Source organism: Sesamum indicum, linkage group LG5 (assembly GCF_026168435.1).
Source record: "Sesamum indicum cultivar Baizhima isolate 11 linkage group LG5, ASM2616843v1, whole genome shotgun sequence".
NCBI lineage: Eukaryota > Viridiplantae > Streptophyta > Magnoliopsida > Lamiales > Pedaliaceae > Sesamum > Sesamum indicum.
Window position 1 is genome coordinate 12,298,827 of NC_142661.1, and position 72,089 is coordinate 12,370,915.

The window sequence follows — 72,089 nt, forward strand, 5'->3', positions numbered from 1 at the left end:
TATATATATATTATATATGAAAATGTATTTATTTATATATGAAATACTTTATTGACTCAATAAACATATAGATAATATTTTTTTGCTAGTAAAAAAAAATTGATTCGAACAATCAAATAAACTACTACGTACAATCATAACATATCCATCATTACTTTTCCAATACTTCATGAAAGAAATATTTTGAATTAATAAAAATAATTAAATATTATCACCATACATACACAATTATTTCACAATACTAGACACAAGAAGTACTTAAATTTAATAATAATTAAAACTAAATATTAAATTAATACAAAAAAAAAAGATAGGATAACTTGAACTCCATCGTGTTGGACGAAGGGAAAAGCTAACCCCTCATCTAAGGGAATAAGTATTCGCAAACTTTTAACATACCAATCATAGATGTAGGAATGGATTTGGGAATGTTCATTCCGTTCCTGCTCCGTTCCTACATTCCAATTGCTCCCTAAGGGTCGGATTTGGGTGGGAAAGGAATGAATTTAGGGACGGAATTCAGGTAAAAGGAGTGATTTTATTACATCATTTTTATGTTTGGTATACCAAAAGAGTAAAATAGGAATTGAGATTTTCCAAATGATTCAATTTCATATGTTTGGTAAATAATAATGCAACTGATAAATTTAAAAAGAAAAAGAAAAGTTATACACAATTCCCATTAGGTAATTGAATAGTAGGAAATTATAGTGGAAAATGGAATTTAGATTGGTATTTTACACCACGCTCTCTTGAAATTTGTCATAATTAGAAGTATCTTTCGTTGTTTGGAAAATTATAAATACTCTCCCGAAGTTAATGACCGTTTACCAAATACCCTTGCCGACAGCCCATTTTAAGGAATATTTGTTAGACGATCTTTATTTTAATGAATTATTTGTAATTTTTCAAATAACGAATTTTTTTTTATAATTATGATAAACTTCAAGAGAGCCCTATGTAATTTATCCAATTTAAAAATGAGAGTAAAGATCTTTCAGAGGTCGCCAAATGCAAAAGATAAGAGTGTGAGTAAAAGTTACTCTTTAGGCAAAAGACCTAAAAATTGTTGTAAACTAGTACTAATCTGCCGTCTAACGTCATGCATGATACTTAAGAGAAGTCATCGCTTGCATAACTGCAACTTATTCACCTCCGTAGAATTCCTATGATGAGGAAGAGTAGGAAACTGTACTGCAATATGGAGCTTCTTCTACACTTATATCATACAAGGGAAAAATGCAAGCAACCCTCTTGTGATATCGTAAATGAAAGCAACCCCTTATGATATCGTAAATGAAAGCAACCCCTTATGATATCGCAAATGAGCAAATTACCCACTCATGAAAAAAAATAGCGATTTACCTCCTTATATGTTTTAAAATATAACAATTTATCCCCCTATAATTTTTAAAATGAAGCAATTTACCTCCCTGCATAAGGAGGTAAATCGCTTCATTTGAAAAAGTACAAAGGAGTAAATTGCTATATTTTTTTAATAGGGGGTAATGTGCTCATGTTCAATATCACAAAGAATAAATTGCTATTCACCCTATCATGCAATTACACGATAATTGTATTATACTTTTCGTATAATTGATTCAGGTTCAATCAAGCGACTTTTCCACCATGGAGTTACCAACCTAGAGATTTCATAGGCGTGGGCAACATAAGATTCCCCACCATTATCAACACAGCGGTCCATTGAAGAACCACAAAACAACTATTTTAGGTAGCTCCGGCAGCAAATTTACTCTTATTTACGCCTATTTTTGACTGAAAACTGAAAAGGAAAACACAAACAAACAGGGCAGTCAATGCAAGAAACAAAGAATGAGCACTTCGCTGAAAACAGAATTACAATGTCATGGAAGTATAGTTCCCCAAACAAGAGTGAGGTAACTGGTTAAAGACATTGATTTGCCTATTCACCTACGCAATTGCAGAGAAACCAAATGACAAGAAAACAAAGCAGCAGTCTCGACATGTTTGAACACATGGAGGTCATCAAGGAAAACAGCACAGAAACTATCAAACACTTAACTTTATCATGGATGCCAAAAAACTTAAAGCCAGAAACAGAAGATAATCAAGAAATTGAAAAAATCTGCAAGAACCCCAGAAGCTAAAAGCACAAAACAGCCCACAAAGAGACCGAAACTTAGACCAAGAAAGACAAAGTAAAGAGAGAGAGAGAGAGAGAGGACATACCAGGAGCAATCTGAGAAAGGGATTGAGGAGGGGCACAATGACAAACACATGGAGCACAAGAAGCAGAAACACCTTTCAATTTCAAACCTTTCTTCAACTTAAAATACAATGCCGGTCCAGATACGCATAGTGCAGAAACCACTGCAAAAATCACCAAGCAGCACCGTAAGCAAGTCCCTGGTCTCCAGTTCATCTCACCCTCTGCCCCCCCTCTCTCTTTCTCTCTCTCTATATATATGTGTATATGTATATACACACACTCAGACAGACACTCTTCTGGGTTTGCGTGTGTAAGAACAATGAGATCTGACAGTGGTTTTTATCAAATTAATACAGTACTTAGGGATCTATCCTCACTCTTACTAGCGAGTGTGTTCCAAATTCCTCGTGCTGTAAAATCTACAAATGTTCTCAGTTAAGCACTTCCTCTTTCCGCGATTCTTTTGTCAACTTCTTGTCTTTACTACTTTTACTCGTTTTCTCAATTTTTTTTTTTTGGATGTTTCGTACAAAATTTTTACCCGTTCAAATTTGATTTAAACAAATTATTATAAATGTAATTGATTATTTTTTCTAAATTGTACACCAATTATATGATAAATGTATTACATTTATTATATAATTATTTAGATTCGATCAAATTCGATTTGAGTTTTAACTTTTCGTATTCCGCTAAGTTTATTAAAATATTTTAAGCTCAAATATATGTTATAAGATATTTTTAGAATTAATAATGTTAAAAACAAATTCTTAGATTGTTTAAATAAAATAAGATTTATGGAGCTTGATGATACATTTCTTTGACCGTCCCAAACCATACCTATCAGTCTAATTGATCTCCAAATTGGTTGGCCTATGAGTAGGTAGATAAGGCCCACAAAGTCTTTGACTTATTTTTACTAAACTAATAGATCCAAGGAACCCCATTATAAGCCCGACACGTCATTAAACAACTAGGCGGACACATTATACAAATTGCCAATATCTTGAAACATATCACTCTAAAATATCTCCAACAGGCTCCTATCCATCCGATGGCAACCTTGTTGATAATCGACACGTAACAGAATATTGAAAAACTCGGACAAATAGGGCAAGACTCAATTAAAAGGCCATAACTCCAAAATAAGTCCAAATTTCGATATTCTTTTTATGTTATTTAGCTTACTCACATAGATATCTAATGCCATTGGATTCAACTAACTACACTCCGGATTAAGCTCTATGAAGGCCTATAAATAGAGGTTCCGTATAATCATTTGGTAACATCTACTCTCATACTTGAACTCTTACCACACACTCAACTCTCTCTCTCGGTGTTTAGCTACTTTTTAGCTCATTTGTTGCACTTTAGACCAATTATATAACTTTTATCATTATATTTCACCATTATCCTCAAATCATTTTGAGTTTTCCCTTCATTTTATTTAGTAAATCAATACTAACTTATGCATCATAATGCTAATCTATGTTCAGCAAGTTATTCTCCATTAATCTTAGGATTTCGCCGAGGATTCTTTAATCTTTGTGGTGCACTAGAAATTCGGTATGCATCATTAGTGCCGTTTGTGGGAAATATTTGAGCTTACTAGAAATGGCATGTTCAGATAAGGGGGTGACAACGGGTATTTTGAGTGAAACACTTCCCTCCCTATTGCAGCGTGTTCCACTATTCCACCTTTAGAGCAAGTCCAAGGGAGACTTAATGCCCAGACCTAGCCTTCGATCCCACAGCTACACCTGCTGCCATCAACCCACTTCTCAGTGAGCAGCTCCGATAATTCATAGTGGAGATCACAATGCAACTCTTCGAGGCTCCCAAGTTAGTAGAGTAGGTCAATCATCCCAGCAGGAAAATAGCAGAGCATCGGGTGGGCAAGCAGCTAAGAGCAAGTTCCTATTGGTTTCTAGTAGAAGGGCCTTGTATCCACCAAGCCTACTAGCAAGGAGGTAGTTCCTCAAGGGCCTTCCGAGAGCTGGCACCCCCTTATGAGAAGTATGATGGAATTCCACCAAGGGGTAAGGAAGGAAGTCCCACTCTTAAAAAGTGGCATTCCCTTTAGCACTAACATCATGACAGAGGAGCTCCCTACTCATTTTAGGGCGGTCTATTAAATGTCACGTATTTCTTACTACACTTAGTTTTGCTAGTGAATAATGGTTCAACCAGCTTCCAACTGGATTAATAAGATCTTTCATAGAGTTTAGCTCTCTTTTCCTATACTAGTTCACTAACAGCAAGAACTGCCGAAATTCAGTCATCAACCTCTTTGGAGTGAAACAGAGTGAGAAGGAGACATTGAGGGCATATGTTGAGCACTTTAACAAAGCTATCTCAGAAGTCTCGACCACTCACCCGAAGGTACTAATCAGTGATATCACGCAAAGACTTAGAGGGGGACCTCTATTCGAATCCTTGGCTAGGAAGCTTGTTTCCAACTTCTACGACTAACTAGCTCAGGCGGACAGGTATATAAATTTAGAAGACGACCCGGCTAACAAAAGAGATAATCAACCGATAGAAGAAAGGACAATGAAGGACCCTCATCTCCCAGGAGCAGAGGGGAACCCAGAGGACGATCTAATCCCCTCGACCCCAAGAACAAGCATACACCCTACTCATAACCAGTCTATCATGGATTCTCATGGCTATAGACTGGGTCTATGCTTTGCAATGGCCTGAAGGTTCCTAGGAGGGACCCTAGCTTTCTAAATCTAAATATTTTTGTAGGTATCGCAGGGAGTATGGGCACAAAACCAACAAGAGTCACCAGCTAAGAATGAGATAGGGCGACTTGTTCAAGCCAACAACCTTAAAGATTATGTTGATAAGGAACGACAATGTGAGAAAAGGGGGGAGCACTCCAGCCATCGAGGCTCCTACCGACGTGAGGAGAGGGATGCAGATCCCACCAAGAGGGGGCATAGAAGGGAGAAGGTTTCTGCGAGGAGTAGAGCCCAAAAACACCCTAGCCAAAGGTGTGATCCACATGATAATAGAATGACCTATTGATGGGGACTCCAGGAGAGCTAAACGGGTGCATGCTCGTGCTACCAGAGTAGTCATGGAGATTAATTGCAAAGTAACAGCAGAGGATCCTAGTATCCACTTTGGATTTGCTGACACACAAGGAGTTCACCCCTCATAATGATGCTCTTGTTATTTCTGCTACTTTAACTAATTATATTGTAAAACATATCTTTGTAGATTCTGGAATTTTGGTAGATATCCTATTTTATGAGGTCTGTCGGTAGATATAGCTTAGTGATACCCCGCTGGAGCTGGTAGATACATCTTTATATGGTTTTGTAGGAGAGGTGATATACCCCCTAGTACAGATCCTGCTCCCCCTATACTTAGGGGTAGAGCCCAACAGGAAAACTAAAATGATTTGCTTCCTTATATTGGACATGCCTTCAGCTTACAATATCATCCTAGGGCAACCTATTCCGAATGCCTTCCAGGTGGTGGTATCCACCTATCACATGAAAATAAAGTTTTCTATTAGAATTAGAGTGAGGTAAGTAAAGGCAATTAATACACAACATGATAATGCTATGTCGAATCTATGAATGGAAGCTCATATATGAAAGTAGACCTTCCCCAGCTCAATCGGAAGAAAGATATGAAAAAGAGACCACCCCCGACCCAATGGGACGAGTAAGGAAAGGAAGTTCCTGTCTGTGTGTAGCCTATAAAAGAGCTGCTGAGTATTTGATTGGTCCCAAGAGAGCTAGACAAAACTACCAGGATCGGCTCCTAGCTCAGCCCTGACTTAGCAAGGCAACTAACCACTTTCTTGTAGTAAAATGTGGATGTTTTTGGGTGGTCAAGTGTTGACTTAGTTGGAATTGATCCTAGTGTTATGTTGCGTAGCTTGAATTTAGATCTATATTTCCCTCATGAGAGATATTTTGGTCCAGAAAAGGAATTGCTGGGCACATTAAGGAGATTCAATTTTCCTAGTGGTTATCAATGTTGGAATAGGTCACCAAAAACCAATTAGATTGTGGTTTTTAAGAACCATTCAAGTAATCTTTATTTAAGCAATATTATCTCGACGAATATGGTAAGTATTCATTTTTAGCACATGTGTCTATTGTGCTTACCAAATTACATTAAGCATTGCTTTGACGTCACAACAGACGCCCACAGACCACTTAATAACCCATGTAGTCGGGTTGCGCATTAAATGGCGGCTATGAAACAAACTTCTGAGGGTTGGTCTGAAATATTCCAAAACGAGGACCTCGAGACTGGCTATCAAGAGTTTTACTAAGATTTGCACTAAGTATTACATACACTGGATGAGTGTTGCGTTTCACCGGCGATAGATGTTGGACGTCTATGCAATTTCAGGGGTTAGTTGACAAGGTGGTCAATTGATTGAACTGACTCGTGGGGATCATCATATGGAAGCCTTTGAGGCTGATCGGTATGACTAAGTCCCCTACTTCGATAGTACGGGAGTAGTCCTTAGACTTGAAGAATCACGACAGTCATGTGCATACGATGACTGTATCTAGGATCTATAAGAGAGGTGATTGTGTCACAAACATGATCATCATAAGCCTTGTCAAGTGCAGTCGGAGTATGTAGCTAGGCGGTGAGTTCCAAGAAGAGGATTCGTCCCTGTCAGTATGTGACAGAGGTATCTCCTATGCACTTAGAGATACGTTCACGCTTTATGAATCTGTGGCCATAGTTGTTGATCGAATAGAAAAATGAAGTTCCTATGTTGAGAAACTTGGCGTAACGCGATCTTAAGTATTAAGCATAGATGCCTAATCTAGGATGAAAACGGACACCTAATTCCATGCCCTAGACTATGGTCGGGAGACGGTAGACGTTAGATGGAAGGAAAATACCAGTATGGACTCGAGAGCCTAAATATTTACAGGGTAATTCACATAGTCCCTAGTGCCATAGAGCGTTGCTAGATGACCACCCATTGTGACGGGCTTTCTTGATTAAAGGTCAATCAAGAATTATTAATTAAATTGAATTTAGTTAGTAATAGTGTTTGATACTAACCCAAGTCTAGTTGAAAGGTGAACCTAAAGAGTTACACAAAAATCACCAGAAAGGAATAACGATTTAATTTGGAATTAATTTCACAAGTGATTGAATTACTTACAAAGAGAGATCCATTGGATGGAAAGGGCCCAAGAATAAATTAATAATATTAATTTATATTGGGCTTGTCCTTATAATTTAATAAGTTGGATCTTATTAAATAATAAGATTAATTTGCACTTATGTATTTAATTAGATTAAATACAAGTTGAGCTCAATAAATTAGATTTTTATTAAATTGAATCTAAATTAAAATTCATTGGACTTGTATTTTTAATGGTAAAAATAGACCAAGCTCATTATTTTGAGCCCATGAAAAATTCCATGAAGGAAATAAATAGCTAGCAAATTATAATTTTGGAAAGTGCAATTCTAGCCATTTTGGGGATCTCTTTGTTTAATAAAGAGAAATATGCCTTGTAGATAATAGAATGAATTTAGAAACATTCTTAATTATAAAAAAGGTATATATATATGAAATATAATTATAATCATTATTACACTAAAAACAAAATCCCCTCTTCTCTGAAGCTCTTGCACTCGGCCACCCCTTCTCTCTCTAGCACTAGGTGCATTTTTCTCTTCTTCTCTTCTTCTCTTCTAGCAAAGAGGACTTAGAGAACCCGACTCCGATGTGGTGTGGACGAATTAGAGGGTTGCTACATTGGGGCCTCAAGTAAAGAGCATTTCAAGCGAACTTGAAAAATGAAGGTATTGTTTTTCCCTTTGTGTTTTTCGATTTTAGTGATATTACATCAGCCCCATGTTTATTTTTTTTAGTACATCGAACTCCCAGGAACTTCAACGGTACACCCGTTGGATTTGTTTAATTTTGGCGTTTAATTTTTGTTATTATACTTTTTTATTTGTTGCTTCTGCTAGCACGTTCCCAGACCGTACCACATGATCCCTTCAATCAAATGTTGTGCTTATCCCCTGTTTAGGTAAAAGATGGTGCATGTGTGTGGATTTTAGAGATGTTAATAAGGCAACCCTAAGGACTTCTACCCTCTCCCCCGCTAGTGAAGGATCACGTGGTACAGCCCGAGAATGCGCAAGGGGAAGCGGTAAGAGAAATGCATAAATTAAAATTAAAGCGTAAAGTAACAGATCCAAGGGGTGTAATCTTGGAGTTCCAAAGTGTTCGATATGTAAATAGATAAAATAAACATACATGAGGCTGAGGTGAAACTACATAAATCAAAAATTAAAGAAAGTAGAAATATGATATCTTCATTTTTCTAGAGTTCGGCTGAAACGCTATTCACTTGAGGCTCCAATGCAGGAACCCTCTAATTTGTCTACACCATACTGGAATCGGTCAATGCTCTCTTTGCTAGAAGAGAACAAGAGAAAAAATTTGCTCTAAGAGCAAGAGAGAGAGGGGGTGGCCGAGAGGTGCAAGTGAGGAAGAGGAAATTTTGTTTTGTATATTGTGTAATAATAATCTTTCCTTGATAAATTATGGACAATATAAAATATATACCTTGTATAGATGTAAATGAATGTGTATAGATACAATTTGTCTATATGACATGTCTTCTTAATCCCAAATCAAAAAGATGGCTAAAATTACAGTTTCCAAAATTGCAATTTGCTAGTTTATTTCCTTCCATAAAATTTTTTCATGAGCTCAAAAAATATCATGTTAGCCAATTTTAATCAAATAAAAATACAAGTCCGATGAATTTTTATTTAAATTTAATTTTAATAAAAATCCATCCAATTGAGCCCAATACATAAGCCCTCATTGTCTTTATTAATTGATAAGGTCCAACTTCTTAAATAACAAAGACAAGCCCACTATAAATTAATTCTATTAATTTATCCTTGGGCTTTCCATCAAATGGAACTCTCATTTGTAAGTAATCTAGTTACTTGTGGAATTTATTCCAAATTAATTCCATGTTCCTTCCCAGTGATTTGTGTGTGACTCTTTAGGTTTACCTTTCAGCTAGACTTGTGTTAGTATTTAACACTATTATTAATTAAATCTAATTTAGTTAATAATTCTTGATTAACCCTTAATTGAGAAAGCCTGTCGCCATGGGTGGTCATCTAGCGATGGTCCATAGCACTAGAGATTAGGTGAATTTCTGTTTGAACATTTAGGCTCTCAAGTCCATACAGGTATGGTCCTTTCATTTACCGTCTCATGACCTTAGTTTAAGGCATTGAATTAGGTATCGGTTTCCATCCTGGACTAGGTGTCTATGCTTAGTTTCTAAAGGTAACAAAAAATGCAAGTGGATTGGCCTAAAAATGCGCAAGCGGAAGTGGTAATATAAAATTCATAAATTAAAACCAAAATATAATAAAAACATAATTTCAAGGAGTGTACCCTTGGAATTCCTGGGCGTTCGATGTAGTTAACAATAACAACAATAAAACTAAAACAGGGCTTATGGCAAAATAAAAAAAATGAGAGGTGTTAGAAACACAAATCGAGGATTACCTTTTTCTTGATTTGTTTCGAACTTATTTTTGTTGATCCGTTCATGCGAGACTTTAACGTAGAAGCCTCTAAAGACACGTCCACACTACACCGGAATATGGGATCCCTTAATTTAATTTGCTAGGAAAGAACAAGGGAGAAAAACACACCAAGTGTGTAGAGAGGAGACTGGCTGAATTTTTTTCGAGTGTCTAGGGCAGAAAATTATTTTTTTGTGTTATGTTTTCATGAATTATTCCAAATAACTAATATACATAAACATACCTTGTACGGATGTACTAGAATGTGTTTAGGTTCATTCTACAATCCGTAAGGTAATAAATCCTTTATTCCAAATAAAGGATGACTAACATAGCACTTTCCTAAAGTGAAATTGTTAGTCAATATTTTCATTTCCTAGATTTTTCCAACAACTTAAGTAGAGTGCAATGGTCGATTTTATTAAAAATAAAATACAAGGCTCAATTAATTTTAATTAAATTTATTTTAATTAAAATTCACCTAATTAAGCCCATCATTTATTTAATCCAATAAAATACTTGAGCCCAATAAGCCTTCATTAATTAATAAGTCCAACTTATTAAATAATTAGGGCAAACTCAATATAAATTAATCCTATTAATTTATTCTTGGGCTCCTCCATCCAATGGATCCATCTCATTTATAAGTAATCCGATTACTCATGGAATTAATTCCCTATTAATTCCTCGTTCATTCTCGGTGATTTATGTGTGACTCTTTAGTTTCACCTATCAGCTAGATTTGGGCTATGTCAAACACTATTATTAATTAAATATAATATAATTAATAATTCTCGATCAATCCTTCGATCAAGAAAGCTTATTACCATGGGTGACCATCTAGCAATGGTCCATGGCATTAGAGACTAGGCGAATATCCATGTGAACTTTTAGGCTCTCGAGTGCATACGGGTATGATCCTTCTGTCTACCATCTCCCGACCTTAGTCTAGGGCATGGAATTGGGTGTTGGCTCCCGTCCTGGACTAGGCGTCTATGCTTAATACTTGAGATCACGTTGCGCCAAATTGCTCGACATAGGAACCTCCTTTTCCTATTCGACCAATGATTGGCCACAGGTTTATAGAGTGCATACGCATGTCCAAGTGCATTTAGAGATACCTCTGTCACGTTTTGAAAGGGCACAGATTCTCTTCTTGGAACTCACCGTCATCTCTACATGTTTTGACTGCACTGGACAAGGCTTATGATAACCATTCCTGATACACGATCACCTCTTGCACAAATTCAAGATACAATCATCGCATGCACATGACTGTCGTTATTCCTCAACTCTGAGGACTACTTCCATACTATCAGAGCTGAGGATTCGAGTCATACCGACTAAGACTGCAAGGCTTCTATATGACAATCTCCGCGAGCCAGTTCAGTCGATTCGACACCTAGCCAATCGACCACTAAGATCCATAGATGTCCCACGTCTGTCGCCGATAAAACACGACACTCATCAAATGAATGCGACTCGTAATGCAAGTTTTCATAAGACACTCGATGCCTATTCTTAAGGTCCTCAACTTGGAACATTTCAGACCAACCCTTAGAAGTTGGTTTTATAACCACCATCCAATGCGCAGCCCAACTACATGGGTTGTAAAATGGTTTGTGGGCATCTGTTGTGACATCAAAGCAGTGCTTAACGTAATTTGGTAAGCACAATAGATACGTGTGCCAAAGACGAATACTTACCATATTCGACGGGACAATATTGCTTAAATAAAGATTGCTTCCGTAATTCTCAAAATCTCTAATCCAATTGGCTTTTGGTCACCTATTCCAACAGTTTCTTGATATAGGAACCTCTTTTCCCTATTCGATCAACTACTGTGGCCACTGGATCATAAAGCGTGAACGCTAAGTGCATAGGAGATACCTTTGTCACATACTGACAGGGGACGGATCCTCTTCTTAGAACTCGCCGTCCTCACTACATATTCCGACTGTACTGGACAAGACTTTGATGATCATGTCTGTGACACAATTATCTCTTGTGCAGATCCAAGATACAGTCATCGTATGCACGTGACTGCCGTGATTCCTCAAGTTTGAAGACTTATTCCATACTATTGAATCCAGGGATCCGAGTCATAGTAAGCAAGCCTCCATGACTTCCATATGACGATCCCCGCGAGTTAGTTCAGTTGATTTGAGATGTCCCGTGTCTATCACCAATGAAACACGATACTCACTAATTGAATGCGACTCTTAGTGAAAGTCTCATAGGACTCTCAATGCCCATTCTCGAGGTCCTCGACTTCGAATGTTTTAGACCCAACCTTTTGGCAATTAGTTTAATGACCACCATCCAATGCACGGCCCAACTGCATGGTTGTCAATTGATCTATGAGCTTTGTTATGATGTTAAAAAAAAATGTAGACATATAGAATGAGCACAATAAAGTAAATGCGAATTATAAAAAATTACATAATACCAATTAATTGTCAGAATAAAGTACATTCGGGCCAATCTTATTGGCTTTTTTGTCATCTATCCTAACACATAGATCTACTAGTAGATTCCACCTCTGGTCATGAATTATTAAGCTTAATAGATGCCTTGTTGGGTTACCATCAAATTATGCTTAACCCCGATGACCAGAAGCGAGTTAGCCTCATCATGTCAGGTGGGAATATTGCTATATTGTTATGCACTTCCGGCTTAAAAGTGCAGAAGCTACCTACCATCAGCTGGTGGACCGCATCTTTTAAGAGCAACTAGGGCATAACAAGGAAGTATACATCGATGGCATGCTGGTGAAGAGTAGACAATCCAAAAAACACATTATAGACTAGGCTGAAACCTTTGGCACGATAAGGAAGTATTGCATCAAATTTATGTCTAGCTAAATGGAATTTGGAGTCCAGAGTGGCTGATTCCTTGATTATATGGTCACAGGAAAAAGCAACAAAGTCAATCTAGACAAAGTACAAGAAATACAGGAGATGAAAACCCCTTACCAACCTAAAAAATGTCCAGAAATTAGCTGGTTGCGTAGTAGCCCTCAACAAGTTCATATCCCGCTTAGCGTAACGCAACCTACCCTTCTTCAAAGCTCTAAGAAAGGTTAAAGACTTTGCTTAGGAAAAGGCATGCCAACAAGCTTTCCTGAACCTGAAAACCTACCTGGCCAAGCTACCCTTACTCACTATACATTTACATTGTTGTAGGGCAGAACGCAATGAGTATGACATCTCATAAAATTCTAGAACAACCATTAAGGCCCAAGCACTTGTTGAATTCATGTCTAAAGCCACACCATTTGAGGATGATGAAGGAAAATAATTATTGTACGTAGATGGCTCCTTAATCTATTATGGCAATGGAGTAGGACTCGTGCTAAACAGCCTGAAAGGGGACGAATTGGAGTTTGCTATGAGATTTAACTTCAAAGTCTCAAACACGAGGCTGAATATGAGGCCCTAATAGCAGGTTCCAAAATAGCTCTTGGTGCGGGAGCAAGGAATCTAATTGCTTACTCTGATCCAACTGGTAACCAAGCAGGTGGATGGCACATATGATGTAAAGGAAGACAAAACGAAGAAGTACCTCCAAAAACTCAACGAACTTAAGAGCAGGCTTAAAAACTTCTAGCTTCATCAAATCCCTCGCATTGAGAACACCGAGACGAAGTACCTTGCTCGGCTAACTAGCTCTCTAGTTGACTACAACACTCGTACTATCCCTGTAAGAACACTTACTAAAACTTCTAATGATTTTAATATGAATATTTTTTGCAGATCAATATGGATTGGAAGACACCCCTCTTAGATTACTTACAGGATGGAACTCTTCCTATTGACAAAAATGAGGTAACCGACCTTAAAAGCAAGGCAGCGTTATTTACCTTGCTAGGAGGAATTATGTACAAGCGCAACGTCTCTCAGCCATACCTCTGATTTTTGTCAGCAAAAGAGGGAAAACTCGTGCTACAGGAGTTACATGAGGGATCTTGTGGATTTCATATAGGTGGGATGGTTCTTGCAGAAAAGATCTTATGAGCTAGATATTTGTGGCTTACTCTAAAGAAGGAAGTGGTGGATTGGGTAAGAAAATGCGATTAATGTTAGAAGCACGCTCCACTCATCTATGTGCCTGGTGGGTGTCGAGATCACAAAAAATAATTCATATAATACTTGTGAAAGTGGGAGTAGGGTCGATTCCACAGGGATTGATATAAGTTGATTTCTTTAAGAAAAAGAAAATAATGGGGGGAGATTTGACGATAAAAAGAAATAATTAAAAATTAAATAAACTAGAGAACAATTGAAATTACCTGACGAAGATACGAGAGAGAGATTTTCCAGTTAAGGCTGGGATCATGCTTGATTCTTGTGAGTTGATCATTGATGCAAGAATAACACATGTATAAACAAATAAATCAGTTATAGTGTTCGTATGACCTAACACCTTACCTTTTCGTCAGCCAAGGTACGACAGTTGGCTAGATCCCTAATTAACAGACAATCCTAGGAATGTACACAAGATTTAATCTATTAACAACATTAAGAATTAGAAAGGCCTGATTCTAATCAACAAACACCTACGAGGATAATTCGTTTAAACTAGATCATGCATTCCCCATAACATAACTAATTACTATGACATAATTAATCATGTTATGTTGCTACTAAGCATTAAACTAAATAAATAATTATATGGATTAATAAAGTCCAATTAGCTAAGAAAACCTTCTTGATAATGAACAACCGGCCGAATCATTCATAAATCAGACGTTTGTAATTAAAGCGCAGAGAATAGTATGAATATTCATTTAACAAGTGTAAAGAGCAGATTAAATCTCACAGCATATTACGAATCAAACAATTACCATACCTTAACCAAAAAATAAGGAATTTAACCGGACATGTTAATAGAAGAATACACTAAAAAGTGGAATTCCATTAACTCCGGTTATAAATTAAAACTAAAAGAGAGAGGGTGAAATAAGCTAATGAAAATTAAAGTATCCTATTGAGTTCCAAAGAATAACGAATCCCGTTCAAATGAAGAGACCCCCCCTTATTTATAATAAAAGTCTCCTACGAATCTAGACGGGGAGGGGGGATAAGTACATAATTAATTCTAAAAAGGTAAATAAATCACAAAGAACTTATTTTTAGGAATCCTTTCCAAATCTAAGCACATCATTTCTTTTTCTCTTGCGAAAATCACTCTTTTCCTTTCTTCATCCGTGTTGACCACTCCACTAAGCGTGGACACGTTTAGTCAATCCTGCAGAAATTGCCTTGTAATCTCCTATTTCCTTTTTGATGCCTTCAAGGTTTTAGCTTGATTTTTGCCATCTTTATCTCATATCTTCCCCTTTTGGCTGAATATGCAATAAAATCACATGATTGGGAATGTTTTGGCTTAAAAAGGGAGATTAAAATCACTATAAAATCATGACAATTTGCGGAGTTATCAGTGCCTATTTAACCTTTCAAAGTCGTTTCAACACTTTGCCTATTCGCTAAATAGGGAATGAACATAGTAGGTATTTTCCCAATTGGACAAGAATAGTGCGAATTCCTACTGGTATCAACGGACAACTTCAGCTAGTGGGTAGAGATTGATCCCCTTGCCAAGATCACAGAGTTTCCTTTAGAAAATAGAGTTTGTAGGTATGGTTTACCTTGGGAAATTATCTCTGACAATTGTTGTCACGTTCAGGGATGAGAAATGTAGCATTGGTGCGCCGACGTAGGCATCCAACAACAGTTTATCTCGATAGCCTACCCCTAAATTAACGGGCAAGTGGAGGTCAAGAATAGATATTGGTGCAAGGCATCAAAATCAAGCTTGAGTGAGCAGGTGAACAGTGGGTTGATACCCTGCCTAGCGTGTTGTGGTCCTACAGAACCACTCCCAAATCCACCACAGGAGAAACTCTTTTCAATCCTAGTGTATAGCTTAGAAATCATCATCCTTGCTTCACTTTTAGAGTCCAACACTATGAATATTAGAGTAACAATATCTTGCTGCATACTAACTTGGTTATAATCTTAGGAAGTCGTACTTTTGAAACCCTACTCTTGCTTATGATTTGGTTGCTTTATTAGCTAAGCACTTTATTGCTAGAATAGGAATTGTTCTCAATCTCTTTACTATATTCAATGCTGGTAACAAGTTAATAACCCTGGTAGTCTAATAAGTCGCCCTCAGCTGGAGCACACATACTTGCTAGCTTCAAGCCCTAATAAGCCGCCCTCAGCTGGTGCACACATACTTGCTAGCTTCGAGCCCTAATAAGCCGCCCTCAGCTGGTGACACTTACTCGCCGATTTCAAGTCCTAATAAGCCGCCCTCAGCTGGCGAACTCTCACTCTCACTCATCTTTTTAGATCGATTTGTGGTTCTAATAAGTCGCCCTTAGCTGGCGCGTTCTTGCTCATTTCATAGGCCATGAGATGTAATAAGAATGCCTTTAGGATGCATATTTACTTGGTTTACCATTTTATAGTTTGTGTACACTCACTTGTTATATGGATTACTCTCTTATCTCCCAATATCCCATGCTTGCTTATTTCTTCGTGCAATGGTGTATCTTTGCTAGACATGGACAATTGATTATGCTTTCATAATAGGGGGAAGGTTCTGGCCAACCTGCCCTATTAGCAGGAAGGAACATATCAAGCTACCACCGTACGAGTTAAAAAATTACTCATTCTTTACTTAGGAAGATATTATATTTACCTAAGCAGGTAAAACAAGTACCATTTAAACTTGCTCTTGTAGCAAGATTCAGAGTTTACCCCTCCATTTTTATCACTAACCACCTACATGGAAGCGATTATGCAAGTATATATAAAACGCAGGGATATTCTAAACATTCTATTTGACCTGTAGTGAAAGCACACATTTTCGTGCAAATATCTTTAATAGTTTACATGAAAAAAGTATGTCAAAACCCAATAGTAATTAATCAAAAGAAAAGCATATTATAAATCATTAACGACAATAAGGAAGGGAAAAAAAAAAAGAAAATCCAAGGCATTTAGTGCCAACAAAAACCAACAGTATTCAAGCCCACTCTCAGGCATTTCCAAAACCTCATATAGGAGGTACCCAAAAGTTAAATTGTTTGTTTGTGCAAAACAAACAATTACATACCAGGAGGAGCGGAGACACTCTCATCACCACTAGCTGGGGGCTCACACCTGAGAGAAAAGGCATCCTCCATCTCTTGATCATTTAGAGCCTTTGGAAATCCTTCATCTTGCCCAGCATGCTGAAGGACCTTCTTTTCCGGCTCAGGGGCATCAGCTAGCCTAACATGTATATCCACGAAGAAGCATGAGTACCTAGAGGAGGGTAGCCCACATCCACAAATTGATGGGAGTAGGACTGAAACTCATGGTAATAATACTTCAAAGCACTGTCAGTTAGCAAGTTTCCAAAAATCTAAGGACTTTTTAAATTTCTCCAGCTTGTTGGTCCACATGTCTCTCTGAGACTTTTTTCCTCTCCTTGTAATAGTGGGTTAGTTTGCAATATAGTCGATTGACTGAATTGATTTGCGAGAATTGTCATATAAAAGCCTTGAGGGATTTATCGGTATGATTGGAATGCTTGGTTCTGATAGTATAGGATTAGTCCCTAGACTTGAGGAATCATGGCATTCGTGTGCATGTGAAGACTGTATCATTGAATCTGATGAGCGGTGATTGTGTCGTGAGATATGGTCATTATAAGCATTTTCTAGTGTAGTTGGAGTATGTAGTGTGGATGATGAATTCCAAAAAAGAATGTATCCCCTATCAGTGTTGTGACAACGAGATCTCTTATGCGCTTTGAGATGGTTAAGACTCTTTAAGTCTTGGCTACAACCACTGATTGAATGAGATTTTCTACATCGATCAATAGCGTAAAACGCATCTTGAGTACGAAGTATCTGCCTAGTCAAGGATGGGAACCGACGCTCAATTCCATACCCTAGACTAAAGCCAAGAGACAGTTGATAGTAGGACTGTACCTATATGAAATTTGGTTCCTAAATATTCACACTACTATTCACTTAGTCTTAGTGCCATTGATTGTTGGTAGACGACCACCCATGGTAACAGTTTATTTATGATTATTGGTTAATAAAAAAAATTAATTAAATTAAATTTAATTAATTATGTCAGACACAATCCAACAACTCTAGTTGAGAATGAACCCAAAGAGTTATACACAAATTAGTAGGACGTTCTGGAATTAATTCAGGAAGAGCAGAATTAATTAAATTAGATTAAATAAATTCCTGGAAAGTTTATATATTGGATCATTTATGTAGTCATCAATTAGACGAATGATCCAAAATTGAGTTAACTAGATTTATTGAATTTTGGATTTGGTATTTTAATTAATTGGATTAATTTAAAGGAGGCTTGGGTCAATCAATTAAGTAGATTGGAGATGGACTTGTCTAATTAGTGGCTTTGATTCATTAATTAAAAATGAGCTAGAAATAATTACTTGGACTAATTATGTTTGATTGAGCTTAATTAATTAAGTGGATTGAATTCATTTAATTAATTTAGTGCACATTGGCCTGTTAATATTTAATTGGATTAAATATTCAATTGAGATTTTTTAATTAGGTATTTTATTTAACTAGATTAAACAATAAGCCCAACAAAATTAGTTTTGGGCTCAATTTAATTTGTTGGATAAATTAATCGAGCCCGATCCAAAGGCACCGAAACCTAGCCCGTCTAAGTCAACTTACCTTGTACCAAAAGACCAAAAATCAGCTGCTAAGGTTAGGAGAAGGCAGATTTTCGAATTTGAATGGATGAGGAGAGTTTATGAAAAGTTGGTGGAGATAGGGAAGTTATCAGTTGATTAAGTCTTCTACCCTTTGCTCCCAACTCTTCCACACTCAATTCTCTCTAACCCTAGCCGATTTCTCTCTCTCTCTCTCAAGGTTTGAAATCATCCATCTCTCTCTCTCCATCTCTAATCCTCTTCTTAATTATACCAAATTAAGAACTAGGTAGATCAAAAAAATACACTAAGCAATTGTGTAGCTTTTTCAATTCCTCTTTTCAAATATGTTTATTGCTAGCACGAGGACAAATTCCATACTCTCGGTGTGGTGTGGATAGTATTAGAAGACTCCTACATTGGAGTTCTGCGTGCACGTACTTCAGAAAGGAGTACAACCAGTGTAGCCGATCAAAAGGAGAAACTGGTAAAGGTATCTCTACTATTATGCTTTCAGTTTTTTCTTTTCATTTTTCATAATCCAGATTGTAGATCTAGTGTTTTCTTTTTTTATCTCTATAATTTATACACTGATAGTCCTAGAATATTCAAGGGTATACATCTTGAATGTCGTTTATCCTTTTATTTTTACATTTTTCTATGCTTCAACCGCATTCCCATGTCGATCCACTTTCTTTCAGTGGTATCGGAGCACGGTTCTGCGTATAAAGCTATGGAATAATATATTTTTATGTGTTGATGCATGTTTTACATGTTTTAATCGGCTTTTATGGCATGATTTTTGGCTTTATCTTCACAATTTTATGTTTTGAAAAAGCTTGTTTGATTTTGCTCTAATTATTAGATATTAGGTATTTTTGAAAATTAAATATTTTTTGAAAATAGTGATTTTTTGCGTTATTTTAGTTGAAATATGCAGCAAAAAAATAGTTCTTTTTAGTAAAGTCATACAGCAGCAACTGACCGCACATAAGTGGGTGTGGGCGTCCGCCTGCGCGTGCACACGCGTGTAGAGTGTGAGTGTTGCGTGTTGTTGTTGTTCAAGGGACCCATGGCGCCGACACTTCTTCTTTTGCACGCGCATGCAACTATCTTGGGCATGGCTAGCCGATGTGCTCGAATGGCTGGGCCGTTTTTTCTGATTTATTCAAAAAAATATTTTTTTGATTTTTCTGCATATTTCTGAAATGGTTACTTTTACTTGAACTTAATTTTGATTGATATTGGATATTTTTTAAACTAAATTGCTAAAACTAGTTTGGAATGGGTTTCCAAACCAAAATCAATTTTTGCATGGGTTGAACTAATATCCAATTATTATACAATTTTAGCATATCATTATGTTTTAATATGGTATTGGTTATTACATACTTTAAACCATATTTGTGATACATACCGAACTTCAGCCGTACCATGAGGGTCGAAGGATCTTTAGAAAAATCTTAAAATCAATAGGGGATTACCTTGTAAAACAAAGGTTAGCACTTTGAAGTTTAAGTTAGTAACAGTTTGTTGAAGAAATGAAAGGAAGACTTGAGTCCAAACGAGAATAATGGTAAAATATGAAGATAAACTAACATATTTTTGTATGGAGTGAAAAATACAAGCTTATATTAGCCTGAAAATGAGAGAGAGTTGAGAGAATAAGTGAGAATTTAAGAGTGAGGATTGATGTTGCCAAATGATTGCACAAGACCTTTATTTATAGGTGTATTAGAATAGGATACGAGAGTTTGTTATAGAGAGCCCTATGTGGGATCCAGAAGCATTGAGCTCATAAAGATTTACTTGCAATGCCATATCCCCTATGTGGGATCCACATGCTCTTTCATGTATCTCTTGCAATATGGATTTGCCTTCCTCTAGCGACAAGCATCGGAGGTAGGGCTAGGAAAAACTGCGGTTGTAGAGGATCTGCCTAGCAGAACAAATCTAGTTGCTCTATTTCTCGGGTGGGATTCCGTCAGCAGGAAAAATTCCTTCCTTTAAGTAGTCTAGGAGGGGTTTCTTCCAAATCCATGCTAATATGCAAGACGGTCATGTCAGTATCAGAAGGGCTTTTAATAAGAGTTGTTATAGTAATAGCTTCGGCACTACAATCAGCTAGAGAGTTGGCCAATTGGGCTAGGTAATCAGCCTTGGTGTTCTTCGTGCATGGAATTTGATGGGGCTAGAAGTTATTCAGCTAGCTTGTGAGCTCACTTATCTCTTGGAGGTATTATTTCATCCGATCCTCCTTGACATCATACATGTCTCCTACCTGGTCACCAACTGGGAATCAAAGTAGGCAGGTTCTTAGCTCCTACATCAAGCGTTTTCCTGATACATGCTATGAGATCCGTACTCGGCCTGGTTGTTTGAGGCCTTGAAGTTGATACTTACGGCATATTCCAACTCGTCTCTGCCTTCGAGCTGGTGAGGACAATTCCGGTTCTACTACCAACAAGGGTTGAAGAGCCATCAACATGTAGAAGCCATTTTCCTTCGTCCTCCTCAATAGGTATGGCCTCGTTCACAAACTTAGCTCATACATAGGCTTTGTGGATCATTCTAAGTTGGTAGGAAATTTCGTACTCGTTGAGCTCGATGGCCCACTTAATCATCCTACCTGAAATTTTAGTTTTCCGCAATGTTGCTCACAAGAGAGCAGCCGTATGCACAATAATGGAATGTGATAAAAACTGAGGACATAGCTTACGTGTTGTAATTAATAAAGCGAAGGCTAGTTTCTCTACCTTGGGGTAGCATTGTGTGGCCCATTAATAGCTTGCTTACGTAGTTGATGGGTTTTTGGATTCACTTATCCTTTTTTATGAGTATAAAACCTATTGCGTGCTATGTCACAACTAGATATAGATGCAGTGTCCGCCTGGTGCCGGCTTGGTGAGTAAGGGTAACTCAGCCAGGGAGACCTTCAAATCTTAGAAGGTCTGCTGGCAAGCCTCATCCTAAGGGAAGCTCTTGGTCTTTCTGACAGCTTCGAAGAATGGAAAATTGCGCTTTGCTTAGCGTGATATAAACTGGCTAAGGGTTGTTGTGCGACCAACTAATTTCTAGACCTCATTGAGGTTGGTAGGAGCTTTCATTTCCTCTATTGCTAATATTTTTTCAGATTGACTTTGATGTCTTTTTCTGTGACCATTTGCCCGGATTTAGCTTCATATGGTACTCACTTAGTACGTTGCATGTCTCAGCTACGTTAGTGATGTGCTGGTTTACCTGCCAACTCTTCACCCACATGCGATCAACATACACCTCTGTATTACGTCCTAGTTGTTCTTGAAACATGTAGTCCAGCAGATGTTGGTAGACAGCACCTGCATTTTTCAACCCAAAGGGCATAATAATGTAACACTAGGTTCCTCTAACATGATGAAGCTAACTCGCATCTAATCATCGGAATTAAGCATAATTTTGTTAGAATAGGTGACTAGAAAACCAACCGGATTGGGCTTTTGTAAACCATTTCCGACAAATTTGATGCAATATAATATTTATGATTTTGAATAAAAGTAATATTCAATAATTGGTCTTGTACTTTATTGTGTTTACTTATTTTGTTAATATTCTTAACTACACAATAAAACCCACAGACCAAACGGATAAATCCAAGAGGTTGGGCTACGCATTGGTTGGCGGCCATGAAACCAACCCCTATGGAATGGTCTGAGAAATTTCAAGTCGATAAACTCGAGGGTCCTATAGAGACTCGAACTAAGTAGCAACCGTGTTTCATTTGTAGGAGATGTAGGTCGTTTATGCAGTTTTAGTGTGTTGCTTGTCAAGATAGTCGACTAACTTAACTGACTCATGAGAATCATCATATGAAGCCTTCTAAGGTTTGGTTAGTATGATTAGGATTCCTGGTTCCAAAAGTACGAGATTAGTTCTCAGATTTGATGAACCATGGCATTCATAGGCATATGATGATTGTAGCTTAGATCTGGAGAGCAATGTCCGTGTCGAAAGATACGGACATTATAAGCCTTATCTATTGCAATGAAACTGTGTAGTTTGAACAGTATGTTCCAAAAAAGAACTCATCCCCTTTCAGTATGATGACAGTGGCATCTATTATACGCTCTAAGATACATTTCCCTAAAAATATGTGCCCATAGTGACTAAATAACTGAGATAGGTTTTCCCGTGATAATTCAGTTGTGTAAATGGGTGGTCTCAAGTTATTGAGTGTAGATGTCTAGTCCAGAATGGGAACCAACGTCAATTCCATGCCCTAGACTAAAATTGAGAGACGGTTGGTGGAAGGACCTTACTCGTATGAATTCGGTTCCCTAAATGTTCATCTATATTCACCGAGTCTCTAATGCCATGGACTATTTCTAGACGGCCACCCATGGTAACGGGTTATTTCTGATTATGAGATAGAAATAGTTAATTGAATTAGATTTAACAAATTATGTTGGGAACACACCCAAATTTAGTTGATGGTGAACTTAAAGAGTCATACCCTACCACTAGAATGGGGTGGAATTAATTTAAAATTAATTTCAGGAGAGTCGAATTAATTTAATTGGATCAAATTAATTATTGGACGGAGTAAATGGTTGGATCATTTATTTAGGCCCATCCATTGGATGGATGACTTGAAATTTAATTCATTGGATTAATTAGAATTTTAAGTTAGCCATTAAAATTAATTGAATTAATTTTATTGTGCTTGGTTCAATTTACTAATTGGATTCATAAATTTATAGAGAGATGAAAAGAGGCTTGGATCTCTTAATTAGATTAAGGGATTTTAATTTTAACGTTAGGCTAGCAATTAAACTAGGTTCAATTGAAGTCCATAAGACATGGGCTTGATTTAATTTTGATTAATCAAGCCTGGTCCATTAAAATATAAGTCCAAGACCGTGGCTAGACCTTGACTAGACCTTGACTAGATTAAAGAAGAACCAAACACTCCTTAGAAGTGTGTTTGGCTGAATTGGTGCCTTAGGTTCACCAAACTCGGCTACAAGGTAGCTTTGTAGTTAGGGTTGGTTGTTGGAGTCTTTCTAGGTCACGACTCTTGCTATATTTAAAGCTTGAAAAACCCTCATAGCCATCCACTTGAAGCAGCATCACACAAACATCTCATTTTTCATTCTCTTCTCCTCTCCAAAAGTCTCTCAAGATCTTAGAGATCAAAAGAGAATTCAAGAATCAAATGTTAATCAATAATGTTTCTTTTCTTGTGCTTCAGTGGTGTTTTTTCTAGCACAAAATCTCCAAATTCTTTTAGTGGTGGTGTGTTAGTCTTTAGAGGATCTCCAGATTGAGATGTTGGACTAAGAAGATGAACAAATTGAATGATCATAGCCGAACGACAAAATCAACAAGGGTAAATATCTTCTTTAGATTTTCAACTTTCCTTTTGTCTTCTCGTGTTTCTATGGCCTTTATATTTTATTTTTACACTAAACGCCCAAGAAAAGATTAAGGGTATAGCCCTTGATCGAGAATTAATTTGCTTTATTGCTCGATTTTTCATTTTTTCGCACTTCCGCCGTGCTTCTTGGGTCGATCCACTTCCTTCTAATGGTATAAAAGCCCGACTTGGTGTATAGGCATAGGATCGAATGTGCTTAATGTGGATCTGCATTTTAACATGGTTTTATCCGCTTTGCAAGCATGATTTTAATATTCTAATTGCATATCTAGATCTAGGGTTTTGTATATTTTAATTTTGCATTTAATTTTGGGCATGAGGTTTTTCTAAATGTGGAATTTTTTTATCTAATTATTTTATTGTTGTTTTAAAAATTACAAAAAAAATGAAAAAAATAAAAAAATTGTGCTGACGTGCTATAAAAATAAGATCGCATAGACGTCCCACATCTATTGCCGATGATACAGGCACTTATCAAATGAATGCGACTCTTAAATGCAAGTCTGCATAGGACACTCGATGCCCATTCTCGAGGTCCTCGACTTGAAACATTTCAGACCCAATCCTTGGCAGTTGATTTCATGACCGCATCGAATGTGCAGTCCTACTGTTGCACAATTATTAAAGTGGTCTGCAAGCTTTGTTGTGATGCTTAAAAGAAATGTAAACATATATAATAAGCACAACAAAGGAAATTCCAGTAGCGAATACTCATTTTATTTACTAAATAATATTACATGGAATCGAGTTATTTTCATAATGTCTTACAAGTATGTCAATCTAATTGTCTTTCAGGTCACTTATTTTAATAATCTCCCACTTGACCTAAAGCCAATCACTTATTGACCTCAAACTCATCTTATCCAGATGAGTATGGGTAATTTGCAACATCGGCTTGGTAAGTGGATCTGCTGTGTTTTCTGCTAAGTTGGCTCGGTCCATCCTGACGTCACCTCTGCTCACTATCGCTCTAAGCAGATGGTAGCATCTAAGAATTTGTTTGGAATGGTGATGAGATCTCGGTTCTATCGCCCTGTTGTTATCGCAGAAGATAACTACGAGCTCAGCAATGCTAGGCATCACACCATAACTCTTGGATGTAGTTTTTCATCCAAAGTACTTCCTTAGTTACTTCTGAAGCTGCTATATATTCAGCTTCAGTTGTGGAACCCATTGTGGTATTCTGCTTGGAACATTTCCAAGCAGCCACACCACCATTTAGCTTGAATACAAAACTTGATTGAAACTTAGCATCATTATCGTCCGACTGAAAGCTAGCATCGCCATAGCCTTGCAATATCAATTACCACCGTAAACCAAGAACATATCATTAGTCCTCTTCAGGTACTTAAGTATAGTCTTGACTGGGCTCCAGTTTACCTCCCCGGCGCATGGTTGATATCTGTTTGTCATGCTCAAAACATATGCGATATCGAGCCTGGTGCACTGGACAATATACAGAATGCTTCCTACAGCTAAAGCATAGGGGATGTTCGACATCCTTTTAAGTTCCTCATGATTCTTGGGGGACTGCTTCTCAGACATCTTAATCCCATGCCTCATTGGAAGGAATCCTCATTTTGAGTTCTCCATCTTGCATCTCTTCAAGACTTTCTCAATAAACGAGGATTAGTTCAATCCTAACATCCTTCTAGACTATCCCTATAGATCTTGATACTAAGGATGTAAAAGGCCTCACCTATATCCTTCATGAAAAATTGTGTGGATAACCATACTTTAATATCACCCAACATCTTGACATCATTCCCAATGAGCAAGATGTCGTTTACATAAGCACAAGATATGCAACCGTGCTCCCACTAATCTTCTTGTATACACAAGGATCGAATTCATTTTTCATTAAATCACAACCATGTATAACTCATCAAAACGCTTATTCTAGCTTCGGGAAGCTTGTTTGAGGCATAGATGGACCTTTGGAGATGATAGACCTTCTGTTCTTCTCCAACGGAAATGAAACCCTCGGCTGATCCCTGTAGATCTCTTCCTCAACAAAATCATTGAGAAAAGCCATTTTCTTCACGTGCATCCACCATATCTCATAGTCATACCATGTTGTTATGGCAAGCAGAATCCGAATGGACTTGCCCATGGCAACAAATAGGTTTCCTCAAAATCAACCCCAGGTCGTTGAGTGTATTATTTTGCCACGAGCCTAGCCTTAAAGGTTGTAACCTCACCGTTAGCTCCAAGCTTACCTTTGTAGACCCATTTGCATCCAAAATGTTTAACACCTTTTAGGTGGGTCTAGGGGGTCCAAACTTGTTTTGAACCCATCGAGTCCATTTTGGATCTCATGGCCTCAAGCCACTTATCCGAATCGATGTCTAACATCACTTCTCCGTATGTCTTTGGATCATTTTCGATTGAATAGTCAGTCCTAAGAATCTGTACCTATCAGGCGGTCGTGATTCCCTTGTCGACCTACGGAGGACTGGAACACTATCAGTGGGAACTATAGGTTTAAATGATGCTCCTTCATTCTGCTGACGTGCCTCACTTGTTTCCTCAAGGGGCAATTCATCGCGTCGGCTATCCGTAGGAAAACCTTTTTCCAAGAACATTGCGATTCTTGAGACAAAAACCTTTTGCTCAGACGGATCATAGAAGTAGTATCCTGTAGTTTCTTTTAGATATCCTACAAACCTGCACAAACTAGACCTTGAGTCTAGTTTATCTCCCACTAGCCTTTTGACGTATGCGGGACTACCCCACACTCTCAAGTACTTGTAGGATGCAGGCTTGCCATATCTCATATGGCGTATGGGGCTTCGTTTTGGATGGCGCCATGTTAAGTAATTTGGCCGCCGTTTCAAAGGCATGACCCCAGAAGGAAGGGGGCAATTTCATAAAACACATGATGGATCGAACCATGTCCAATAGGGTTCGATTCCTCCTTTCAGCCACGCCATTAAGTTGTGGTATTCCACGGGGAGTCCATTGAGAGAGAATTTCATTCTCTTTTTAGTAATCAATGAATTCACCACTAAAAAATACTCTGCCTTAGTCTGATCGAAGAGTTTTAATTTTATGGCCAGTTGATTCTCGACTTCATGTTTGTACTCCTTGAACCTTCCAAATTCCTCAGACTTGTACCTTATTAGGTAAACATAACCATACCGTGAGTGATCATTCGTGAAGGTTATGAAGTATGAGTATCCTCCTCTAGCCAGAGTATTTAATGGTCCACATACGTCAGCATGGATCAAATCTAAAAGACCGCTGACAAGCGCACTTTTCAACAAAAGCTTCTTGGTCATTTTCTCTTTCAGACAAGATATGCAGTTGGTAGGTTGTCCAAATCGTCTACCTCTAGACTTTTTGTGTTTACCAACTTTCTCATTCTATCTTTTGAGATATGGCCTAGCCTTGCATGTCATAACTGTGCGTTCTCATGATTATTCAATTTTCGTTTGTGTTGGACAGTCATAATCCAATTGGACTATTGGAGAATATAAAGACCATTGTGTAATGTACCAAGCATATAAGAGTTATTATCAATCATCAAATAAAAAATATTTTTATTGATCACAAATTTATAACCATCATTGTTTAAAACAAGAATAAAAATAATATTCTGGATCATGCTAGATACATAATAAAAATCTTTTAATTCTATTCGAATATGATCACTAATAACTAAGTTGAGAGATCCCACTACTTCCGCAGCAACGGCCTTCCCATCCCCTAGCCTTAGAATCATCTCGTCCTTACTTAATCTTCTACTTCTTTCCAGGACCTGTAAGTTATTGCAGATGTTAGATCCATAGCTAATATCTAATACCCAAGAAAAAAAATTAGTTATAATATTTACTTCAATAAAAAACATACCTGGGTTGGAGAGGAGTTGTGGGCACTCTCTTCCATTGCCCCTATCTTTGGCAATGCATGCAAACATCATTTGCCTTCGACCACTGAGAACTGCTAACCTTCCCTTTCCCTTTGCCCATTCCCACAGGAGCAGTAGGGGAGCTCGAAGCGCTAGTAGTGGTTGTTGCGACTTTTCCCTTGCCCTTCTTGTGCTTCCAGCGTCCGGCCCTCTTGCCTTTCGCTTTGGAGGTTGAAGCCTCTCCTACCAATAACACCAACGCAGACTTGTGGGTCCTCGCCTCGCATTGGATCAGCATATTAATTAACTCATGAATAAACTTCTAAAGTTTGTTCATATTGTAGTTAATAATAAACGGGTCGTAGGCCGGAGGAAGTGATTAAAGGATCACGTCAATGTACATGTCATTGTCAAACCTAGCTATGAGGTCTTCGAGCTTCTCCACTAGGGATAGCATCTGAACCTCATGAATTTATATAGATGATCCTTCAGCCATCTTTGTACAGATGATCCGTCAGGAGCGGCTTGTCCAAGATATAGCCTTGGTTCTCGAAATCTAAGACAATCCTCAAATTTTGCAGTCAGTCGTTATAGTTCATGCCATTGAATTTTCTAGTCTCCATAATCATGGTTAAAGGATTCTAAGACATTTTCTAGAAGATAGAAAATAAATAGAAATCAGGAAATGATTGTAATATTATGAATTAAGTTTAAAAATTTGGTCTTTAAGTCTTTAACTCTCCAACTATTTATATGAAAGCCCACCACTCTCAAGTGGGTTTCGAGAATAATGTTTTCTAGCGGGCTTGGGATCCACAAGCGAATTTTTCATGCCCCACTTTTACGATTCACATGGCAAAAGTCTCGTGGGAGGTATCCACTACCATTCTTATTCCATTAGATTCCCAAGATCTTTTACCTCACCTCTTCACATGATTTCGAGGACTCCAAGTGAATCATATTACTTGGTGTTAGGCCAGACCCAACAACCAAATCACATTTCATTTGTCGCCCCCCACGACTCGTGAGATAAGGAACGATGAACATGTTCCTTTGTTCACAACAATGGTGCAACTTTCCTCTATCCCAAATATGCCACGACTATTGAAACCAAACTTGAGTATTGGTAGCTTCCTCACCACATTTTTGTGGGTGGAAGGCTTCAACGGATCAAAATCATTTCGATCCAAGTCGTCATGGGCTTAATATTTAACTTGGTGCAACCTAGTGAGAGTTAATATTGAGTTTTAAACCGAGACCTCATCACATAATATCATTGCATGCATAAATATCAAATATTCAAAGCATTAAGTAAACGCATCGCATGAAATGTAACCTAACTTACCCCTATTGGATGATCACGAGCCCAACCTATGCGACCCACTGAGATCACACTGAGTCTAAGGACTGTCTAAGATGGTCCTATGCTATTATAATAGTGATTTATCCATCAACATAGAAATGGACCTCCAAACTCCTTCCTTCTTCACGGGCCTTTATCTCTAAGGGCTTGCTTTTACATAGAAATTGTATAACCTCACCAAAAAACCTATGCTACTCTAATTACAGTTAAAATAAAAAACTCCGATCAGAAGTTGGGGGGAGTACATAGTGGGAGGAGAGCAAACCTTATTATTCCAAGGCATAAAATGAGAGAGAGATGAGAAAAATAAATGACAAGGGCACACGGGCCCACTAAACAAAATTAAAAGACGTACATACAGTCTAGGGCTCAGTGATCATCCATCCACATTCAACTAGCACATAATAACAATTAATCATGCTAGATAAGAAAATGAACATCCTAAGAAAAACAACGTGATATCCAATATCATGACATACAATTATATGTAGAAAACAACAAGTTTAAAATTTACAATTTAAAAGAATGACAAAGTTTCATGCATCTAATACACACAAACCAACCAAATTAATTAAAGCAATTTAATTCTACAAAAAATCCAATTTTATACAAAATTAAATCAGCAAAATATCTTACAGAAAATGTGTAGAAATTAGAAATTTTAATTTTCTAAAAAAGAAACGGCAAAAAACGGCCCAGCCATCCGCCGTCAATGATAGCAGCATACCAGCACCGCACAGCTAGCCCTGCGCGTGCGCTGGCTCTCTACCACCATGCATGTGCAGCTGCACTACCTGCTCGCAGGATCTGCGCATCGTGCGCACACGCCCGTGCACGCGGTGGCAAAAATGCGAGTGGATCGGTCTGAGAACACACAAGTAGAAGTGGTAAATTAAAAATTCATAAATTAAAAACCGAATTTAATAAACCATGATTCGAAAAGTGTACCCTTGAAGTTCCTGGGCGTTCGATGTAGTTAATAATAAACGATAAAAACTAAACCGGGTTTTATAGTGAAATTAAAACAAGGAGTGCAAGAAACATAAATCAAGGATTACCTTTTTGTTTGATTTACTTCGAACCTTCTTTTGTTGATTTGTTCATGTGAGACTTCAATGTAGAAGTCCTCTAAAGACACGCCCACTCCACACTGGAATATGGAATCCCTTAATACCCTTTGGTAGAAGAGAATAAGGGAGAAAAACATACTAAGTGTTTTGAGAGAGGGGGTGGCTAAATTGGGGGTTCTAGCGGAGGTATAATTTTTTGTGCTGTGTAATCTTATTAGTTATTCTATCTAACTAATATATATATGTATGGATATACTAGAACGTATCTAGGTTCATTCCACAATCCATAAGGTAATATATATTTTCTATACCAAATAAATAGTGACTAACATAACACTTTCTAAAAGTGAGAATTGTTAGTCAATTATTTTCTTTCCTAGAATTGTCCAATGAGTTTTAATTAGGGGTGCCTTGGATGATTTTATTGAAATAAAATACATGGCCAGCTAATTTTAATTAAATTCAATTTAATTAAAATCCACTTAATTAAGCCCATTATATATTTAATTTAATTAAATATATGAGCCCACTAAGTCCAACTTATTAAATAATAAGGGCAAGTCTAATATAAATTAATTCTGCTAATTTATCCTTAGGCTCCTCCATCCAATAGATCTCTCTTGTTCGTAAGTAATCCAATTACTTATTGAATTAATTAACAATTAATTCATCGTCCCTTGTCGGTGATTTGTGTATGACTCTTTAGGTTCACCTTTCATCTAGATTTAGGTTAGTAACAAACATTATTATTAATTACATCTAATTTAATTAATAATTCTCGATCAACCCGTGATCAAGAAAGCCCATCAACATGGGTGGCTGTCTAGCAATGGTTTATGGCACTAGAGATAGGCGAATATCCATGTGAACTTCTATGCTCTCGAGTCCATACAGGTACAGTCCTTCCATCTATTGTTTCTTGGCCTTAGTCTAGGGCATGGAAATGGGTGTCGGCTCCCATCATGGATTAGCCATCTATGCTTAATATTTGAGATTGCATTACGCCAAATTGCACGACATAGGAACCTTCTTTTCTATTCGACCAATGACCGTGGTCATAGGTTTATAGAGCGTCAATGCATCTCCAAGTACATAAGAGATACCTCTGTCAGTACTGACAGGGGACAGATCCTCTTCTTAAAGCTTACTATCCTCGCTACATGCTTTGACTGCACTGGACAAGGCTTATGATGACCATGTCTAAAACACGATCACCTCTCACACAAATATAAGATGCAGTCATCGTATGCAAATGACTACCGTGATTCCTCAAGTCTGAGGACTACTCCCATGCTATCAGAGTCATGGATTCTAGTCATACTGGCCAAGCCTCCAAGGCTTCCATATGGCGATCCTCGTGAGTCAGTTCAGTCGATTCGACACCTAGTCAATCGACCCAGTAAGATTGCATAGACGTCCCACGTCTGTCACCGATGAAACACGACACTCATCAAATGAATGCGACTCTTAAATGCAAGTCTCCATATGATACTCGATGCCCATTCTCGAAATCCTCGACTTGGAACATTTCATACCCAACCCTTGGCAGTTGGTTCATGACCACCATGCAATGTTTAGTCTAATTGTTGCATAGTTGTTAAAGTGGTTTGTGGGATTTGTTGTGATGTTTAAAAGAAATGTGAACATTTATAATGAGACAAGTAGTGAATACTCATTTTGTTCACTAAATAATATTGCATGAAATCGAGTTATTGTCAGAACTGATTACAAGTATGGCAATCTAATTAGCTTTCAGGTCACATATTCTAACAATTTGATATTTCCCAAAACTAAATTACTAAAATTAATTTTTGAATGAGTTTTTCAAACATGAATTAATTTTTGCATTGGTTGCACTTGTATCCATATTTAAGTTGCATTATTTCAATTTCCTTAGGTTGGATATGTAACTAGTTTTATGGTATTGTTTATCATATATTAAGCATGAATAGTTGGAGTATTTAGATGCTACTTCTGTTAATTGGATTAGCATGGATGATCACAAAGTCCATTAGACTTTATGGATGGTTTTATTGTTATGTTGGCTTAGGGCCTGTGTGCCTCTTATTTTTCCTTATCTACTAAATTTTAGCCTAAATTGTAAAGGTTTGCTTTCTCCCTATTTATGTATACCCCTCAACTTCTGATTGGGATTTTCCTTTAAGTTGTAATAAGAGTAGAATAGGTGCAAAGGATTTACAATTTTTTGTTACATGACAATTGTAGAGACCAAACTCTGATGATGGAATCCCATGGAGGAGGTCATGGGCTTGGCCCACGGAGATTCATGGAGAAAAGGCTCGAAGATGGAGCCCGCGATGGAGATGAAGAAAATAAAGAGGTGTTACAAGGCCCATAACATGTTAATGGGTTAAAAAGCTTGTAATAGTGTAGGCCCATCCTAAGACTGTCCATAGATCCACTGAGGGCTCAGTGGTTCACATAGGTTTTTTTTTTCCTCAAAAAGCCGTCTGTGCCTAGACGGGTGGTTTGGTGGACCCCTACCTATTTATTACTCCAAAAAAATTATAGTGTGTACAATTGAAGAACAGTAAAACAAGGAGTACTTACTCCTTTTATATTCAGAATTCCTAATCTATTTGCAACATTAGTAATCAATACCAAAAACACGGTCTATCCTAGCCAAGAAAACAAAAAAGATCTTAACCTCTTGCCGTGCCCATCCCTCCTTTGCGTTTGTTGGACCTGCTGCTTAGTGCCCCCTGCCAATCTCTCCCCTTATACCCGACCAGAAGAAAATCCCAAAGCGTCACACAAGCTCATTACTGGCGAAGGTACGAAGTGCCAAGTCTGTCAAGTCGGACAATGGCTCATAGTACTCCCGTAATATCCTCCTGATACAAAACCAGAGTCAATTATAGGGAAGCGGCTTCCTTCGCAAAATGACCAACCGCTCCATTTTCTTCCCAAAAAATATATCAAACGTCTAATCCTAATACCTGCTGGAGCTGCACAATGCGCATGATCAAATGTTGCACCTCTCACATCCGAGACGCTCGAGACTGTAATAGTTGGAGAACTATAGTTGCGTCCACCTCAACCATTATGGGAGCCAAACCGTGTGTCAAGGCAAACTCCAAACCACGCGAGATAGCAGTTAGCTCTGAAAGCACACTAGTGGCTGTGCCAAAAGCAAATTGGTATGCAAGTCGCACCTGTCCAATTGCATCCCGAATAATACCTGCTGCTGGTGGCCCGGGGTTCCCGAGCATGGACCCATCCGAGTTAAATTTGATCCAAGCCGGAGAGAAGGTACTCCACCACACCACTTTGGGTGCTCGAGGTACCCTTGGTCTGAAACAGAAGCCCATAGCCAATGCCCGGTGCAAATCACCCTTCCACTGTGTGCTTGTCAAGATCCGTGCTGCATATAGTGTTCGAAGATGATGCTGAACCTCAAATATGATGTTGGTGGCAGTAAATTGTACCCTACGATATTTTGCAGCATGTCGTTGCGTTCATGTAAACCAGAGGATCAGAAATGGTACCAAAGTACAAATATGCAAATCCGAGTGAAACGGGGTGGAGTAATGCCAGAAGTGCACCATACGGAGAAGGTCCCCTGATTCACAAAGCCTAAGCCCAAAGATGTTAGTAAAGTGCTACCACACATCCCGCACTGTTGAACCTTCAACAAATAGATGCAGAATAGTGTTCTCTGTCTCGCAACATTGACATTTATATGGGAAACTAAAGCCCTTCTACTTCATGCGTGCATCCACTGGAATCCAGTCCTAGAATAGCCGCCACAAGAAAATGGACATCGTTGGCCACAAGGAACGGTGCCATATATTTGTAAAAAATTACTGCTGAGGAGAAGCCACTCGAATAGCTTCCCAGGTCGATGCCGTTGAAATAGTGGTTCACATGGGTTTTAGGTTTGTTATCATCCAATAGGGTCATGCTATGCTTTTATTTTTGCATGCGATGCGTTTTTAACTGTTCTAATATTTGGAATATTGAGCATGCAAATAATTAATGTGTGATGAGGTCTCAATCATAATAAAAAGTAATGAACTCTCACTTGGTTGGAGCAAGTTAAATATCAAACCATAATAAATGGAACTTAAGAAATAGTTGTTTTTCCATACCTTCCATCCACAATAATGTAGTGAGGAAGTTAATTTCACACACACGTAGTCTCATGAGTCGTGACACATATGGACTAAAATAAAGCTGCACTATTATTATTAATGAAGTGAATACGTTTCTATTTCCCTGTCACACGAGTTGTGTGGGGTGACAGGTTGCACTATGATTCGATTGATGGGTCAGATCTAACGTCAAGTAACGTGAATCATGTGAAAAAGGCAAGGCAAAATATATTGGGAATCTTGTTGGCAAAATATAAAACCTCATTTATATGAATTTTCTATCAATTTCTCGCTATTATATAAATTAATTAAACAACAATATGTAGAATTGCGTATTTAGTTAATAATTTCAATGGAATTGTATAAATTAGCTAATATTCAAATTTAATAAATTTAATAATCTAATTAACCGACAATATCACTTTTATATTTGATTTGATATTCACTCAACACTATTTTAAATAGCCAAACTCGTAAAATATTCCTGTTAAATTACATCATTCAATATAATCAATATTTAATAAATGAACTAATTAAATAATATAATTATATAAATTAATAAAAATTAAAATTACAATTTCATACCTTTGATTCGGTCGAGAGATAAATTACAATTTTTTACTTGTGTGTGTTGTATATTTGCATGTGTGTAACTGAAAAAGAAAGGAAAGAATGAGAGGTGCTATGGGGATTTTGCTTGTGGACATGAAGAATTTTGCTTGTGGACCTTAAAAGCCCACTAGGATTGTTTTTCAAAACCCCATTTTGAGAGTGATGGGTTTTCATAAAAATAGTGGAGAGTTAATGATTGAGTCCAAGTCCTTAACTTGAATTAAATATTATAGTCTTTTACTGGTTTTCTACTCTTACATTTATGTAATAATGTGTTGAATCCATTGACTATGATACTGGAAAATAATAAATTTAATGGAAAAAATTATAACGACTGGTTGCGTAGTTTGAGGATAGTCCTCGACTATGAGAACCAAGGGAATGTCATGGTTAAGATGCTTCCTCAGACACAGCCGTTGGGTCCATAGACGAGCATATCATGTTTGAAAGATAGCATGCAGACCACCGCAAATTTTGAAGCATCATACTGGTTTTCATGTCTAAAGACATACAAAAGCAATATGATAGGTTAGATGATATGGCCTCAATTATGCAATGCACGAAAGAGGTTTATGTGATTCCAAATAGGCATACGAGGTATGTCGCCACTAACGAGTTTTTTAGGACCAAATGACTAAAGGGTCCTTTGTGCAAGAGCATTGGTTTAAGATGCTATCCCTAGTGGAGAAGCTTGAGGACCTAAAAGCTAGGCTTGACAACGACACATACTTTGACGTGATTCTTCAGTCACTTCCTCCGTCCTTTGGTTCACTTATTGTCAACTTGAATATGAAGGGGATTGAGAAGTCCATCAAAGAGTTGATCAATATGTTGGTGCAATATGAGGTAACGACTAAGAAGTTTGTGCCGTTAGTATTGATAGGGGAAGCTTTCACCTCTAAAATGAAAGATAAGAGGGTCGGAAGCTAGAAGAGGAAGGAGGGTAAGGCGGAGGCGAAGACTATCGTTGCAGCAAAAGATGCTAAGAGCACTCCTATTACTCCATTGTGAATGGGTAAGAGAAAGAGGAAGAAGGTTACTCAACAGTAGCTGAGGGCGGATGATATCTACATCCCCTACTATGAGCAAAGGCATTAGAAGAAAAATTGTCCCAAACCCCCTCCTAAGCAAAGTATGTTTGTTATTGAAGTTAACATGGTTACTAATTCTGATTCATGGGTATTAGATACCATTTGTGGTGCTCACATCTGCAATGACTTGCAGTTGCTGGAAAGAAGCAGAAAGCTAAGAGAGGTGGTCCTTGGGCTTCGCAATGGCAAGGACGTCATAGCTGAAGTTGTAGGAACCTTCAACATAGTTGTTAGCGATTGTTATTTTGTACCTAGCACGATCAAAAACATCATTTCCATTTTGTTGTTAGAAATACTAGTTTTGAGTTTTTGATGAACAAAAATTGTTTTTATTTGATGAAAGATGGTTATTCTCATTTGTTGGGTAAATTAGATATGGTCTTTATATTCTACAAAGGCCGGATTGGATCATGATTGCTCAAAAGAAACATAAATTAGATAATCTTGAGAGTGCACAAATTTGGCATGCAAGGTTAGGTTACATCTCTCAAGATAGGATAAAGAGGTTGGTGGACTCAAAGAGTCTAGAAATAGACAATTTGGCAACCTAACAGCTTGTGATTCCTGTCTTAAAGGGAAGATGACTAGGAAGCTCTTTGTTGAACAAATTACGCTTGCCAATGGTTTAATGGATTTGATCCATATAGACGTCTGTGGGCCACTGAATACTCAGACTAGAGGAGGGTTCTCCTACTTCATAACAGTTATCAATGATCATTCATGGTATGATTATATTTACCTAATGAGGTACAAGTCTAAGGCCTTTGTAAGGTTCAAAGAATTCAGATTTGAAGTTGAAAACCAAACTGCTAGTAAAATTAAAACACTTCGATCAGACCGAGGTGGCGAGAATCTAAGTGGTCAGTTTCTGAATTATCTAAAAGAAAATAGTATACTCTCTCAATGGACACCTCCTGGGAAGCCTCAATTGAACGATTTGGTAGAAAGGAGAGTTAGACATTGTTGGACATGGTTCGATCCATGATGAGTTTTACTGAACTGCCCTTGTCCTTCTAGGGTTATGAGCTTGAGACGGTGGCTAGGTTATTAAATATAGTTCCATTTAAAGCAATAGCCCAGACACCATATCAAATATGGCAACTTGAGACTGTGGGATAGCCCTACAAATGGGAGACAAGCTAGACTAAAGGTCTAGTTTGTGCAAGTTCATCGATTATCCGAAAGTAACTGTAGGGTATTATTTTTATGGCTCCTCTAAGCAAAAGGTATTTGTCTCTAGGAATGCAGTGTTCTTGAAAATAGGTTTTCTAGTGGATACCCAACGCGATGAGTTGTTCCTTGAGGAATCAAGATACCTTAGTCGAATGCAGGGACTTCATCTGTGCCTACTGTTCCCATTAATAATGTTCCAGTCCTCCGCAGTCAGCTAGAGTACCACAACATCCTGAAAGGTATGGTTCTCTAGGTGTCACCGATCAGTTGGATAATGATACGAAGAATTACAAAGAATAGATCTCGGACATCAATTCGGGAAAGGGGCTTGAAGCTATAAAATCCGAAATGGACTCTATGAGCTCGAACCAAGTCTTAGTGGACCAACCTAGGGGTGTTATGCAAGCACTGGGAAAGTGCAAGAGGATGGGCCCGGGAACGCGCAAGCGGAAGCGGTAATATAAGAGTACGTAAATTAAAAATAAAATATAATAAAATCATAGTTCCAAGGGGTGTACCCTTTGAGTTCCCGGGTGTTCGATGTAGTTAATAATAAACGACAATAAAATTAAACGGGGCTATGGTTGAATGAAAAATGAGAGATATATAAATCATAAATTAAGAATTACCTTTTGATTTAGTTTGTTTCGAATCTCATTCGTTTGATCCGTTCACGCAAGGCTTCAACGTAGAAACCCTCTAAAGTTGAGTCAACATCGCATTGAAATTTGGGATCCTTGAATCCTCTTTGTTAGAAAAAAATTAGGGAGAAAAATACACACCAAGTCTGTACATTAGAGGGGGCGGCTGAAAGGTGGAGAGCGGGTGTAGGAAATTATTTTGTTTATTATGTATTCATTCATTAGTTATTCCAAATACTTATGAAATTAATTATGAAATTACTTATGAAATTAATTTCTAATTAATTCCTCATCCCTTCTCGGTGATTTGTATATAACTCTTCAGGTTTACCTTTCAACAAGACTTGGACTAGTATCAAACAGTATTATTAATTAAATCTAATTTAATTAATAATTCTCGATCAACCCTTGATCAAGAAAGCCCGTCACCATGGATGGCCATCTAAAAACGATCCATGATACTAGAGACTAGGCTAATATCCATGTGGAGTTTTAGACTCTCGAGTCCAATAGGGTACGGTCCTTCCATCTACCGTTCTCGACCTTAGTCTAGGGCATGAAATTGGGTGTCGACTCCCATCCTAGACTAGGTGTGTATGCTTAGTACTTGAGATCGTGTTACACCAAATTGCTCTACATATGAACCTCTTTTTTCCTATTCGATCAATGATTATGACCATAGTTTTATAAAGCGTCAACACATCTCCAAGTATATAAGAGATACCTCTATCACGTTTTGACAGGGGATGGATCCTCTTCTTGGAACTCACCATCCTCGCTACATACTCTAACTGCACTGGATAAGCCTGATGATGATCATTTTTGTGACACAGTCACCTCTCGGATAGACCCAAGATTCAATCACTTTATGCACGTGACTGCTGTGATTCCTCAAGTCTGAGGACTATTCTCGTACTATCGGAGCAGGAGATTCGAGTCATACCTATCAAGCCTCCAAGGCTTCCGTATGATGATCCCAATGAGTCAGTCCAGTCGAGACACCTAGCCAATTGATCCACTAAGATCGCATAGACGTCCCACATCTGTCGTCGACGAAATTCAACACTAATCAAATGAATGCGACTCTTAATGCAAGTCCCCATAGGACACTGGATGCCAGTTCTCAAGGTCCTCGACTTGAAACATTTTAGACCCAACCTTTGGTAGTTGATTTCAAGGCTGTCATCCAATGCGCAGTCCAACTATTGGACGGTTGTTAAAGTGGTCTGTGGGCATCTGTTGTAACGTCAAACAGTGCTTGATGTAATTTGGTAAGCACCATAGATACGTGTGCAAAAGACGAATACTTACCATATTCGTTGGAACCAAATTGCTTGAATAGTTCTCATGCCAATCTAGTTGGCTTTTGGTCACCTATTCCAACATGTTTAGGCCGTTGGGTGCAAGTACGTTTTTAAACATAAGATTGGTGCTGATGGGGAGGTGACAACCTTCAAGGCCATGCTTGTGGCAAAAGGATATACTCCGCAACCCAGGGTTGATTTGAGCAAAAGTTTTCGCTCGTAGCCATGGCTAAGTCCATGGATTTTTCTTGCCATAGCAATGGGTATGACTATGAAGTATGGCAGATAGATGTGAAAACAGCTTTCCTTAACGGTTTTTTTAAGGAAAAGATCTATATGGATCAGCCAGAGGGATTTACTGTAGTTGTGAAGAGCATAAGGTATTCCATCTCCAAAGATCATCTATGGTTTGAAACAAGCATCCCAAAGATGGAACATATAAGGATAACCAAAAGGTCCGGCATCTAATTGGCATCGATGACTAACAGATCCAGATACAGTACGAAAGGCATGATGATATTAAGTCGATAATGCTCCACGTGAAAGATACTTATACAGTATTAGACAGGCATATTAGATATGTTGTGACCAAGGCATTCTTCGGTGCTAGAATCATTGAACGGTCGTCTGTAAAAAAGCATGGAGTGGTGATCCTATCCCCTTGTGATGAAACTAAAAGACCTCCATGTTGATCTTAAAAAGAGGAGACGTAAATTGATGTGATCCTTCAGTCTCTTCCTCCCTCATTCTACCCATTTATCGTCAACTAAAACATAAATAGGCTTGACAAAAGTTTTCATGAGTTGATAAATATGTTGGTTCAATACAAGGTAATGGCTGTGAGATGGAGAACACATGAATGAAATATCAATCTTCTTCTTCTTCCTCATTGCTCTGTTTCTTCCGATTTCCCACCTCCTTTCTGGTTAATTCGTTAAATTTGATCTCAAACCATTACATTTGGCCTCAAAGCCACTCAATCGTTGAACCTAAAATCACATAAAGTCACAAAAAAGTGGCAGACGGAACTCGATTAAAGGAAATACAAGAAGCCCAAAAGAAAATCGACATACTATTCATGGATGAAAGGGCAAGGAGGCAAGCAAGTGAAGACGAAAAACATATTTTTTTGGAGTACGGGGCTAATCGTAGACCATATAACCACTCGCTCACCCTACGTCAAAGGCCCATACGTGCCCCATACCCATAAGTCACTCACTCCGCTTCTCCGAGGGTCCCCCTGTGGGGCGGGTACCAATCCGGTCCATGACTCGAACTCACTATTTTTCCTTTATGCGGAGATGGAAAGAAAGAAAAAATATTACCTATCGGTATAGTAAGTGAAACTGAAAGGAGAGCTAAAATAGCAAAGAAGCAAGGGACTGAGTGAGCAGCTAGAAAGCCAACAAGCAATGCCAAGGCCCATCGACGAGTAGGCCAGGAACGAGGTCACTCTACTAGCAATAAAAAGTTACGGTAGGTTCGAAGACGCGAGACCAAAAAGAAAGACAGGAGCGACAGCAGCGAAATCGATAGCAGCAGCCGAAGCTTGGTCTCGAATTGGTAGCAAAAAAATCGCCTTGGCCGAAAGCCTAGAAAGGAAAGAAGGTCAATGGTTTTGTGGACTTCTGAATAGCAAGTTGGACCAGGTTATGGAAGTGCAAGAAGGATTACATGTTTCTGTATTAAATGTAGAACATAGCCTAATAATGGTCCAACAGCAGCTGCAGAGTGTAGTGGAGCAATTGCAACACTATAATATGAACAAGTCCATTCTAGGAGAAGGGTTGACAGCATCCATTGAAAAGGGATCCTCATCACGAGCTGCAGTGCACAACTCATTCAGACAAGAAGCTAGCCATGTTCCTAGGCAGGAAACACAAACTTAAACAAATTCTGGAACTTACAGTGCACTAAACAAGTTGGAGTTCCCCTACTTTGATGGGGAAAATGCAAGAAGCTGGGTTCGAAGGTGCACTAGATACTTCCAGCTAATTCCTATCCCTGAAGACTAGAACGTAGCTATGGCTTCTATCTATATGCAGGGCAAGGCAGAACTTTGGTACCAGGGGTATGTTCAAAGGAAGGAGTTTCACACTCAAGATGAGCTAGTAGTGAGTGTGCTTGAAAGGTTTGAGGATTTGGACAGTGAAAGGGTAATGACAGAGTTCAATAAACTCCACCACGAGACCACTGTCAATGCCTACTTGGAAAGATTTGAAGAACTCAAGGATCAAATGCTCATTTTTAACAAGAACTTGGAAGAGGACTTCTTTGTGATGAAGTTCATCAGTGGGTTGAAGGAAGAGGTAAAATCATTTGTATCTACCTGTGGTCCTACTTCCTTAAATCAAGCAGTGATCCTAGCTAGAAAACAAGAGTACACTATAAATGCTATCTTGAAGAGGGCTCACCAAACTCATAAAATCCAGCACCTAAACTCCCTTTCAGGCCTCAAGCCAGAAATCCACCCCTAAGACCTTGTGTTCTTTGATGATATTCTTATCTATAGTAAGACATGGGAGAAGCATTTGAGCCACATCAGGGATGTTATGGAATTATTGAAAAGAAATCAGCTCTATGCTAAGAGAAGCAAGTGCTCCTTTGCTCAATTGAAAGTGGGGTACTTAGACCACATTATTTCACTAGAAGGTGTTGCTACAAACCCTCAAAAAATAGAGTGTATGGTTAATTGGCCTACCCCTACTAATGTCAAGGTACTTAAGGGATTCTTAGGTCTTACAAGATATTACAGGAAATTCATTAGAGGTTATGGGGTTATCAGTAAGCCCTTAACATCCTTACTGAAAAAAGATGCTTTCAAGTGGTGTGAGGAGGCAGAAATAGCCTTTAATCAACTAAAGGAGGTCATGATAACAACCCCTTTCCTAGCCATGCCAGACTTTTCACAGCCATTTACAATAGAGACTGATGAATGTGGCAATGGAATTGGAGCAGTTCTTATGCAACAACGCTAGCCCATAGCTTATCTCAGCAAAGCTCTAGCACCAAAGAACCTGGGAATGTCAATCTATGAGAAGGAGTTTCTAGCTCTATTGCTAGCTATCACCAAATGGAAGCATTATCTATAGGGAAGTCACTTTATCATTAAAATTGATCAAAAGAGCCTTAAGTATATATTGAACCAGAGGATTGATTCAGTGTTGCAGCAAAAGGGGGTGATAAAATTGCTTGGCCTCAGGTATGAAGTTCAGTATAAGAAAGGGAAGGATAATCATGTTGTTGATGCCTTTTAATGGAGCTTGCTTGGAAGCCATCACTACTCACATTCCCACCTGGATGCAAGAGGTGCAAGGCACCTATGAGGGAAACACCTTATTTCAAACCATCCTCCAAGCCAAGGTGATGGATCCTTCTTCTTGTTCTGATTACAATTATGAAGTTGGAATCCTAAGAAAAGGAAACAGAATCTATATTGGTAGCCATGGGGGAGTAAGGGAGAAGATCATCAAATCCTTACATGATGTTGCATTAGGAGGTCACTCTAGCATTAATGGGACTTATCAAAGGGTTAAGTCCCTTTTCTATTGCCCTACCATAAAGAGTGACATTGAGACATGGGTTAAAATGTGAAATATGTCAAAGAACCAAACATGAACACCTACCTTATCCAAGTTTGCTGTAGCCATTACCTATTCCAAAACATGCATGGTCTCTTGCATTTCCATGGACTTCATTGAAGGGCTTCCAAACTCTGAAGGTAAGGACTCTATCCTTGTGGTTGTTGATAGATTGACTAAGTATTCACACTTCCTAGCCATCAAACACCCCTATACAGCCACTACAATTGCCAAACTTTTCTTTGGTCACATCTATAAACTGCATGGCTTCGTGTAAGCATAGACACAAACAGAGATAGAGTATTCACAAGCAAGTTCTGGAAGGAGCTATTCACTTTATTAGGGATCTCCTTAGACATGTCCTCGACTTATCACCCTCAAAGTGATGGTCAAACTGAGAGGGTGATCAATGTATTATCTAAGGTGCATGTGTCATCAAAAGTCTAAGAAATGGGCTTAGTGGCTAACTCTTGCTAAGTTTTGGTTTAACACCAACTTCCATACTAGCCTAAGGGCAACACCATTTCAAGCGTTATATGGTTACCCTCCACAACAGTCGTCAATTGGACCTTATTTACAAAGCCACCACATTGGGTAAATGGGTTGATGCAAGAAAGAGTTAAAACAGTGCAGCTATTGAACGACAACCTCCATCAAGCTCAACAAAGAATGAAACACTACACTGATAAGAAAAGAACAGAAAGAGAGTTTGAGATGGGGGATGAGGTCTTCTTGAAGCTCCAACCCTATAGACAAACTTCTGTGTCTCTCAGGAAGAAGCTCAAGCTATCTGCTAAATACTATGTCCCCTACAAGGTGGTTGAACGGATTAGAAAGGTTGCTTATAGACTAGAACTTCCCCTGCGTTCAATAATACATCCAGTCTTCAATGTTTCCTTGTTAAAGAAAAAGATAAGGGCTAACTACTTTCCCTCGGTGAACCTGCCAGAACTTGAGGATGAGGTGTTCAAAAGTTACCCTACAGCAATCCTCGCGAGGCGTTTAATCCCTAGAAATAATGCTGGTGTTCCTCAGGTGTTTATCCAGTGGTCTCATTCGTCCCCAAATCAAGCTACCTGGGAGGATTATTATGAAGTTGCAGCCAAGTTCCCTGGTTTTGATCTTTGGGGGCAAGGATCTCCAAAAGGGAAGAGCAATGTCGCATTTGCAGCTGGAAATGCAACTTTGGGAGGAGACCGTTTGATCTAGAGTTTAAATGAGAGTCATGCAATTGAGGGCGGGATTAAATTGGGGAGAAAATGGAATTCCCTTGCATGATACGCTGTTGTTTGGAGGCTGATTAGGGCACATTGCAATTGGGAATTTTTTCGTCTAAAGGTTACGATCATGAGCGAACCAGGGGCTGCCACGTGGACGGCTGGGGAGCATGCCTGCCTAGAGAAGAAAACCAGCTGCTGCCTTTTGTGTCCTTGTGAAGAAGACAGGTGCCAATGACAGATGAGCAGGACAATCTGCCATTCTTTTTTTTCTGCAATTTCTTAAACATATTTCCATCTTTTAATTAAGAATTTTTGTCCCCATTATATGTAAATGCAATGGCCGTGAGATAGAGAACACATGAATGAAATATCAGTCTTCTTCTTCTTCCTCATTGCTATGTTTTTTCTAATTTCCCACCTCCTTTCTGGTTAATTCATTAAATTTGATCTCAAACCATTATAGAGGGTTCAATTAATTCTCGAAGTCCTCTACTGCCAGCAATTTCTCCTCAGAACTTTGATGAAGAAGACGGTATTGCAGACACATAGTCGTTGAGTATGTTATCGTGCTCTTGAGAAGAGGTTTTGGACGGGTTATGAAAAGGGATAAAAATAGGGAGAATGAGGGTTTTTAGTGTGAGTGAGAGAGAGAGAGACAGAGAAAGAGAGAGGGGAATGGGGAGAAGAGAGATTTTCGGACGTGAGTGTGTTTGAAGAGAGAGAGAGAGAGAGAGAGAGAGAGAGAGAGAGAAAGAGGTGGGGGGAAGAGAAGAGGTTTTGAGACGTAGATAAGTGTGGGGGGGGGGGGGAGAGAAAGAGGGAGAGAGAGGGGGAAGCTTGATTTGGAGAAATAATTTAAAAAATGTAAAAAAAAGTTATAGAATTGGAGTGAATTTCAATTTATTATAGACACCGCGCTGACAATTTTTTTTAAAAAAAATTAAATTTCATGATCGCGGTGACACTTTTGTAATTAAAAAAAAACAAAAAAAACTAAGAACCGCGATTTGAACCGTGGTTCTTACAGAAATTAAAAAAAAATGTGGTCAAAGTAGGAGAAATTCAAAGATTTGGATCTTGGTGAATCATTAACGAAAATGAGCAAACTTGATCTCGTTGGAATCTGGATGAGAGGATTCGAAAGGCGGTGGTCTCAGGCCGTGATTCATCCTGACGGCGGAGAAACAATGGCAAACAGCTTTAGTGCGAACGTCCATGGTGGAAAAGCTTCAAATTTTCAAATCTCAACAAATACATGATAAAATTGAACAAGACTGGTCCCGTTGGAATCGTCTGGTAAAGAGTGTTCGAACGGAGTTGGTCTAGACCGTGATTTGTTCTAACGGTAGAGAAATGACGACAAACAGCTTCAGCGAGAATGTTTTCGGCAAAAAAATCTTCAAATTTTCAGATCTCAATAAATACTTGATAAAATTGAGCAAGGCTAGTCTTGTTAGAACCTTTAGGTCGATGCGAGTCTAATGGTGGTGGTCCGCGATAGTGGGTCGCTCGGGTAGCAGCGAATCAACAGCGGGAAGGTGCGTTGGTCGTGTTAAAAGCACATTATCTACAGTTGATAAAATTTGAAATTATTTGAGGGAAAATGTTCGTCTCATCAAGGGGAGTCAAACGGTATGTGTGGCAGCTGACAACGTGCCGTGACGGTGCTGAAATTTTAGAGAGAAGGTGGCGGCAGTTTTGAGGGCGACACAGCAGTTTTTATTTTTTTAATTACAAAAGCATCATTGCGATTATAGATCACAATGACATGAAATTTAAATTTTTTTTTTAATTACAAAAGCATCACTGCGATTATAGATCACGATGATATGAAATTTAATTTTTTTTGAAAAAAAAAATTGTCAGCACCGTATTTTGAGAAAACGGTGTTGCTCACTTCTATAACAAATTAAAATTCACCTCAATTCTGTAATTTTTTTTATACTTTTTAAATTATTTATCCCTTAATCGTTCAACGTGCTCAAGGGTATTTTTGAAAGTTTATTATTTTGGTGTGATAACTGTCAAAATAAATTAACTTTTCAATTTTTATCCTGAATAAATTATTTAACTCGCAATACGTCAATCGAGAGTAAATATAAATTTTTATTCAATTGTTTGGTTAACATCAACAAATTCAATGAATTTTAATTAACGGATGAACTTATTTATTAGATAAAAGCAAACCCCAATGATACTAGATGTAATTTCTCAAATCACAAAGGATCTAGATGTAATTACAACATACCTCAAGGGAGAAGAGTATAATTATTTCTATTTTATTTTATCATTTTCTATCTTATTTTCACTCTTATTTATATAAAATAAATAAAAATTTAAATTATACACACCTCAAACGTGTTTCTACAACTAAACTATTAACTCCAAGAAATTGGGCTGGCATTGGATGGTGGTGTTCCGCGTGGGCCCTATTGTGCAACATATAGACTTTACCTGTTTTCCACTTTGAGGACTGATGGACGAGAATGTGTTTATTGTGTCCCTTTGGTTGTCGGCAAATTTTTGAAATTCCAACTTTAAAAAGATGATGAATTAAAATGAAGTGAAAAATAAAAATGAAGGACTAACAAAGAGATTTGAAATTTCTATGCTTCGTTTTCTTCCCAGCTAATGGACGATTTTATTTTTGTATTGTGAAATTGAAAAGTGGTACGTAAATGGTGATGTGTTTGGAAACGTCGTTGAATATGTTAACCGCGTCATATTATTATTATTTTTTTTTGAAGAAAATGATTGAAAAATGTAATATATATATTTTTTACATCCACGTAATAATTCTAGAAGAAATCTCAAATATATATTTTCGTTAAGAAAATGATTGGCATTTGTACATTTTTTATTTTTTTGTGAAAATAGTTTCAACTTGTGTTAATATTTTGCAATTCTAAGTGATAACATATGGTTTTCGAGTGATGCCCATAATCAAATAAATTTTGTGAGTTCAATCGTCTGAAATTAGTCGAATCATGTTAGTTAAGATGTAGTATACAAAAACAAAACAAACCCTAAAAAGCCCAATACCAAGATGATACGTGAAGTTTCCACAAAGAAAAACACTCGTCACCACGATATGCCTCTAAAATGGACTCATCAAACCACTGTTAGGACACACGGTGCCTAGAGTAAAAAGTTGGGGATCCCAACAAAATAGAAAACCTATTCCAATATAGGCTCGATTGACGCTAATCGAGTGAGTAATTACCTTTTTTTAAAAAAAATATTTTTTTTAGAATTTGACTTAGAGTTTACTCAGTTTTTATTTTTCACTTTTTTATTTATCATATGTTTATTTTCACCCACCACAAGAAAGAATTTCTTCATTGTCAGAGTGACTTAGATTTTTAAATATCATTGAATTGGCCGAATTTTGTATTTCTATTTTCCTCAAAAAAAATATTTTTGTTCTATCATTTGTACAATCAATTACTCAACATCAAATAGTGATTTTTAAAGTGAATATAACTTACTTAAATTGTTCAAAAAGTTACAATTTAATTTAGCTTTCTTAATACAGAATTTCATATAAGTGTGTATAAATTAAATAAATACGAAACAATCATACATAGATTGGTGAAAACGCAAAAAAAAAAAAAAAAACAAAAAAAAAGCTCTCAAAGTAACAAGTAAATAAATCCAAGTTTTGGAACTTAAATTTTTGAAAATTTGACAGCACATTTATTGAGATTAACACATTCATATTTGGCGATCCCTCCAACACAAAGAAATTCCCATCTAAATGGATGGATTAAAATAGAATTTTTCTCATTATTTTGTGGGTCATTCATTCAAGTTTGAGAGATATGAAGACTTCTCAAACTTTTTCAATCAAAGTGGATTTCTCTCTTACTTGGTGTGTATGAAGCACACCATTTCTCTTCTATTTATAGTGGGATTGGTTAAGATTTTCAAGACACTTAAATAATGGGTTAAATTCATTTTGACTTCTTGTGATATATCAAAGTAGTAAAAATTCTTTTATGAAATTTTTAATATAAAAAATCACCCATATGTTATGAATAAATAATCACACCGCCCCCTGGTCAATTTGAACCTATTTTTTTAGAAACAATGACTAAAATACCCCTTCTAACAATCGGTCAAACTAGGCCTATTAATATATAACTATTTTAATTTATAATATATAATTATAATTTATAAAAAAAATTCAAAAGAATAATTATAACCCCCCATCCCCACCCCTCTCGCCTCCAACCCCGCCCTTTCCTCGCCCCACTGCCCATCTGGGCGACCGACGTCGCCTAGAAATGGAGGGCGACGCGGTCGCCCAGCGGTGACGAAGACGCCGCTGCTACTTGTTTTTTTATATATAATTTATTTTTAATTAATTTAATTAAGATAATATTTTATTATATAAATAATTAAATAATTATTTTAAAAATAATATTTTAGTATTAATGAATATATAATATTATATATATTAAATGTGAGAGAAGGGCAAAAATATAAAAAATAAAAGTACTTTCATAGCAAAATCACAATCAAAGTGCGTGTGGCCCAATTTTCATACGGAGGGATTTTTCGAACTTTATTTTATATCATAAGGGGGTATTTGACTCTTTAATTTTCATAGGAGATTTTTTGAACATTCCTATTATCACAAAGGGTGGTCTCTAGATTTTTCTCCTTAAATAATTATTGAAGAGTTCCCAAAATAACTTTTTATCATCCATGCGTGTCTTTTAGACTCCCTCAATTAAGAAGGGATCCAACAACATTAACACTCCGCCACATAATTTATAGGGATAGTTACACTCCCATACCCATAAGGTTTGGTCTATATCTAGCATTTTTTAGATTTATTTTTGCCTAATAAGTAAGTCCCGTCGTTAGTCAAAATTTATCGAATTTGCTGATATTAACAAAAGAGTTAAATGAAAATTGATATTTATCCTCAGTTGACTGATTATTAAAACGCTTGACCTGCAATAAATCAATAAATAGTCAATAGAGGGTAAATATCAATTTTCATTCAAAATTTTTTATTAATATCAATAAAATTGATGAATTTTGACTAACGAGGAACTTATTTATTAGACGAATGCAAATCTCGAATGTGTTAAATTTAATTTACTAAACCATAGAAGGTCTACGTATAATTACCCCAAACCTCAGGAGAGAGGGATGTAATTATTTCTAATTTATAAGGGGCCGTTTACAAGGCCGGATAAAGGTGGATTGGATCTCTAATCTACCCTTATCCATAATTTATTACAAGAAATAGCAGATAACTAATAATTCATCAAACTCTGAATAAAACTTGATGATTTATTTAACTTTAAAGTGTATAATCTGATCCTGCTCCACGTTTTATCAAATCGAATAAGTATTAATTAAAATTATTAAACTTTTATATTCCATATTTTATGCAGGTGATCCATATCAACTATATATTTAACACAAAAATAAACGATCCCTTCTTCATACTGTTTTTTTCTAGTTCATATATTAATTCAAGTATGAAAAATTTTGACCCCTATTTTGCAAGCTGACGTTTATTGAGAAACCCTTAGTTGTGGGTAGTGAGTTGGGGGCTAGTTAATGGCTAAAAGGTTACATTGCGTAAGTTTTGAGAACCCCATCGCGAAGCATCGGATCCATCAATCCGCACTTTTCCCATTTCAAATCATAAACAATAAAGAGTGTACATAATATTATGTATACATATATGTAGACAGAGAGAGAAAAAGAGGGGTATAGCGAGCAATACGATAGATACATAAAACTTTTTTGGTTTTGCTGGGTTTTTGGTCTTTGTTGACCGGATAGGGTAGAGATTGATTTTGTTGTAAGAGAGGAGAATTATCTCATATTTATTGCAAATCTTTTGTTGATTAGAACAGAAAGGAGTAAAAAGAGGGAAAGGGAGGAGAGGATGGTGAAGATCACGGCATTGATGGTGCTGAAATGCACTCCGGAGGGTGCGGACCCGGTTATTTTGGCGAACGCGTCGGATCTAAGCAGTTTCGGGTTCTTTCAACGGCCCAGCGTTAAGGAGTTCATTGTTTTCGTGGGTCGGACCGTAGCTAAACGGACGCCGCCGGGCCAGCGGCAGTCGGTACAGCATGAAGGTCCGATCCGATGTGATTCTTCGAGTTTTCCTATTTTATTTGTTCTTTGGGTTGTGTTTTGTTTGGTTGAATTGGCGTTTCTGGATTTTGATTTCTGTGGGTTAGGGTTTTTCGATAATTATTTGTGGCTTTTCTTTTGTTCTGATTGTTGTTTGCTTTTGCTAATTTTTAATGGATCCTTTGGTTTGTTGGGATTTTTATTGTTGCAGATTTCAGTTGTTGGTGTTTTTGCTATCAATAAATTACTTGGGAATTTTGCTTTTCATGTTCTGGATTATTCTTTTTGCTCTTCAACTAGGCTATCTAGGCAGGAAGTTTTAGCTGTTTTTGATTTGATAATTCTTTTTGTCTCTATTAAATTGAAAGTTTTAGTGGAAATGATTTTTCTTTGTGATTGTTCTGTTTCCACTTGAACTGGGACCAGAAAGAAATCCTATCTGATTTGTTGCGTGTTGGTTTGCTAGGTCTGTTTGTTGTTTGATCGATTTGATATTCTTATTTATAATGTCTAAGGCAAGATTGTTTCGAACGACATTCTTCTCATCAAGATTGTTGAGGTGTAGTACTGTTGGTAGGATGGAAGGATCAATAGTATATGATGTTACATTTAGATAGGGGGATGAGCAACCATTACTCTAGTTGACCAAGAGGAAAGTTGAGGATTACTCAAGGCTCTCTGCTTGTGGCGGTTTTGTGCTGATTTATATTTGGAATTTGGTGTTTTTTGGTTCTGGGAGCAGACACGAAGTTTTACCCTATAACTGTTTAAGTTCATCTATGGTGATTATATTGTCAGATTTAGACAATTTGAGTTACATGAGTAGTGAAATGATGCAGAGTGTTTTCTGGGAACACTTTATTTTGTGTTCCAGTTGTATCGAATAGTTCTGTAAGGTTATTCAATTAATGAGCCAAATTGACATTGTTGTATCATTTGGGAACAGAATACAAGGTTCACTCGTACAACCAAAATGGCTTGTGTGCATTGGGTTTTATGGATGATCACTATCCTGTCCGAAGTGCATTTTCATTGCTCAACCAGGTATGTGGGCTCTATTTGTGTCATAGTATAGTGAGAATTTGTTGTATTTTCACGGTAGGGAAGTTTTCTTTTTAACTGATTGCGACAAACTTTGATTGCTTTGAAGGTCTTGGAGGAATATCAAAAGAATTTTGGTGATTCGTGGAAAACCATCCAAGCTGACAGTTCTCAACAGTGGCCCTATCTAAGTGAGGCACTTACCAAATTTCAGGTATTTAAGTCCCTTTCCATTTGGTTAGGAAAATGGAAGCATGCATGATTGTTGATGAGAATGGTTTGTGGTGCTTTCCCTAGGTAGGCACTCTGTTCTCTCTTGCCATTTATATATATCATAGTTTCTCAACTTCTTATCTTCGGACATTTTAGGACCCTGCTGAGGCTGACAAGCTGTTGAAAATTCAGCGGGAATTGGATGAAACTAAAATTATTCTTGTAAGTACTCTTCTCCAAGTTTGTGGAAAAGCCTTCGACACCCATAGAGCTGTTGCTCATCTTGTTGAACAATTTGCCCGTGCCTGTTAGCTAATGTCTTGTAATTGGCATTCAAAATCAAGTGTTTCTTTTATGAACTATCTGGTTTGGTAAAATATACTGTATATTTTTTAGTTCAAGGAAAGATTAAAAAGTGAAAGTCATAGAAGAGAAATGGAGGACTATAATCTTTTTGAAGTTTGTCCTTTGTGCTACTTTGCTGGTTCTCCCAGCTTATGGAGGTTTCAGGTTATTTCTTATTTATGATTTCATCAGTTTGGTGCAAGGTTGTAAATGTTGTAGGAATAATCATTAAGAAGTTGACATTTCATTTGAGCAGAAGATGATCAGATTATCCTAGTTATAATGCTTGTTCTGGGCATGACAAATGGCTGAATATGTATATTTTCGGCTTGTCAATCACTGACCACTCACAGTTCAACTCTTTGTAAATAAGTTATCGTCTCAGTGAGTCGCTAAGGATTCGTATGAATCTGCATTTCTCTTCAATCATTTTGTGTCATTGATTACAAGTAGAGCCTAGTGGGACCTACTCCTCAAATCAGAAGTATCGATTCTGGCATCAAATAATCACTCACTTAGTCATGGAAAATCTGCGGCCGGAAGGATCCAGGAAGAGACAAAATAATGCAGATATTCTGCATTACATACATATCGATGTATCTCGAGAGGGTTTGCTACAAACTGATGAAGCATGTATTTAGAACCTGGTTGATGGAATAAAGGGATTTCATGGAAATTAAGAACTGGCAGAACTGTGTCAATGCATGTCCTGCAGCTTGAATATTGGTAAGCAGGAAAAACAAGTGTTGGGTTCTATAAAAAAGTAGCTAAACTGCCTCCTGCAGGATAGGCTTTTTTAAATATCTCTAAGTTGTTCAATGGAAATTTGCTAGGAAAAAATAAGCACAGGTTCCCCACTTTATCTTCCAAGATACCACTTTTTGTCAATCAAGTATCTTGATCGCATATTCCCCATTTTATGTGCTATATATAAGTATTTACGAGTATGGAAGACCATATGTGTCAAAGACATTGTAGCTGCTGGGTTGAAATGAATATGGTTGTTTGTGGCTGTGCTTTTTTGCCCCGTTTATATTTGTATAGTGCAGATTTGTTTATGATAAGAGTTGGAGTTCCTAAATATTCAGCCCCTTGGATGTTTTCAGAAGCTTAAGTTAGAAGGTTCCAAATGGTGATGCCCAAGTAGATATATCTTCTGGGATGTCTACTAGCTGATGCAAATTGTATCAGCAACGCCAAGTAGTTACCTAAATCACTATATGTATAAATAAGCTAACAAGTATGTGCTTATGATTTACAGATGCGAAAGAACTGTTTGATTTAAGCAGTGTGCCTAATTGATGCATCAATTCTCACTTGCTTTGTTTCTATTCCTTTTTAACATGTTAGCCATTATATAATATACATTCGGCCTTTATCTCAGCACAAGACCATCGACAGTGTCCTAGCACGAGGTGAGAAGCTGGACAGTTTGGTTGAGAAGAGTTCAGATCTAAGCGCTGCTTCTCAGGTTTGTTCCGTTCTGATTTTATGTGATGTATTTTGAGTGTATCTGCAGAGAAAGCCCATCTGGTTTTTGTGATCAAGATTCACAGACTATAGTTGGCACAGATTTGTTTCAGCTTTGGAGTTTGGATTTCTGGAGCCCTTGAACTTTTTTTAATGATTTGCTAATGAAAATTTTTAGTTCATGGTGTCATAATAGAAATCAGTTGAATTTTATGTCATCTAGGTGCTAGTTGCTAGCTGCTGCTGAGTCTAATTGCGTAAAATTTGTTATTGTGTCTTGGCTCTCGTTCCACTTGGGATACCTCTCTTTTGGTTTTATTTTCTAAGAATTGGAAAGAAATGCTTTATTCCGTACTCATCTTGCAGCCACTCTTCTTGGCAAAACACTAATTTGTTTCTGTTATAAACATTACGCACGCTTGGTAAAATTGGGAACATTGCTAGCACCTGTGCTTCTAGGTTTTTCAGATTTGTCTTTATTTTGAATGGGGAAAATTTTGTGAGTCAAGCTTGAGCTGAAATAGGCTTGATCTCGAGCTAAAGCTTAGTAGGTGGCTTCCCAAGCTTGGGCCTAGAGCTTGTCAGGCTTGACCTTAATCTAGAAAAATCTAATTCATGATTGAGCTGAAAGTGTGAATATTTAGGATCTCAAGCCGAGACAGATTAAGAGTGGCCAACCTAGTTGGAAGTTTGAGTTGTTTGAGTGTGGATGTTGAATGATATTGTTTTAATAACATACAATCTAGAATTTGTTCTCCAAATAAATGCTACTTGTACTTTTGTTCATGACATGCTTAAATTAATTATTCAGAGGTCTTCTGCTACAATTATAGAACAAGACTATTACTTTGATCTGCACTCGAGCTTCCAAACTCAATCTATTGTTCTGACATTACAACTTTCTTGAATTCTGAAACAGATGTTTTACAAGCAGGCGAAGAAAACGAATCAATGTTGTACAATCCTGTAAATGCTTCAGAAGGAGTATTTTGTCTTATAAATATGGCTCAGTTGCCCTATTGTTAAATGCGAAATTTGAAAGAGCTCTGTTTATATCACCACTTATATAATGTTGTGAGGCTGAAATCTTTGGTGCTTCTCTTGTATCCCCCCTTGTTCACCTTGAGAAAAGGTAATTGTGTTGGCAAATTGTTCCTGATTATGTTATAATGTGATTTCAGTGTTCGTTAGCAAGAGCTTTTAATTAGCTTACATGTCCCCTGCTCTTCCGATGGATGTTATACATTGAATTGAGTTACATCTTACTTTCAACTGTTTGTAATCTGCTCAAGTAGCTTCTTTGTTTGGCTTTTTTTTCCTGCACGTCGAAACATTCCTAAACCGCGCTTGTTATTCTTTTAACGCTTTTACTTGCAACCTGAACCTATCATTATCTTGTGCTGAGATGCATTATTTTCCTTGGGCTATTTGTTCTGTTTTTTCCTTTAAAATGTGTATCGCGTTTCCCTGCGACCAACGCCTTGTCTGTATGTTTTTTCCCTTAAAAATGTGTATAGTGTTTTGTGTACTTGTAGAAACAAATGAACTAATTTCCTGACAATTAGGTTCTCGGTTTAGTTCCAGTCCTACCAACCAACCAAACGGGGGTTTTCAGTGTTCTCTCTTCATATGTAAACTTACTTAAAGAAGGAGTTCAGGCTGAGTTTATAATCTCTTTAAAATATCGTATAAGATGTTTGGCAGCTTAAAAGATGTTTTTTGAATTTTTTAATTTTTTTTATAAAATCGAGAAGTAAGATAGATATTAGGAGTTTGTAAGATTTTTTAAATAAAGTTGATAATTTATTTTTAAGATTTTAACACATTTTTTCATCTATATTATAAAGTTGTTACTAGCATTTTATAATTGTAATGAACTTACTTTTAATTAAGGTTTAACAGATGCTATCAGCTATAAGATGTGTGAAGCACCCTTTTATCGAGCAGTGGATGGGAACTGGAAAAACATAAAATTTTCTCTACCGTGGTAGAAGTTTAACCTAATACATTAATTTGGATGGTGGTTTGTTTTTATTTTTATTTTGTAGATATAGGTTATCTTCATGAATGGATTCATATTTTGGAACGTGCAAAGAGGAAATACGACGTTCAATCCATCTAGACTACTTGTAATATTCTAAAGAGAGAATATTTGTTAAGCATGTGTTTCGACATAATTTTTCAACTTCTTATTATTTTTTAGATAAACTAGAACGATCTTTCTTAAAAATTTGGTATAATTATGAATATTCACTATTTGTTTGGAAAATTATTAATGTTCTTTTGATTTTCACTGTCCTTTAACAATTAGCTCAATTTGTTAGGTTTTTATTTAGTTTTTTTAGTAAAATTGATCAAAATGTCTTTGTTGGTTAAGAATTATATTATTTATTTTTTTAATTTTTTTATGGATTAAGTTGATAATTTTTTTATAATCTTAAATTTTTTTCATCATCTCGTTTGATTTTTATACATTTTAAATCTTTTTAACAAAAAATACAGTAAATGCAATGTTGACAATTTTATACGACTATTTAAAAATTACATAATTCATTAAATATTAGGAGGTAGTTGTAATATTTTAAACAATGACGGCATATTTATGATTATATCAAACATCAGGAAAATTTCTTGTAGTTTATTTTTATTTTTTAAATAAAAAAAGTCCCTGAGGAGATTTTATGTCTGGAAATCTTTTAACAGCTTGATATATACGTGTGGTGTGTGTTGGATGGAGTGGATGACGGGACAATGTTTGCAATAAAAATTCATATGATACTTCTGCATTACTATTACCTATACTTATATCTTTCAATCATTAATTTAAATAAATAACAATATATATATATATATATATTCTTCGTATTATATTGATGTTATGAAATGACACTTACAAAAACAGTTGTTATAAATTAATAATAAGTATACTTAATTATTCTTAAACGATACGTTTATTTGGCATTATTGACAATTGAGTGCTATTTTTATTTCAACTTTCTTTTTGAAACAAACAGTGTAGTTTGTATGGATGCTAACGGAAAATGTTACAACTTGAAATGTTATTTTCTCTTTATTTTTTATTTTTATGTGATTATGTTAATATTTCATGATAATTGATTTTATTTCATGACATGAGAAGAAATAAAGAATTATAAGTATATTTGGAAAGTACAAATAATACTTGTGGCGGTGTGAATCGGTAAATAATTTTAAAAAAGTGATTAATTACATGACAAGTATATTATATTTGTTTTGTGATTCGTTTGATTTAGTCAAATTTAATTTGGATAAAAAATTTCCCATTTCATCTGATTCCCTTTGAATTCACCTTTTCCACTTCCCATAAATGTTCAAACTCGGACTTTGATATATCTTTACAATTATAAAACAAAACTATGTTGTTGTACTTTTAAATATTCAAATATACCTTTTAGTTCATCCCTTCTATTTCATAAAATTTGGTCATAATAATTGATGTATTTTAGATTTTTGGCAATACCACAAAGGTAGAAAAACGTTCAATGAAAATTCTAAGATCAATAAGGATTAACCCTGCAAAATAAAAATTAGCACTATGATGCTTAATCAGTGACAATTTTATCAAAAAAAAAATAAAGAGAACTTGAATTAAAATCTGAACAATGGTGTAGAATGGTGATAAGATATTCGTGTGGAGTGCAAAATACATGTTTAAAACAACTTAAAAATCGAGAGAGATATAAGAGAATAAGTGAGAGTTTGAAGTTGAGAATTGATGTTACCAAATAACTGCACAAAGTCTCTATTTATAAGCGTGTATAGAACATGATACTGGAGTTTGTTATAGATAGTTCTATATGAAAGCTCTTTGAATTAGCTAACACACTGAAAAATTCGTGTAAGATTTGCACTTAATTTGATTGAGATATACCACGTTAACTAAATCTTGCTAGGTTTGTCGAGATTTTCGAGAATCTATTACTCGTTGACATCCATCTCATTTGCTATCATTTCGCTTGGAGTCACCTGGAGATCTTATAGTATGACATGACTTAATGATTGACAAGTTATATGACGTGTTCGTCTAGCTATATAATGATGTGTTAGGATGGAATGAACTTGTTTCTTGGGTCTGTCAGTTAAATAAAGTAGAAGGTAAGTCTATGATCCTTACCTTCCTGCTGATGAGGCAGTTGGATTGATGGGCCTTGCTTGTGGGCTCCATCCACGAAAGATTTAGGGGGAATCAATAAGAATTCTAGTTTTTTTTTTTTAATGAATTTACTTAAATGCCTCTTAAATTTTCTCAACTTTTAGCACTTTTATATTTTTGAAGCCACTATCCCAGAATTGATAATCAATTTATCAATAAGAATATCAATTATTTATAATTTTTAAACATTTTTTAAAACACAATTGATAATCAATTTATCAATAAGAATATCAATTATTTATAATTTTTAAACATTTTTACAAACACAAAATATATCGTATACCGCTAGCATATATATATATCTTGTCTTTAGATATATTATGATCCATATTTTATATAATATATTAAGTAAACTATGACATCATAATTCAAAAAAAGACAATTTAATTAGTTCACTGCACAAAAATGGATACAACTCTAACTAAAATTACCAGATTGAGTCAACTATTAAACGGCTTTTAAAATCAACATAGTATTGATAATGTTTTAAATAATAATGAGGTATTTGTAAGTATGACAAATTTCAACTGAGTTCATACAGTTTACCTTAATCTATAATACCACGTGACGACTATAATTACAACAAAAAAACTAGAGTCCAACTCAGGATAGTTTGTTAAATTTACCCTAATCTATAATACCACATAAACGACTATAATTATATAAAAAAAAAACTACAGTCGACAAGCAATCCAAATTGTCATACTATTGTCACAGTTGCCTTTGCAAACTTTAAGAACAAGAAAACTCAAATCTTTAGACAATTGAACGTGTGAATAATCTTCATGAGTCCCTTAATTCTTGAAAATAACACTGATTTTTATTTTGTTTTTGGCCCATCCTGAGATGCGCAAAACACAACCGATGTTTGGGTTGTTCAAAACACACCTTGACTAGGCGTGCTTTAGTTCATTTTTGGCCCGTCTTCGTTTTCTTTTTGGTTTTTTTGCAGTTACTCATAAATCTTAAATCAGCTCCCATCGCCACCCCTTCCGCCTAGAAAAACCCCTTCTAGCAGACGCACGACTCCGCCAGCCGCATTGATGCCGCCCATGTGTTTGGTTTGACGAGTCAGGGCCGCCATCGCCTGCAGCTGCCGTCCGCATGTCAAGAACGCACCACTGTCCGCCGCTCAAGAAAGCACAGCTGTTCTTATGTGAAAGAAATAGCAAGAAAGAAAGCAAAAAGATGCTAAGAGAGCAGAATCCAATTACTTTTGGAGAATCTTCTTTGCATCTTTGTGTTCCACAGAAAATCCAATTACTCTTGGACAATCTTCTTTACATCCTTGTGTTCGCATACGGGCAGCATGACAAATGCAAGAGTTGGTTGTACTGATTGGTTTGTAGGTTTGTGTTGCTGGAATGGAGACTGTCAAAGATTTAGGCTTTTCTGACTGAAGATTGAGAAGTTATTTTTAATAGTAGAAACTGAACTCTGGTGTCATTTCAATGATTTTTTTCTTGATGAATTCTTGTTTGCTTTTCTGGCTTTGGATGGATACGAGTTTTGTTATATGGGAAAAAACTGTATTGTTTTAGCTATTAGTTGATAAATACTCTAAATTTTTATAGTTAAATGAAATATTTTACAATTTTTTAAGATACTTTATAAAATAACATTTATCTAAATTAATTCAAATAGTATAATTGAAATAATCTATTTAAATTTATCCAAATAAAACATCCAAAAAAAATTCTTAATCCGCTACGAATATGCCTAAAGTTATTTATTAAATATATGATTACTATATAAGGAAAAAAAATCTGTACATAATTGTTCAAATAAATATAATTACAATAATATAATACAATTTGATTTACCTACAAACAAAACAATGTATATACATATATATATACAAATATAAATACATATATGATGCGTGTGATTTTAGTACGGATCCAAATTCTTGGATCTTAATGTTGGATTTGGCTAATTGAGGGAAAGCACTTGAGACAGAGGACCTGCAAAACAAAACGTTAGCACTCCTATATTTAAGTTAATTTCGGATTTAGGAATGGATGAATATAAAAATAAATTATGATACAAGTGAGAATTCCGTATGTAAGAGCACAAAATGAGAATAGTAGAGTAGCAACAAAAGGAATTCTCGAGTCTGGAAGAAATGCTTGTCGAGGGGTACCTCCCCGATTTATAGAGGAGGAGTTCCCAGGAGTCCTGCTGAGGGGAATCCGCATGGCCAACAAGAAAGGCGGGATTCGTGGATAAGGTTCCTCCTTATCCGTTTCTTAAGCTTCCGGATGAAGGGGGACTCCTTCGTGTAGACTCCTACCTGGTGAGGAGTTCAACTTCTTGAGGGCCTTCCTTCCTCCAAGCTAGCTCGAAAGGCCTCCAGACTGGGTTTCCTCCTTAGGCCATATTTGACAAAGTAGGTTCCCCTCCTTGACTGGACTTTGGTGTGGAGGATGCCCTATTGGGCTGGGCCTAGTGGGCCTCCCCTTTAGGCTGAATCAAATGGTAGGATGTCCCCTTCTTGGGTCAAGCATGGCGACTTGGGCGAACCGACTCTCTCTTAGGCTGGCGGGCCTATATCTGGGCCTAGCAGTTTTCTTGGATTCATCTCTTTTGGGCCATATCCATCATTCAGTCCTCCCCACTCTAAGTAAGAAGGATGCCCCCTTAATCCTTAGAGTAGGAGATCTTGCTTCATCGGAAGGGAAGACCCATTTTTATTCGTGAGGGAGGAGGGTATCCCCTCATTCTTTCAGGGGAAAGCTTTGGTATCTTTGGGAAGGGAGGACTTTCCTGTCTTAGTCGGGTGTCTATCCATCTGACCATCTGCTGTGGTTTTGTTTCCTTGGGAGATGAGGTACCAGTTTTTGACAGGTTGATCTGACGGTTGTAATGATGGAGAGGAGGGCGCGTTCTTCAGATAACTGTAACTCGAACGTCTGTCAGCCTATTCTCCACGCGCTTGGTAATTGCCCTTTAGTAAGGCGGTTATAAAAAATATGAGTTAAAACCCTTTTCCTCAGCAACCTCTCGAGTCCCTCTTCTTCTCCCTAAAAAAGGTTCTCCTTCTGAGCATCAGGGCCTCCGTCCAGCCTTGGTTCAGCCTTCATTTTTTCTCTATAAGTATTTCTTTTTCTTCTTTAGAGTTTCTTCGTTCTTTCTAAAAAATGTCTTCCTCTAGTGAGTCTATGCGTTTTCTTAGGGAGACCTTCTTGTGCGATGATCCCTTAGAGGCCACCTCTAAGAGGGCAAACACTGTCCCACCCTATTTCGAGAGGAGTCTGAGGAGGAGCTTAAGGCAGGCCATCGTTGGTGCTTGTCGCTTGATTGATGAGGATACTGATGAGGAGGAAGAGGAGAGGAAAAATGAGAGGGTGAGGCCTCCGTCAGAAGAGGCCGAGACATCGCAATCCTCTTCGGCGGATAGATCTTCTGGGTATTCCCCAAGGGAAGGTCCTCCATTAGAGCAGGAGGAAGACGAGAGGGTTCCTCAGTCGCCTTCGGATATGAAGCCTTCCATCTTACGGACCTCCTAAATAAATCAACTCCTCTAAGAGTGTCGTGTCCCACCTGAGTTTATTGTGTATACACCATCCTCTATGAGTTGTCCATTTTTTCTGCCCCTAACTGTTATGCTTTTTCGCTGCCCAGTTGAGGTTAGATCTTCCTTCCCCATCCCTTTATTTTAGTCTAAGGTTGCTCATATTTTTCAAGTTCCCTTGAATCAGCTAGTTTCGAGTTCTTTTAAAATTTTGGCTGGATTCTTTATGGTTCTCCGTTTTCATGGTTACCCAGTGACTGCTCATGTGTTTGCCTCGTGTTATCGCCTTAAGAAGGCTGAGAAGGGGTTCTTATGCTTTGTCCCCCACCCTGGAGTATCCTTCTTCCACCTCCCTCATGTTCCCAAACATTGAAAAGTTAGTTATTTCTTTGTCCTTCCTCCCCATACTTGGTCTTTCCCAAGGCAATGGATCTTTGAGGCCCTTCATTCCGCACATGCGGGATCAAGGATGGTGGCCTTTTCCTCCATGCTAGAAGAGCTGAATGCATCCTCTGTGATTGCCGGTCTTCGATATATGAGAGGTTACTAGGGCATTTCGGGCTAGTTCCCATGACAGAGCCCTTGGGGAATTCCTTGGGTATTTTTTAGTTTTTGCCTGTTGTTGCTCCCGATTTGTTGTTTTCATGGAGTATTGATTCTTATATTGTGGTTTTGTGCAGGAAACATCATATTTTGCAAGCTGATGAGAGATCATGTGATGGAGGGTCGCTCTGGAGGGACCCCTACTCCCAAGTCTTCTAAGGGGGCCCCCGCCTCCAGTGACTCAAAAGGTAAACTCCCCTCTTCCTCTTCTTCCTCCTCTCCCCTGGTCCCATGGCGAGAAACTCCTTAAAAAACCTCGTAGCGGCTCTGTGGGGACACTTCCTTCTCGCACCTCTTTTATGCCACCGCCTGTTCCTCCTTCCAAGGAGGAAGTGGACATCCCCCTGGTCTTCTCATGCACCCTCTGCCTGTCTCCATAGTCGCCACCTGCTGGAACAAGACAAGGGAAATGCGACTCTAGTGGCAGACTTGAGGAGGGGGACCTTGTCATCAGGGGATAAGTAGCTGTTCTCACCTCTTTCTAGGAAAGAGCTAGAGGGAGTGGGGGCCCTCTACCTCTTCAAGGTATCTTCTTACCTATATCTTTCATCATTTTCCTATATACTCCTTTATGATGATTTGTGTTTTTCGTAAGCAGCCTCAATCTATGAAGAACTCTTCTCCAGACTTCAAGGAACCCCTTCTATTCCTTCTAGTGACGCCCAGAAGCGCAAACTAGAGGATAGGTTGGAGCGTTTGGGGAATGCAAATGCTAAGTTGAGGGAGACTAAGAAGGAGGTAGCTGGGCGTTGTCAACAATTGGAGAGGGAAGTAAGGCAGCTAAGGAAGGAGGTGGCTAGCCACGAAGGTGCCCTGAACAAAGCAGTGGAAAAGGCGGTGATGGACTTCCCCCATCCTGAAGAGGGCAAAAATTTCTTGAAGGATTATTGAGAGAGTCGCTTGAAAGAGTTCAAGGAGTCTTTGGATTATTAGTAGGAGGCGGCTAAAATAGCAGGGCCCTTCTTCGAGTACGGCTTCTTGGTCTGCAAGGAGCAGTTTCAAGCTTAAGGGTACTCCCTATAGGAGAGGCACCCTCCTTCCTTGATCTTGCCACCTCTTATACAATGCACCTGATCCCTTTGTCGAACCCTCTGTCCAAGGAGAAGGATCCCTCCCCCCAGACTTAGGTTAGTCTCCTCCTTCTTCTTCAGCTTGTATCTCTTTCTGTCTTAATAGTGATCTTTTGTGATATCTCATAGAAGGAGATTGGACAATTTATTGGGGGAGGCTGAGGCAGAGGTAAGGAGTCCCCCCTATGAAGCCGCAATTGATACCACAATGGGGGATCTCTAGGAAGAAGGTGCCTCCAAAGGGAAGGAGAAAGGACTCCTCAAGCTGGTGATACAGCTCCTCCTATTGCCCCCTCGCCTGCTGTCGATACCCCTCTAGAGAAAGAAGTGGAAGACCCCGCCCGTGGGGAGAAAATTTGATGTAACTTGATTGTTGGTCTAGACGAAAAAATAATTTTATTTCCTTGCTTTACTTGCTATCCCCCATGCGAAATGGGAATGAAACAATATAATTTTTTCTGCTCTTATAGGAATATTTTTAATTCACCCCTGGCCATGTTTTTAGGCTAGGGGCCTGGTAATGCGACTTGACTGGTTTCTGTTTTCATATTTGCTGTTCCTGTTGGGGAATGAGGCTATGTTCTTGGTGTGTTGATATCTGCAGGTTTTGTTATGATGAGGAGTCCACCCTCACTTTTTAGTAGGGAGGTTGCCAACCTCTTTGGGGAGAAAACTCTTCGTACTTTCTCTTTTGTGGAAGGTGCCTCCATGGTGTTGCCTATCTGGAGGTCCCTATCATTCTTCTTGAAAGGTACCTTCTAGGATTTTCAAGCAGGGAGGTGTTCCTTGCCATCTTTGGGTGGGTGTCCCCTTCAATTTTCTTGGTAGGTCGGCTCCTTTCATTCTTTCCTGCGGGATGTGCCTTTAATCCTTTTCATAAGTGAGTGTTCAAAAAGTATATTACAAAATATATATTTTTATAAAAAGTAATGAAGTATAGAGTTAATGAGAACTTAGGATGGAGGGCCTTAGGAGGTCCCTCTAGTGATGGAAACCTGCATGAGTTTTGGCAGGGCTTACTCCTAGACAAGCTTTATACCTCATTTTAAAAAATATAATGCATCATACTTTTTTTGAGAAGGATGTCTGTAGAGGTGGACTTAGTAAAGGGAGTCCTTATGGGAGGCTTGTTGGGGGATGTCCATTGGGAGGATAAATTTTAGAAGGGGCCCTTTTGAAGAGCCTATGGGAGGATGCCCTATAGGAGGACATTTTTCAAAGGGGTCCTTTAGGAGGACGTATTGTAGGATGCCCTGCGGAAGGACATCTTAGGAGGGGTGCTTCAGGAGGACTTATTGTAGGATGCGCTACGGGAGGACATCTTTAGGAGGCGTCTTCTAGGAGGACTTATTGTAGGATGCCCTGCAGGAGGAAATCTTTAGGAGGGGCTCCTCTGGAAGGCTTGTTGTAGGATGTCTGGTGTAGAATGGGGGCAACCTTCTTCATGAGTAATACCTCTTGAGTTTATGAATATCCATGGTCGTGATAATGGACGTCCTTTGAAGTCTTCCAATTCGTAGGCACCTCGTCCTAATACTGCTGTGACTTTGAAGGTCCTTCCCAGGTGGGGTCTAATATCCCTACTGATTTCAATGCATCTACCCTCCGTAACACAAGGTCACCTACTTGAAGGCTTCGTGTCTTCACTCTTCTATTGTGAGCTTTAATTATGGTGCTTTTATACCTATGGGTTCGAATGAAAGCCTTTTCCCTCAATTCCTCGATGAGGTCCAAGTTTTCTTTTAGCAACTCCGTGTTATTTTCTTTTGGGAAATGTAGGATTTTATAAGAGGGTACCTTCGGCTCTGTTGGGATGATTGCTTCAGTCCCATACACTATAGTGAAGGGGCTTTCTCTTGTGGTTCCTTTAGGAGTTGTGCGATATGTCTATAAGATACTGGTTAGCTCTTCCGTCTAATTTCCTCCAACTCGCTCTAAACGTCTTTTAATCCCTTGAATAAGTGTTTGGTTAGTGAACTCTACTTGCTCGTTGGCCTGGGGGTGTGCCACTGACGTAAATCTCTGCTTGATATGCAGACCCTTACACCAGTCTTATATTTTGTGGCCTTGAAATTGTAAATCGTTGTTTGAGATTATTTCTCGAGGGAGTCCAAAGCGGCAAATGATGTTTTTCCATATAAATTTCATCACTTCTATTTTCGTGATGTGGGCGAGTGGCTCAGCTTCCACCCACTTGGTGAAGTAGTCGATAGCTACTAACAGAAATTTTCTTTGGCCGGGTGCCAAGAGGAATAATCCCACAATGTCTATCTTCCAATGTACAACAGGACAGGGTGACAACATGGTTGTAAGGAGCTCTGCAGGTTGGTGTATAAGTGAGGAATGTTTTTGACATTTCTCACATTTGATCACTAGCTGCTTTACGTCTTGCTTCATGGAGGGCCAGAAATACCTTGCCCACAGTGTTTTGTTGGCAAGCATCCAGGTGCCTGAATGTGCTCCACAACAGTCGCTATGTATTTCTTTTAGGACATGGACCCCTTCCAGCTGAGATAGACATCTGAGCAAAAAATGCGTAAAGGATTTCTTGTAGAGGACCCACCTTGCAATAGGAAACGAGAGGCTCAGGCCTTAAGCCTGGCAGCCTCCCACTGTTCGCCCGGGAGGAGTCCTTCCTCCAATCATCGGATGACAGGGGTCCTCCATTGGTCTGAGGAAGAAACAACTTGAATGTAGATTGGGGCCCTCGGTTGAGGGAGGTATTGTATGGTGATACGCCTCCTTCTACAATCCTCTAGAGGCGCTGACTAATTTAGAAAGGCAGTCGGCTTTTATGTTTTCTTCTCTTGGAATCTGAATGATTTGAAAACTCATGAAACCTATCTTGAGTTCTGCTATCTATTGGAGATACTCGATCATGTTCTCCTCCTTAGCTTCATAGGAGCTTTCTATTTGCTTACCATCATCTGGGAGTTCGAATAGGTATCACACGCCTAGCTCCTACTTTATGCGCTATTTTGAGTCCCATCACAAGTGCTTCGTCTTCAACCTCGTTGTAGGCTTTGAATTCGAATTTAACAGCGAACTGCAAGTCTTCTCCTCGAGGTGAGGTGAGGACTATGCCTGCGCCACTGCCTTGAGTGGATGACCCGTCCACGTGTAACAACTATTTCTCGACTTGGGGGGTATCCTCTTCAGACGTTCCTGTAGTCTCAGAGACAAAATCGACCAGGGCTTGAGCCTGATGGTGGTTATGGGTAGATATGAGATATCATATTCGCTTAGTTCCACTGCCCATTTCACCAATCTTCCTAAGGTATCCGGTTTGCCTAGTGTTTGCTTTAAGGGTAAGTTGGTCTTCACTCCGATAGGATGTGAGAGAAAATATGGGCGCAGTCCCCTTACAGGGGTGACCAACGCGAGGGCCATATTTTTTATGAGGGTATACCGTCCTTCTACTCCATTAAGGGTCTTGCTGACGTAATAGATCGGCATTTATTTTTCTCCCTCTTTGCGAATCAGCATGGAGCTGATTGCTTGAGGGGTGGTTGATAGGTAGACATAAAGGGTATCCCCTGGGAAGGTTTCACTAACAAGGGGAGCTCCGCCAGATATTGTTTGAGGTTCTCAAAAGCTTGTTGGCAGGAGTCATCCCACTTGAAATCTTTCGTCTTCCGGAGGATTTTGAAGAAGGGCAGGCTTTTTTCTGCTGATTTAGAGATGAATCAGCTTAGTGCCAATATCCTTCCCGTCAACATTTGCACCTCATTGATGTTGGAGGGTGCCTTCATGTCTAGGATGACCTTGATCTTGAGGGGGTTGGCTTCAATTCCTCTCTTGATAACCATGAATCTCAAGAAGCGCCTCCCCTTCACTCCAAATGTGCATTATCTAGGATTGAGTTTCAATTGATATTTTCTTAAGACAACAAATGTCTCCTCCAGGTCTACCACATGGTCTTGTGTTTCTTTCCTCTTTACGAGCATGTCGTCTATGTATATTTCCATATTTCTTCAAAGCTGTGGGCGGAATATTTTGTCCACCAAGCATTGATAGGTGGCTTCGGCATTCTTCAAGCCAAACAACAAGGTTATGTAGCAAAAGATCCTGGCAGATGTAATGAAGCTGACTCTTTTGCGGTCTTTGGGAGCTAGTATTATTTGATGGTACCCCTTGTGAGGCATCCATCACGCTTAGGAGTCCACATTCGGACATGGAATCTACTAGTTGATCGATTCAAGGAAGAGGATAAAAGTCCTTAGGGCAGGCCTTTTTGAGATCTCTGAAGTCGATGCATATTCGCCATTTCCTTCCATGCTTGGGTACCAACACCACATTGGATAGCCATTTGGGGAATTGTATCTGCTCAATATGGCTAGCTGTTATTAGTTTGTCTACTTCTGCCTGGATAATCTTGTTTTTCTCAGGCCCAAAATGTCTCTTCTTTTGTTTTAGTGGTTTCATGGGGGGATCGATGTTGAGGTGGTGAGTTATGACATTAGGATCGATCCCTTCTAAATATTGGAGAGTCCATGCAAAGATATCTGTGTTACGGTGTAGGGATTCGATTATTTCTTCACATGTGGCACCTTATAGTTGAGAACCAATGCGTGTGAATTTTCTCGAATCTCTGGGTACAATATCGATATTCATTAGTTCTTCCATTGTCTGGACCTTGGCGGGTGTCGTTTCCTTTCACCGTTTTCGGCATCTCCTTTTTTGCATTTACTGGGGGGTGCTCCTTATTGTGCCCGCCCGAGGGTGCCTCCTTGTCCTGCTTGTTGGAGCGTACCTCATTGGGATCCTTATTCCTGCTTTTCTTTTGTGCTTTTCGTACAACTTCCACATAGCATTTACGAGACTGGAGGGGGTCCCATTGTATTTCTCCTACTCCCCCTGTCGTGAAAAATTTGATTTTCATGTGATATGTGGATATCACGGCTTGAAAGACGTTGAGGGTAAGCTTTCCTAGAATGACATTGTAAGCTGAGGGGATATTCACCACTAGGAATTTTAATAGGCACGTTTTTTGAGTAGCGCTAGTGCCAAAGTCAGAAGGAGTGAGACCATGCGTCTTGGGTGGAGTATCTCCCCTGCAAATCCATCAAGGGAGGTGGTCACTGCTTCCAGAGGGGTGTCTCCTAGCTGCATTTGGTCATATGCTTCTCCAAACAATATGTCCTTGAAACTCCCTGAATCTATGAAGATGCGTCCCACTTCGTAATTGGCTAATACGCGGTGATGACTAGAGCATCATTGTGGGGGCTCTTAGGACCCGAATGCTTAGCGCTCCCGAACTGGATGAGGGGGGTATCCTCCATAGCACTGACATCCCACACTTCTTTTATGGTTGTGCTGTGTGCCTCTACGACTTGTGTTTTTCTGGCATGGTGAGAGTCACCTCCAAAAGGTCCCCCTACGATCATCCGTATGACCCCATGCCTAGGGCGGTCGTTGGCTTCAGGTTTTCCTTCAAAGGTATTTTTGCGTTCTTCGTTGAGTGGAGGTTCTGGGAGAGAGACCTTCACTTCTTTCCCTTTGTTTGCTTCTTGCTTGATGTAGGGTCCCATTCTCTGGGCCTTTTCCCAGCAGACGTACTCCAGGAGGTACCCAATTTGGATGAGCCTTTCTGTCTCATTCTTTAAGTGTCGGCATTCTTCAGTCGAATGACCGTAATCATTGTGAAAATGATAAAACTTGTCGAATTTGGGTGCTGAGGCTGCTCTCTCCATGATCAGGGGCGAGTGAGCAGACCTTTTCGTTCGACTACCATAAGGGCCTGGGTGATAGCACCGTGAGAGGGATATAAACAGCATGAATCCTGTGTAAGGGTGTCTTCTTGTCCTCGAACTCAGTGCATTGTTTCTTGAAAGGGGCCTCCTCCCTGACCTCTTTCCTCTTCTCTTCCCGACTTTCCTTTTTGGCAGCTTGGGCATCCCATGTTAATGTACATGGCTGCGAGAACCAAGAGGGCATCGAATTTCGAAACAGGATTCTTGGTCAGGGACTTGAAGAAATCCCCGTCCAAGAGGCCGTGCGAGAAGGCGCTGGCCTTTATTTCTTGCGTGGCAAAGGAAACCTCCAAGGCTGTAGCGTTGACTCTTTGCAGGTACATCCTCAACGGCTCATTATCCCTTTGTCATACGGCGAAGAGGCTGAGCTCCATTTTCCAAAATTTCTGGCTGCTAGCAAACTGGTGCAAGATAATAGGGACCTAAATTCCTGGAAGCTCCCTATCGCTCCAGGGGGCGGTTGGTTAAACCATTGCTGCGCGGCCCTAGCGAAGGTAGTCACGAAGAGTCGACACTAGATTCCGTCCGTATATTTGTGTAGCAGGACTGCGTTCTTAAAATGTGAAAAGTTTCCTGCATGTCAGTCGACCCATCATATTCAACAATAGTGGGGGTACGATAATTCACAGGGAGCTCGTTTGCCATCACAACGTCTGTGAAGGGGATACCTTGGAGTTCTTCTCCTGGAATTCCCGCTATCTAGTGTTGCATGTCTTGGAGGCCTTTTTGAAGACACTCCAAACGAGCCAGCCACTATTGAGGGACCTTTTGTGGATTTGCCGGAGGGAGCCCTTGTACCCCAATAGGGAGGGCCCTTGTCACAACGACGCCTTCTCCTGGGGGAGTTCCTTCCGTTTTTCCTTGAAAGGTGCCTGCTTCCAACGGCGGGGCTGGACAAGCAGGGGTTGGACAAGCAGGGACTAGTATCGCCATCTGCTCTCATATGGCCACTACAACCACTTGTTGGATTGCGCCCAACATGGCTGGAGAAATTTCATCTGATGTAGTGTCGGAGGAAGTGCTTTGCCTTGGAGGACCAACCAGTGGCTCTGTCACTTTGGGAGACAACATCGGAGCCTAGAAGGTTGGGGTGGACACTCCTACTAGTGCTAGGAGAACCCTGCAACAACCTGCAGAGGCTGATTGTTGCTGGTACCTCCGCGGTCTTCTGCTTGTTAGCAGGATTGTGAGGATCTCCATGATATCTCACGCCTTTAACTCAAATTTCCCATAGATGATGCTAATTGATGCGTGCGATTTTATCATGGGTCTAAAGTTCTTGGATCTTGATGTTGGATTTGGGCTAATTGAGTGAAAGCTCTTGAGAAAGAGGACCTACAAAATAAAACGTTAGCACTCCGATGCTTAAGTTAGTTCCGAATTTAAGAATGGATGAATATAAAAATAAATTATGACGAGAAATTATGATAAAAGTGAGAATTCTGTATGTAAGAGCACGAAATGCGAATAGTAGAATAGCAACACGAGGAGTTCTTGAGTTTGGAAGAAATGCTTGGCGAGGGGTACCTCCCCTATCTATAGAGGAGGAGTTCCCCTGTAACAGGAGCTGCTGAGGGGAATCCACATGGCTAGTGAGATAAGGTTCATCTTTATCCATTCGTTAAGTAGCAAATCTCCGGATGAAGGGGAAGTCCTTTGTGCTAACTCCTACCTGGTGAGGAGTCATTTCAAGTTAAAGTGTCCAACTTTTTGAGGGCACCTTTCTTCCTCCGAGCTAGCTCGAAAGGCTTTGGACTGGGCTTCCTCCTTGGGCCATATTTGATAAAATAGGCTTCCCTCCTTGACTGAACTTTAGTGTGGGGGGCACTCTTTTGGGCTGGGTCTAGTGGGTCTCCCCTTTTTACCGAATCAAATGGTAGGATGTGCCCTTCTTTGGTCAAGCATGACGTCTTGGGTGAATTGACTCTCTCTTGGGTTGGCGGGCCTATATCAAGGCCTAGCACTTCTTCTTGGGTCAATCTCCTTTAGGCCATGCCTATCAATATATAAAGAAATATGATTTGATAATGAATGATCAATCAATAATATATAGGTTTAAATGCAAATTGCCCCCCCCCTGTTATATGAAATGATCAAATTATCCCTTGAGAAAAAATACATAGCAAATTACCCCTTGTAAAAAGAAAAATAAAGCAATTACATCCCTCACGGGAGTTCGTGTAATTCAAAAATTTTTTTAATTTTTATTATGAAATTGCATTTTTAACCTTATTTAATAAATATTGGATCTAATTTCAATCTATGGTCCGAATTTTAATTTATTTCAGTCAGCTAATATCAAAATAAATATATAAACTTAAACAATATAAAAAAATATATAAAAATATGTATGACATATAATTAATATATATATATTGAGAGAGAGAGAGAGAGAGAGAGAGAGAGAGAGAGAAACAACGGCAGGAGAGGGGGTGGGAGGAGGAAGAGGAGGAGGAGGAAGGGGATAGGGGAACAGGCACGGCGACTACAACAAGGAGGAGCGAGCGAGCGAGCGACCAGGGAGCTGGGGGGGGCGCCAAACGATGGGGTTAGGTGAGGTCTGGGGTGGCAACGAGTGGGAAAGTGGGAGCAAGCGAGGGGAAGAAGGGGGAATGTGGGCGTGCAGGCGACAAGGAAGGGGGAGCGCTGGGGCGACAACGGGTGGGAGAGGGGGGTGTAGGTGAGGGGAAGAAGAGGGATGGTCGGAGGCGCCAGTGATGTGGAAGAGGGGCACCCGACAGGTTGGGGGGGGGGGGCAATCAAGGGGGGAGGACGAAAGGGGCGGCAAGGGGAAGAGGAAGGGGAGGGGCGGCGGTGGCCCGTTGGGGTGGGGTGGGGTTTTTATTTTTATTTTTAAATAAGAAAATATATTCTTAAAAATATTATATATTTTATATAAAAATTAATATTTTTCTATTTAATAAATATTTATACATATAATAATTATGAATAAATATTTATATATAATATATTATATAAAAATAATATTTATTTAAATCATACCCAGTCTTGATGAGGCCAAATGCACTACACACCTTCCACTAAGAGAGTAAATTACTTCAATTTTAATAACACCAAAGCGATAATTTAATATAAATTACTTCAATTTTGATAACGCCAAATATTATTTAATATATTTTTTTTTTCACGGAGGGTGTTTTGCACTTTGTCCACATCACAGAGGAGTAACATGTATTTTTCCCATAATATATATATAATTCAATCCATCTATAAAGTAAACAATATACATACGTGACGATGTATATAATTATAAATATGTATAGAAGAACAATAATTGTGACAATAAATAATAAATTTTGTCGGCATACAAAACCACATATTTAACACCTATTTTACATTATTTAAAATAAATTCGGACATACACATTATTTCGAAGACATATTTATTTCTCTCTATTTTTTTTTCTCTATCTCCACAAAATGTAACAAAAACACCCCAAAATAAAACCAAACGATAAGGTCAAAGTATGTATAACCATATAACTGAACACAACAGATATAACATTTACATTATCCACCTCACGAGAAAGAAGAAAGTCTCGACAAACCAACTCTTACAAACTCTTAATCCATACAGCTCAATATACAGAACAACATAGTACATTACATCCACCTTAAAGGACCAGAACTACAATACACATTCACATCGTCATCGTCGTATACAGAGTCTTTAGACATGCATATCTTCATACTACAAATGTTAAGAGCTATGCCCTTTACTTTTCAAAAAGGATTACATCGATGCAGTCACTTACTATTTCCCAAATATGGATTTGATCCACCAAATCCCTTTAGTGTCCTTCGGGGAATCCTCGCTCTCCGGCGGAGTATCAGAATGAGGTGTTATGTGTAGCTTGC

The 72,089-nt window shown here is 38.3% G+C and overlaps 4 protein-coding genes and 1 long non-coding RNA gene across 5 annotated transcripts in view; 3 read left to right on the top strand and 2 right to left on the bottom strand.

Annotated features, from left to right (window-relative positions):
- LOC105162290 (uncharacterized) overlaps positions 1–2,630 on the bottom strand; it is a 3,914-nt gene extending 1,284 nt beyond the window's left edge. The window contains exon 1 of the mRNA XM_011080295.3: positions 2,212–2,630. Within this exon, the coding sequence (XP_011078597.2) occupies positions 2,212–2,404 (193 nt within the window). The 5' untranslated portion in view covers positions 2,405–2,630. The remainder of the gene's footprint in view (positions 1–2,211) is intronic.
- A 15,901-nt stretch (positions 2,631–18,531) lies between these two features.
- Positions 18,532–32,746, top strand: LOC148788131 (uncharacterized). The gene is made up of 2 exons (XR_016065568.1): positions 18,532–18,962; positions 32,392–32,746. It is a non-coding gene; the product is annotated as an uncharacterized LOC148788131 (long non-coding RNA).
- Positions 32,747–43,396: 10,650 nt separating this feature from the next.
- LOC148788132 (uncharacterized) lies at positions 43,397–43,891 on the top strand. The gene has a single exon (XM_088880366.1). It carries the CDS (start codon positions 43,397–43,399, stop codon positions 43,889–43,891), a length of 495 nt encoding a protein of 164 aa, XP_088736492.1.
- A 5,599-nt stretch (positions 43,892–49,490) lies between these two features.
- Positions 49,491–54,269, top strand: LOC105162289 (VAMP-like protein YKT61). Its single transcript, XM_011080294.3, has 6 exons — positions 49,491–50,012; positions 50,957–51,054; positions 51,161–51,265; positions 51,421–51,486; positions 52,994–53,080; positions 53,999–54,269. The coding sequence occupies exons 1-6, from the start codon at positions 49,817–49,819 to the stop codon at positions 54,047–54,049; spliced, it is 603 nt and encodes a 200-aa protein (XP_011078596.1). The 5' UTR covers positions 49,491–49,816; the 3' UTR covers positions 54,050–54,269.
- A 17,446-nt stretch (positions 54,270–71,715) lies between these two features.
- The window catches only part of LOC105162288 (temperature-induced lipocalin-1), a 2,098-nt gene continuing 1,724 nt past the window's right edge, over positions 71,716–72,089 (bottom strand). The window contains exon 2 of the mRNA XM_011080293.3: positions 71,716–72,089. This exon is cut by the window's right edge and continues 82 nt beyond it. Within this exon, the coding sequence (XP_011078595.1) occupies positions 71,986–72,089 (104 nt within the window). The 3' untranslated portion in view covers positions 71,716–71,985.

Coding starts and splice junctions, on each gene's coding strand:
- LOC148788132 (XM_088880366.1), top strand. CDS start 43,397: ATGGGGGATGAGGTCTTCTTGAAGCTCCAACCCTATAGACAAACTTCT.
- LOC105162289 (XM_011080294.3), top strand. CDS start 49,817: ATGGTGAAGATCACGGCATTGATGGTGCTGAAATGCACTCCGGAGGGT. Junction 50,013..50,956: donor GCAGTCGGTACAGCATGAAG/GTCCGATCCGAT, acceptor ATTTGGGAACAG/AATACAAGGTTCACTCGTAC. Junction 53,081..53,998: donor ATCTAAGCGCTGCTTCTCAG/GTTTGTTCCGTT, acceptor ATTCTGAAACAG/ATGTTTTACAAGCAGGCGAA.